This window comes from Cibotium barometz, chromosome 40 (genome assembly GCF_041138505.1).
Source record: "Cibotium barometz isolate CiBa-2024 chromosome 40, ASM4113850v1, whole genome shotgun sequence".
NCBI classification, from domain to species: domain Eukaryota; kingdom Viridiplantae; phylum Streptophyta; class Polypodiopsida; order Cyatheales; family Cibotiaceae; genus Cibotium; species Cibotium barometz.
In genome coordinates this window covers 1421744-1493832 of record NC_141085.1, presented here as the reverse complement: position 1 = coordinate 1493832, position 72089 = coordinate 1421744, and the positions used below count along the sequence as shown (strand labels likewise).

General features: G+C 40.6%; 1 protein-coding gene across 1 annotated transcript; it reads left to right on the top strand.

The window, feature by feature from the left end:
• The first annotated feature begins 30288 nt into the window (after nucleotides 1–30288).
• PNSB5 (NAD(P)H dehydrogenase 18) lies at nucleotides 30289–48813 on the top strand. The gene is made up of 6 exons (XM_086779058.1): nucleotides 30289–30457; nucleotides 30540–30702; nucleotides 30847–30910; nucleotides 48000–48062; nucleotides 48301–48359; nucleotides 48493–48813. The coding sequence occupies exons 1-6, from the start codon at nucleotides 30366–30368 to the stop codon at nucleotides 48637–48639; spliced, it is 588 nt and encodes a 195-aa protein (XP_086635184.1). The 5' UTR covers nucleotides 30289–30365; the 3' UTR covers nucleotides 48640–48813.
• The last annotated feature ends 23276 nt before the right edge of the window (nucleotides 48814–72089 follow it).

Sequence of the window (72089 nt, the reverse complement as noted above, 5' to 3'; positions counted from 1 at the left end):
ATGTCCTCAAATGTGTATAGCCTAAAATGATTTAGTAATATATTCAAAGAAAAGCTAATGTTTAATTGACCCCAAGGGTGGATTAATTCCCATGAATGTGGAATCCCTATTTTCTAATGATGATGAAGTATAGAATCTTTCATAATCACAAATCTAAGGATATCAATATTAGTTTGACTCATGCATACCAAGTTACTAAGAAAGTTGAAACATGTGAACTATGGGATTGAAGGACATTTTAGCAAGTTGGTTATGTCGTTAAAATCAATGCCATGAACTAGTGAGACTTTGCTCTAAACGAAATTTAATAATATTGCATGTGACTTTAATTGGAAGCTCCTCTTTTGATTGCTCCATTGTTGGATCAAGTACGTGACCAACCATTGTTGGATCAAGTACGTGACCAACCATGTGATATGCATGTACAAAATCAAGTTTCCTTCAACTGACATGCATATAAAGAGAGAGCTTCTATCTCATTCGAAGAGCCCATTCCACCTTGTCACTAGTGTGCCCAAGTAAGGGGAAGCCCTTGTTCAAGTACATCGTTATTGGAGGACTTTGTTTACTCTCTTAGAGAAAATAGGCTCCCTTAGCATTATTCCTTTCCAAGTGAGGAGTTGGACTTCTATTTGTAAACCATAACCTTGAATCCTTAGGAGATAAACCAAAAGTTTGCCACCATCTTTTTCAAAGTGGATGGTGGCATCGCTCATAGGGTTTAATTTACACTAAAGATGTCCCATGCCCTCCCTATCCCACCATTAGTGAGAACACCTTGCCCCCCTAATCCCCTTCTTCGACTCCTAAGTCAAGAAAGAAGACTCCATCCCTAGAACAAAAAGGCTTCTTAAAGAGGGGATTATTGGAGGAGCACACATGCCCCCTCCACAATTAGGGAGAATGCCCCCCCACCCCCATTGTTTTCATAAAAGGAAAAACAAGTGAAAAGGTGTTTTGCCTTTTTTTTTAAGTATTTTTATTGTGTATATGTTTTTTTTTCGCATGAGTAGACACCAAAGTCAATCACTTTGATGTAATTGTCCCCACCTTTAAAGTATTGACAAACTTTGTAATATAAATCATCTACCAAAAACATGATTGATCCTCCATCACCAAGTTAATCTCTAAAATCCAATTTCAAGGTCTTTGTATATTTTAACAACCATACTAGCTTCAACAAGACTTTTATTGGAAAATAATATTTTCAAAGTTGTTCATTAACTTTAACTATCTTACATAGAGGTTTTTTAAGGACAACAATGACTCTTTTAGCAGTAGGTTCACCACCTTAGACCTTGGGATCTATGGAGGCCAACTTTAAGATCATCGGGTCCAAGGAGGTCTTAAATTATAGACTTTCCAATTTAATGTGACCCTAGGTTTGGCATGTACAAAAAGTAAAGGATACCACCAAATTCTTAGGAGTACATACTTTCCTCCAAGATAATCAATGCTTAGGCCTTTTATGTACATTAATATTCCATGTAAAGGCTTTAAAGGGTGCCAAGATTTTCAGCTAATGGATTTATGAAGTTGATAAAGAGAGTGTAAAATTATATATAGGCATACGTTATGGATTTGATCACAAGCACCTTTGCATGAAAGGGAAGCAAAGAGTTGTCCCATTTTTTCATTTTAGCTTCCACTCTACTGCTGAACCAATCTATGAGCTGCTTATTAGTAACTTCCACCCGAATTGGATAGCCCAGATTCATAAAAACATTACCTTTGTTAACCACATGGCAGTCCCATTTAGAGATGTAAAAGGATTCATCCTAGTTAAATTGATATGATCCTAGATTTTTGTAACTTACATTTGGATCCTAATGCATTTACAAAATATTTAATGATGGCTAATATTCTCCTCAAATTATCATCATCTACTTGCACAAACAAAATTGATTCATTAGTAAAGCACCAAGTCACCAGTTGAGCACATTTTTTTGCTCCAAATGTCACCAATGTTTTGACCCTCATGTGCAGCTAGTTGCAAAGCCTTAATCAAAGTGTGGTTGACCAAAAAGTAAACTACTATCCTTAATAAGATTCCCCTGCTAATCTCCAGTTGAGAAATCCTTTCATTGGGTCTAAGTTTTTCCATATGTTTGATCACACTTTGCATTCTCTTAGCAAATTTGGCCCAAGCACCTTTCTTACATCTCACCTCAAGAGCAAGTTTATAAATAGCTTTGTCAGCTTCTTCCCTAAATAGCTATGACCCAACTATTGTCTCCACCAAAATCCTTAAAGTGTAAGTTATCTCATAACCATTTTTACCAAAATATACTCTATCTAGTTGATGGGTTATTAGGGAATTGTAAACTAAAGTATGTATGTCTCCATTCAGATCTCTAGCCACCTAAGTCCCACTTGTTCTCTAAGCCTTTTTGTGAACAAAGTGACTCGCACATCTTCTTCTCTAAGCCCATCAAAGTAGACTTTCCTTCTTTCCTATTTCTGTCTCTCTTACACCACTGCAGAGCGTGAAGGGTTGGCCATGGTTTATGCTATAAAGAAATATCAACATTACCTACTAGCCAACAAGTTTGTATTTTTTTTGGGGACCATCAGGCCCTATTATATTTGGTGAACAAGCCTTGCACCACGGGAAGAATCACACGTTGGTTGCTTCTACTCCTAGAATTCGACCTTATGGTCACAATGTGAAAATATTGAATTCATATTCTTTGTGGACCATTAGGCCCTATTATATTTGGTGAACAAGCCTTGCACCATGATGAGAAGAATCACACACTGGTTGCTTTTACTCTTGGAATTTGACTTTATGGTCATAGTGCGAAAAGGAACACAACATATGTTGGCTGACCATATGTCTAGAATTCTAAACAAAGAATCTGCAACTGGCATTAATGAGGGATGACCTCCCCTGATGCTTGTCTATTCAAAATTGACATGGTGCCTAAGTGGAGTGAGGAAATTTTAAATTATCTAGCTCATGGTTTTCCACAAGATCGACCTTTGAACAAGGATAAAATGCATCGGCTCATTAAGTTGGCCACACCTTATCAATTTATTTTACTGGAGAATTATATAAGCTAGGCAAGGATGATATCGTTAGACGATGTGTGCAAGAAGATGAATTTGTCATGGTATTAGAAGAAGCACACTCAAGAATATCCGGAGGACATTTTGTTGGAGAAGCTAAAGCTCGCAAAGTACTTCAAGCGGGACTATGGTGGCCCACATTATTCGGGGATGCCATAGAGTTTGTGAAAAAATGCAAGGAATGTCAGAGATTTGCTATTCCACAACAAAAAGGCAGGATGTCACTCACCCTTGTAATTGTAAGACAACCCTTTAAGAAATGGGAGATTGATTTTGTTGGACCCATTAGTCCAGTAGCGCATCCGATCGTGGCCAGAGATTATTTCACAAAGTGGGTGGAGGTGAGAGCCTCTAAATGAGCCGATGCTTAAACCATAGCCAAGTTCTTATATGAACAAGCAAACGATCAAGCAAAGAACACCAATAAGATTTTATGTGCTATCTTGATGAAAACCTTAGAATCCAGTCGCACTGATTGGGAACACAAACTAACTGCAGCTCTATGGGCTTATCGTACATCGTATAAGGTAGCAATGGGGTATACTCCCTTCCGTCTAGCTTATGGTGTTGATGCGGTAATGCCAATGGAGTTTTTAGTTCCAACCTTTGAATTGCAGTACAGGAAAGGCTTACTAAAACTGCATTAGCCAAGAGATTGGCTGATTTGAAAAAACTCGATGAAACAAGGCTAATTGCATCACATGGGCTTATGGTCAAGAAACTACAAAGAAAACATTGGTTTTACCATAACCTGAAACACAAGGGAACTGGAAATGGGGGACCTCATCCTCATGTATGGTGTTGGAAGGACCAAGAAAAAGAAACTCAAGTACAGAGGGTTAGGACCTTTCAGAGTGTCTGAAATCCCTCCAGGGTCAGTCTGAATTGAAACCATTGAGGGAGTAGAAATGGAAGGATACATCAATGGGAGAAAACCCAAAAAGTATTACGGACCCCTAACCCAGGAAATGCTTGCACAGGAGCATCTTCTTTAAAAAAAAGAAGGATCTAGCCAAAGAAAAAATCAGACAAGCTTGAGAAGAAGCCAAGGCAAAGTAGAGACTCCAGGGAAAAAGGCTACATGTGAACATGGCTTCACTCACCTTACTTGACGAGGATAACCTGGACATTGAGCCTGCACGTCTCAGTCTAAAAGTCTCTACTAAAGAGAGTCACACTAAGAGCATTGCATTAATTGATATGAGATCAATTCATAACTTGATCTCCTATGAAACATGGGTAGCTCTAGGCAAACCTCACCTCGAGGCCTCTAATGCACAAGTTCGCAGTGTACTACAAAAACCATGGGATTTTTTAATTTTGATATTTCTATAAGAAATAATCCCTTGGTTGGAAAGGTATTTCTCATGCCTACAGGATCTATGGAGGAAGAGATGATTCTTGGACGATCTTGGATTTGCGCCAATAATTGTCACGTCCAATGAAAGGAACGGGTAGCAAAACTCAATCATGTGGCAAGGAGACCCTCATCTTGCAATTATGGAGTCCATCAAATAAATGAAAACATGCAATGACATGTGACATGGAACCGTCGGCACCAAAGAAAGCAGAGGCCATAACAAAGAAGGTGTCCACGTCACAAGCTCATCTCCATACAAGAAAACCACAGGCAAAGCAGCACAAGTATCCAGGACATCAAGAGGGGATTCCCAAAGCCCAACTTCAAGCCCAAGGGTACTATGATATAAACAAGACCTCATAGGAATCCAGCCAAAAAAGCCAGGCTAAAGGCAAGGGACAAGGAAAGCACCCCAAGGATAGGAAGCAATACTCCAAGCAAGCCCACACTCAACACAACATTCAAAAGCGATAGGTCCGAAAGGACTTACTAGCAGCACAGCGCTACTATCAAGGGAATGCAATGGTATGGGTACCAAAGACCAATCCAAGACCTAATGTTATGTGCACCTTCAGGACAATAGAAGAGGCCCATAAGCACAAACAAAACCAATCCACCGCTAAATTAAGTGTTAAAGAAGAAACAACATTGGTTTGGTGAAAGAAAGTTGTTGAATCAAGTAAACAGGGGAGTGCGACACCACCAATGGCATCCACCAAGGAGAAAGAGCAAAACCAATTTATGGACTAGGCTAAAGAAGACATGCACTCACATGCACAAGAAATAGAATAGGTTCATTAGGATTCGGTGGATGCACTCCTCAACTATATGGAGGGAAAAATCTGAAGCTTTCACGCCATCTGACTTTGTTATTGTACCTCTCTTGGTGGCTTTGTCATAGGTTTTCAAATACTCTGCATATAAGTTTATGTTAATGGTGCCAGGGGGGGTAGGGAGATCTTTGCCATTCATCCAAGGCCCACCTCCTCCAGCTTGTTTTTGACCTCTGTATCCTCTAATATCTACAAACACTATGGGCTGTGGTATTGGAGCATAATGTTTCCATGAGCACAGAGCCCTGGAACTGTTGCGCATATGGCCCACTAGCTGAGCTTGGTGCCGCGTGATGCTCTCTTCTTTCTTTCCATTGGGGTAACCCTGTGGTACTGGACTGAGAGATGGTCGGATTCCCTTCTACTTCAGGGTCTGATGTAACAACGAAGGAGTCCATCTATACTATTGAAAAGAGCGTCAGTCATAAAATGACCGGTAGGAGCTCATGGTCCTCCTTTTGTGTGTGTGTGTGTGTGTGTGTGTGTTTGTGTTCTGATATAAAGAGTGCTAGTGGGGTGAGCAATAAAGGGTGTGTGTGTGTGTGTGTGTGTGTGCGAATGAGCTCTAATTTGTGAAGGTGCAGGCCGTGAAATAGCAGTGTGTGAGAGGTTAATCTGTGAAATGTTAGTAGGACGTGAAGTGTTAAGTCATGAGAGGCTTAGCACGTGAGATACTTAAGCCATGAGAGGCTTAGCACGTGGGATGCTTAAGCCATGAGAGGATTAGCACGTGAGATACTTAAGCCATGAGAGGCTTAGCACATGAGATAGCATTTTATAAATTCGTGAAACAACAGAGTTGAGTGTGTCATGATTATCAGTGGAGAAAAAGTGTTAGTGATGTATGTGTGGTATGAACAATGAATGTTAAGTTCTTGGTGCAATGTTATCCCACCCGAGGGGTTAGTGTGGAATCCGTGAAATAGCAGACTGCTATTTCATGGGTTAAGAGCTTATGCCCTTGTGAGGCAACGTGGGTAGAGATGCTACATTCTTGCATGCAATGGACTAACGATTTGAAAAACAAGAAGGGGGAGGAACACATGCAATCGATTAAGGAGATCTATTAATCGATTAAGAGTAACGAAATTGAAATGTGTTCCAATCTTTACCCACAATGCATTTATTCATACAAATGAAAGAAACAAAGGTGGATAACGTGCTTCTACCTGAGATTGCTGGTCGCAAAGCAAGAAGGCAGATGTAACACAACAGCATGCGATGAAGACGAGTGCAAGAAGATGATAAAGATAAAATGCAAGACGATCATACGAAGGAGGTGGAGGAAAAATGCACAAAAAGGAAAAGAAGAAGTATTTATGATTCAGTTGTCGGTCCCGATGGCTAGCTTAAATGGGTCCGCTTTAGAATTGGTGGAGATCTTGTGATCGTTTCACGGCGTGAAGTGCTAGAGTCGGTTCACGATGTGAAAATTTTTGAAGTGTCTCACATCATGAAACAATTCTGAGTGTTTCACAGCATGAAGTAGCCAGACTAGTTCACAGCATTAAACTATTTGATCCCTTATGCATGTAAATTTTGATACACTATGTCTTCTTGTATACTTAAACACTCAAAGTCACATAGTATGCATTTAGAGGAGGAGAAGAGTACATGTGAAACGAATGAACATGTTTCATGTCATGATGACAGGCATAATCCTTTACCTTGTACCCACTTGCTTGGGGATGGGTACCTCTTATGATCCTTCTGTGTTTATTGCCATGTAAACTACCTTGGAAACTGTGGGTATTTGTTGTTGTTGCAAAACTGCTTCAATTCAGAGTGAGAGCTTCAGATTTTTCCCTCCATCCCAATTGAGCAGATCCTCATCACAGAGGAGTTGATATGCAATGCTCTACAGTTGCCCCCACCAATCCCAACACATGTACATAGTTTTGAGGCAAATGCCCATGGAAGACATGCTGAAGAGCATTTCCTATAACTCCAATGGGACATAATATGACAATATAAAGGATGAAGTAGATGAAAGGCTTGCAGAGCCATGCCCATGCTTATGCAGGTAAAACCCATGGACAAATATAACAGGGTACCCCTAAATTGCATTCGCTAAGGTCCATGAAGAAAAAGATGAACACTGGGTGTGGTACATACATCGAGAAATATAGAATTACCTCAAGTCACACCAATCAAAGGTGTGTAACCACTATTTCCTTACTAAAGTGCTCAGCCATGCAACAACTAACCTTCCAGTTCCAGAAGGCACATAGGAAGCACAGGTACCCCAGGCTGAGGCACCCTTGGAACCAAATACTATCATTCCCGAAGAGCTACAATAGGGACAAGCGCTCTTAAAAGACACTAAGGAGCTACTGCAAGAGTTGAACAAGGGTAAGAGAATCAAGAAGGAAAAAAAGATGAGGGGGATCCTCCAACAGGCTGAAGCTGAATCCCAACGCTTAGATGCAGAAGTGTCACAGGAGATAACTTCATTGAAGCAGGCGCTAGAGCAGCAAGAAGCAAAGGGAATTGAAAGGATAAGCATACCAGCAAGCGCAACTCCTGAGTTGCCACTTCCCACACCACCCTCAAGCCATGCTTAGATGGTATTCACAAACCTCTCACCACTTCGCGACCTTGTCATCTTGGATCAGCCCCATTCGATGAAGATTAGTGTAGAATAGGCTCCAGAACAACACGTGCCCCACACAGATATAAGTGCAAGGTATGAAGAAGCTACATCAACCAGAGGCCACAGAGGAAGGCCACGAAGTTGAAAAGAGAAAAAGAGCAGAAGAGCCTACAAGCCCCAACGAGAAGAGGCGAATAGAAAATAAGGGCACAATAAGAGAAGGTTCCTTCTTGTACAACTTAGAGGTTGATCGATTCCTATAGGAAACCATGGAAGGCCTCGACAGTATGTTGCAACTGCAAGTCCACGAACCAGAGGGCTCGGCCTCCACAAGTGCCAATATCAGGGTATGGTGATGTCAATTACTTACTACTCACATGCTCCATGACATGAATGCCACCCTATGGAAACAATTACAGGAAGCGAATGATCAAGTGCAAGCGCTTAAGGAGCAAATGGTTGTAGAAAATGCAACACACAAAGAGGTAATACTTAAAAGCTTAAATGCAGCACAAGACCAAGAAAATAGATTCCAAACATTAGAGGAGCACAACAAACTTCTCAGCAAGACAATGGTTTAGAGGATCAAAGAAAACACGGAGCTTAAAGCACAAGTAGATCAAGCCAAAGAGCAGCTTCAAAAGGAAGTGGCACATGCGCGAGCAAAGGAAGACCAACATACACAACAACTTAAGGACACCCATGACACGTACAAGGCCAAGGAAGAAGGGTTTAAGGGGCAAATCACTGAGCTAAATGAAGTCATTGCTGCAGCCGAACAAAGAGTGGTCAACCTTTAAACCAAAAGGGAGTAGATAAACAAAGCTTACTAACATGAATGTCCTTGAACCTTGACAGCTGTAGAATACAAGGGGTTCATCTAAGCAACAAACCCACTTTTAAAGCCAAAACTCATGTTAAAGGTGTTGATGCAAATCACACCATTTGAACCCACGTGAAGGATTATTCCACAATGAAATCACGAAAGTAGCCTTATGTGCCTTACCCTCTCCACACACCAATGCCAGATTTAGAGGAGCTATTACCAATCAGGGGCGAAGGCACATTATGGGAGAACGTGGCTAAGCACACAAAGTTGGCAAACCCCCACTTAGCCGACCTGCTGGAAATCCGGATTGTCACCTTCATGATTGGATCCTATTTTCACAAGTGGCACAAGGCACACCTAGTTCATACAAGGGGAGGCTACATAGCCACCATTACCATAGATGATACCAATACCTGCATCGAGGATTTTGATATACAACTGGATTGGCGAAAGGAATATCTGACAATCCCCGAATATAGTCAATACTGATGCTCCCCGCCAACTCAAAGAGTGGATTCGCTCTACATGCCCATCAAGCGAAGGCTCACCTCACTCCAATTCCACGACATAAAGTGAAGAGATTCTCATGTCTACTACAATTTTTTGCAATTCTTGCCATCTACCTTCCCAGATATTACAAGCCAATGACAACAAATACTCACATGGATATGAGCTTGGCGCCGCATTCCTGATCCAGACATCATTGGTTGCTATCAGATTCTTGAAGTTGATCGTAGTCCTTATCGATCAACCAAGGGAAAGGTATGATGGATTTGAGGCAGAACAACTTTTCTTCGACATGAACATAAGGCCCAATGAAAGAGGCATGATGCTGTATTCTCCTACGGTGTCTTCCCGGCTATATGCACATCACGTTTGAAGACATGGTGGGACACCAGGTTCTAGACTTCACACTCAAAATTTAGAAGAATCCTGAAAAAGCTTCAATCATGCCAAAACTTCTATAGACACGAGTTTGGCGAAGTAGGTCTTTCGACCTCGGTAAAAGGTTCTGAAGACAGAACCTACATCAGGTAGCGAGGATGTTAATCCCATTTTGGATTAACAAAGATGCTCCTCCAATTTGAGGACATTAATAAGTGTCATGTAAAGGCACTATAAAAGTTGTATTGAGATACTGGCCACCCAAGGCCTTAGTTAGTAAGTTTTGGATGCCCAAGTGTGAATAAGGGCCAGCTGTATAAAAGACAATTCTCATAATGAAATGACATAATCCCCCTTTGTGCTTTGGAAAAAGAGAGAGAGAGGGAGAGAGAGAGAGAGAGAGAGAGTGCTCTAGTACATGTGCCTCTTTCATGCATACATGTGTGTGAGAGAGTGAGAGAGTGCAAGCAACTCTGCAGCATGGAGGTGGAGTTTGGAGGAGTGGAGCTTCCAAAGCAAGCTTGGGGAGCCTCAAGGGATGTGATCTCTAAGCATTGGTAAGTACCCAATGATTGTTGTGTCTATTGCTTCTCCCATTTGCAATTGTGCGCAGTTCCCTCTTGGGAGATGAGGTAGCCCATAACATGGAGCTATAAAGAAAAGAGCTTACAAAAAAAGGAAGAAGATGGAGGATTCCGAGGTGAAACTCTACTTTGGCTTCAGATATCATGACCAAAATTGTTTAGTACATCATAAGGCCACAAATAGATTCGACAAGGAACAAGTTTTCGAGGTGCTACACAATGTGTGGAAACATCCACGCATTTCACGATTCATGGGAGGGATCGAAGCTCATACTGCAATGCTCTCATATGTGAGAAGCTCCATGTAATTATTAAAGTGCCATATCTCACATGACCAAATGGTTATAAAACGTAGCAGTTTGATGTTATTGGTTTGAATGGTCTTCAACAAGAAGAAGGTCCAAGAAGACCATATTAGGGAGTATGGGAAAATCCCATTACTTTGAGAATTTGCTTCTTAATCTACTTTTTGGTGTATCATGAGTATACCAATTCCAAAGTTATCGGAGAATGTCAATTTAGAACCTAGTCTTCAAGATCTTTCCAATGATGTCACGTGAGGGGGTTTTGACTAAATCTTAAAAGGATTTACCATGTCCCCCATTTTTGATCTTGCAAAATGGGAATTGGGATTTTCCCAAACTCTCTAATATGGTCTTCAAGCTTTTCACAACATTACAAAGGTGTTGTGTGTGCACCCACAAAAGTTATATGCTACTCAGTCTAGATTGGGTGAAAGTTCATCAAAAGATCATTAATCCATGTTTTCTTTGGCTCTATGCAAAAGATAGCCTTGTAGTGACATGCTTAGTCATGACCTAAAGAGCTCATCCTTGATTTTTGGACTTCACAAACACGAGTCTCAATGAACAAGAAAGATGTCATTCATTTGAGGCATGGTCCAAAGTAATTCACAAAACATCCTTTCTAGTTCTTGGATGAAACATAAGTATTGACATGAGCTTTCTAGCATGTTTATTGCTGCATAATTACTCACAAAGTCAAAGTTGTTTATGCCAATTTCAACCAATGTTTGACTAGCTTATCTAGGTCTTAATATATATTCATAGCAGACACTTTGTTGGTATAAAGCGTTATGTAGGAAATTACACAGATCAAACTATACTGCTCACACATACTATCTATATTTTCACTTTTTTCCGACCATCAGATTGTAATTTTTTCATGTTCAACTATGTGTTTTATAGTACTCAAGGCACTAAATTGCACTAGTTTCATGTTGTTATGAAGCAGAAATTATATAGTAGTATTATTGCTCTATAGTAGTATATATTATTTTATGAAGCGGCAATTATTGCTATATAGTAGTATATATTGTTTATATGAAGCGGCCATTATTGCTATATAGTAGTATTATGGTAGTTTAGCTAAGTTATTTTTAGTTGTCCTGCATTAGTTTCATGCTCCTATAAAGCGGACTATTGCTAATATAGCAGTGCTATAGTAGTTTACCTCAGTAGGAATTTTCTACGTAGCACTGATAAGGTACCTGCTAAACTATATAGCATCTACATGTGCTGTATAACAGTTTAAATAAGCTACATAGATGCTCCCTGCACTTTACAATAGTTTGAGTGTGACCTCTTAGGAGTTAAGGAGGTGAATGTTAGTGCTATATAGCTACTCTCTATGTTATATAGCAGTCACATGGCTACTAGCACTTCGGTATAGCAAAAAACAACTATACAACACATTATATAAGGAGGTGAATGTTAGTGCTATATAGCTACTCTCTATGTTATATAGCAGTCACATGGCTACTAGCACTGCGGTATAGCAAAAAACAACTATACAACACATTAGAGAATGCAACCCAGTTTTATAAACACTATATAGAAACAAAATACTACTACTATATAGTACACTAGAACAACTACTATATAGTACAGAACAACTATATAACACTCTTAGAGAATGCATCCTACTATTATAAACACATTAAAGAAACAAAGTACTAATATATAGCAAAAAACAACTATATAGCTATTTCAAATAATGCAACCCAACTTTAAAAACACTATATACAAAACAAAGTACTACTATATAGTAGTTTTTAGGCTTCTACCAATTCAAGGTGTGAAATTATGTGTCTACTTTGCATTGCTACTAAATTTTAAACTTTTTTTGGCTACAGACAAAGTTCTTTGTTATATTCAAGGCACAACATCCATATGTAGTGGTGGGTCAATGCTCCTTTGAGAAGCTGAAACCACGCTTTATATGGAAACTCGACATAAACACCTACTATGAAAAGCTCATATGCAGATTTTATACCTGAAGGAGGACCTTAACTGTATTCACTCAGAGAGCTCTGTATACCATGGCTTTGCATGTAAGTGCAGTGCATGCGGTAAGCTCATATGTAGATTTTATATTTGAAGGAGGACCTTAACTATATTCACTCAGAGAGCTTTGTATACCATGGCTTCGCATGTAAGTGCAGTGCATGCGGCAAGGTCTGTTTCTTTGCAGGTTTTGGAGGAAAATACATGGATTCATAGTCAGCATGTAAAGGCATCACTGAAATGTGGGAGTCTTGTTTGTGCCCTAAACTAGAAGATAACACTTATTATAAGTTGCCTTGCCTTACCGGTAAATGTAGTAGGTGTGGTGAAAAATTTACAAATTTGTCATTGTGCGCACAGAGGACAATATATTATGTCCCATGAAGTTGTTTGAGTACATTGAGAATGTGAACAAGACAGGAAAGAGGACAAAGCACATTGAGTTGTGGCACAAGGAGCTCCCTATGTTGAAGACAATCAAACAACATACACAAAAGTATCATCCACAATTTCATATAGAAGTGACAATCAGAGCAGTTTCGAACATGCATATATCATTTCCTGGAAGATGTGATTGTTTCAATCATGGATTTTACGGAGAACTCATTCTAGGAGCAAAATGAGATTCAGTCTAACAACATTGGCATACTGAGCAATGTACAATCTTGGTACACATCTTGTATCATAAAAAATAATGAAATAGCCAAAGAGATGCATTTCTACATCTTCGATATGATAAAACACATGACACATTATTTGTCCAACATTGTTTCATGCCATTTCAAGTGGCTACAAGAGAAGGGGGTGACTTTTGTAAGGCATTAGGTATGTTCTAATGGTGCCACATCACAAATTAAAGCACCCAAACCATTCTACTTTGTTGGAGGTATGAAGATTTCATTTTGCATGTGACTTAAATTCCTCTTACTTGGTCTACTAATTTGAATTCTAACCTATTTTGATTGCTAGGTGCATCAATATGACAAATGTTAAAATGACCTGGAATTTCTTTGGCTCTGTCCAATTATGGGTCTCTCTTTTGTAAAAATGCTCAAACTGTTAAATCGTATGGTGTATGAACACGTATAACAACAAATTAGATGAGAAGTAAAAAAACTCCATGTTCAGGCTGTTTAACCATATAGTGTATGAACACATATAACAACAAATACAAGGACGCAAAAAAGATGTATTAATTGTCTTCTTACAAGAGACTATGTATCAAAATGGAGCCAGCATAATGCACATGCTCCCACTATTCTCTTGCAAGAGACTTTCTTATAAAAATACCTCTATAAACAAAATACAAGATCAATGTATTGGCTAGATAGATTTTTACAAAATACATCATCTTTTAGAACACTTCCTAATTCTTGTGGAGACTAAAAAGTTTTCCACTTAGCTTTGAACAAGCGATACACAGAACAACTCTCCTCATCCACGAGTGTAAGCAACCTGTTTTGGCAATACTATATTCATAGCAGTCAGGAGCCAACAACCACCAAAGCCATTGTACAAGTGTGGTAGTCATGTATTCCTCCATCTCTGCAGAGCAGGCAGTAAGATTCTCCAACTTAGGAAGAACGATGCAACAACCTCGATCATTGGTTGTGGAAACTCTTATATGCACTATCATCCTTGATTAAGGTGTTAGCCACATTATAACCCTCATTCTCATACCAAAAGTCTTCTAGTACCTTGAACGTCACAAGCTTCTGTGTACTCAGAATGGTCAAAACTGACCTATTAGCCGATTCCTGGCCATCATACACCTTAGTAAATTTTTCCACTTCTTCAAGAAAGCATAAAGACAAGAGAGCATCCACCTTGGGACGCTTTGTGCAACTCTAAATAAAAACATTGAAGTAATCAAATGCCCATGAAAGAAACATCTTCGCACCCTTGAGAATGTATGTTCTATAACTTGAATCATTATCCTTTACCTTCTCCATACGATACACATAACCTAGGAGCACATCTCTTCGATTGAAACTTGCAAGAAATACACCATTAAGGTCCAAGATCAAAGCCCTTCTAAAATTTTCTGATGGTGGAGGCTTAGGCACTCTATCAATTTCTACAGTGGTGGAGGCTTAGGCATTCTATCAATTTCCAATGGTGGAGGCTTAGGCACGGTTTGACAAATTTCTATGACCTCCTCCTCATCATCATTGATAACTATTTTTCCAATAGCCATATGCTCAAGTAGATGTCCTTGCTACCACTCATGTAGTCGTGGGTCCTCGATTTCTTCATCCCCACTCATGTAGTTGTGGGTCCTCGCTTTCCTTATCACATCATCATTGATAACTATTTTTCCAATAGCCATATGCTCAAGTAGATGTCCTTGCTACCACTCATGTAGTTGTGGGTCCTCGCTTTCTTCATCCCCACTCGGGTCTTTGCCTTCTTCATGCCCATAGGTGTTTAGCTACCCACCATCATCCACATTGTTTGGTTGCCCATTGGGTCCACTATGTTGTAGCTCTTCACTTTAATCTTACTACCCAACCATATTCTCCAATGGTTGTATGTCAGGTTGCTCATGAGATGGCTATACATGCAATTGCCCATCATGAGGTATACTCTGCCATCTACGCTGGTTGATTGCCCATTGTGTCCACTATGCTACAGTTGTTCACCTTTATCTTGTCGTGTAACCATATTCTTTAAAACGGTCATACGTTATGCGGCTCATCTGATGGTGGCTACAACATTGTGTTTGGGCCAAGAGCACGTCTGAAGGAGCTAAAACCAATGAATAGGTTGGTCATTGGAGGTGGACAATGGAAACAGTGAATCAGGGCTTGTAAGAATATTCAACACCTACTTCAACACTTGCTCACAACAAAAAATGATGAGATGGTAGCTCAATTGCTAGAGTGCTCTCAAAGGACATGGTAAGGTCTGCACTCCAAGATAAGAAGTTTAAAGCAATGTCAGAAGATATAACAAGAGATAAGATGCATGAAGTGACCAAGATATTCACAGCCAAGTCATATATGCTAAAGCTTGGATTGCCTCAAGAGTATATGCTCCTATTTACAAACGATTAGACAAAGAATTTAAGAGGTTATGAAGAAGAAAAGGTATTTTGTGTTATGAGACTAACAGGAAACATTATAAGGTAAGACTAGAAAAAATTATTTATATGTAAAAGGTTTGTATATAAATAAGGTTCAGGGGATTTCAAATTGGAAATACCAAAAGAAATGGTTAATTTGCATTAAGGTAAATGTAAAAGGGATGTAGATGGTGCATAAGGGAAGCCCAAAGGTCACAAAATTAGGCACCCCCTTCCAGGGGGAGTTGAGGAGGCATAGGATAGTGAAAGGGCCATACTTAGCCATTGAAAGGTCAAGGGACTAAAGTTGGAAGGTCATGCATTACCTAGGCCTATATGACCATATGTTTAGGGTCCATTTGGGATATAGTTGGGTGGAGAATCAAAGTTCTAGTCTTACAAGTCCTTAAGCTATTGATGCAAGGAGCATTACATTGGTATCAGAGCTAAGTTCTTTCTTTTCCATGTTTCCATTGAGCTACTCATTGCTAACTCTAATCTCTTACATCGGTATCAGAGCTAAGTTCTTTCTTTTCCATGTTTCCATTGAGCTACTCATTGCTAACTCTAACTCTAATCTCTACTCCTTAATCTCTTCTCTATTCATTTCCATAAGCTAATTCTTAATCTCTTCTCTATTCATAATACTAATATTTCTTAAATCTTCTCCATACAAATAGTTATTGCTTAATAGATTAGGCATATCTCTTGCCTAGTTGATTGAGTATACTTCTTGCTTAATAAATTGGGCATACTTTGGAGATTCTACATGAAGCAAGTGGAGTACATGATAACCTTGAAGAATCATTGAAGTAAATATCAACAAGGAGGAATCAACGGAATTATTCTTCACATCATTAGTGACAATTCATAATTACCCAACCAAGTAAGGTCGTTGTGTTGCATTTTTTTTTGGTAAAAAACTTTCCATTTTACTTATTGTTAGATTAAATGGCTTCTCAAGGTGGAAAGGATGAAAATGAGGAGAAGGGGGAAAACCCAATGTCCTCTTTCCACATGCAAGAGGATATTACAAAAACAAATGAAATAGATATGCAAGATTTAGATCTTAATGAGTATGAGGATATAAAAGATGAAGGAAATAAAAGAAAAAATCTCTAATATAGATAATAAAATTGAGAAAATGATGGGTCTTCTTAGCTCCTTAATGAGAGGGGAAGAATTGGGAGTAAAAGAAATATCAAAAAATAACATTAATGAGGGAAGGAAAAAAACTGAAGAAAAAGGATTGAATGAAACCATAGTTGAAGAGGGTCCCAAAACTAGAGACCAGGGTATGGTATTCAAAGATTTAAAGGTGGGCGCTTTTAGTGGAGAAGAGAAGGAGAGAAATAAAGATGCGATCCATGTTTTTCTACAAAAATGGCAAGATTTGCATCGTTTAAGAAATGTGTCTGATCATAACCACCCCATTGAAGCTAGCTTATCCTGATAAGGCAAAGCTTATAAGCGGAGGATGAGCTTAGAAGAAGCTAGGCAAGTACCCGATTGTTGGGATTCATTTAGGAAATTATTCTTAAAGGAATAAGAAGATCGAAATTGGGAGGAGTGGGATAATTGTTCTATGGAACAAAATAATCTAAATCTCACTCAATATATAGCTTGTTATAGAGGATTTGTCTTAAAGCTTGAGGGAATAGACAATTTTCAAAAAGTAAGAAGCTTCATTAGAGGCCTAAAAAGGGAGTACAAGAAGGAATTTCGCTCCAAGAGCCCAAAAACTTAGATGAGGCTATAAAATTTGAAAAAAAAATGACGATGCCATGGATAATGGTAATCGTAAAGAAAATGATTAAAAAATTTTCATATAAGCCTCATGAAGAGAATTTTAGCTCTCAAAAAAGAAAGGGTTTTTCTTTAAAAAGGAAGAACCTCTTAAAATGCAAAAATCCAATCCTAGTAAGTTTTTAAAAAAGAAAGATTTTGAGAGAGCGGTTAAAGAAAAACTTTGTTTCTCTTGTCTTGAGCCGGGACATGATAAAAGGAATTGTCCTAAGTCCCAAGGATAAGAACTTACTGGGAATGGTAATGATAAGCCTACAGGAATGCACACTTGAATTATTTTCATTGGGGAAAACACTTTTGAGAAGCTATTTGCATAATACACTAACGTTTGAGCATAAAGGAAAATTTATTACATTGCAAGGAGAGCACAATGTACCACCTTCTTCTTTGATATGTAATATTGAGCTCCAAAAGCTTCATCAAGAGAATGAAATAGAACAAATGTTTTTCTGTTATGCAATGCCTCAGTTTAAAAACCATTGTGAAAAGTTTGATGCAAGTATTTGTGAAATAGTTAATTCTTCTTTGAATAATTTATTAGAAAAATTTAAAGATGTTTTTTTTGAAAACATTGCCAAAAGGTTTACCTCTCCAGATAGAGGGATGGATCATCCCATTGAAGTTTTAAAGGATTCAAAGCTAATTAATGAATCATCTTATAGAATAAGTTTGATTGAAACACAAGAAGTTGGCTGAATATTTAGAACAAGGCTTTATTAGGCCAAGTAAGTCTCTCTAGACTTCACCAATATTATTGGTGTTATTTAATCAATTCAAAGGTGCTAAATATTTTAGTAAGATAGATTTAGAGTCTGGATATCATCAAGTAAAAGTTAGAATTGAACATGTGCCAAAAACAATATTCAGGACATCTTGGGCACTTTGAGTTTTTAGCTATGCCTTTTGGTCTAGCTAATTGCTCTTGCTATTCTATATTTAGGAAAATCTATGGTGGTTTTTATTGATGATATATTAGTCTTTAGTTAAAATAAACAAGAACATATTGAGTACCTTTGAAAAGTATTTCAATTATAGAGGAAAAACAAATTATTTGCCCAAAAAATCTAGATTATTTGAAAGTAAAAGTTAAACAAAGCTCAAAGTAATTATTCAACTTATGAAAAAGAACTATTTGAAATTGTGCATGCTTGTAAAAAGTGGAGTCATTATTTGTATAGTGCCAATTTGGAAGTATTGTCTGACCACCATGAAAGTCTTAAATGGTTAAGTACTCAAAATGAGTTAAAAAGTAGGAAAGCTAGATGGGTTGAAATCCTACAAGAGTTTGATTTTTAAATTAGATATAGAAAAAGAAAAATTAAGGTAATAGGTTAAATGCTCTAAGTTTAGCATCCATGATAAATGAGTTGAGTTTTACTCAACTAGAAAGTGAGTTGCTGGCTCACTTAAAAGAAAAATATGCTAATGACCCTAGCTATCAAGTAGTTTGTAATTACTTGATTAAAAGAGATAACTCTCAAATATGAAAATGCAGCTCTGCTAGTGATAAAAGAGTATCACTTAAAAAGATAGTCGTTCAAAGGAATCACTTAAGAAAGTGTCAAAGTTGGAAAAGATTGTTAATTCCTGGTAAAGATAGTTAATGCTTGGTAAAAGTAGCATGTATATCTATAAATAAGAGTCTAAACCCTTGGAAAAGACAAAAGACTATAAATTCTCATGGTGGTGATATAATAAAGTGATATTTGCTCGTAAAGATATGAGTATGTGATTATAAAAGAAAGTAATGACATGTACTCATTTGTGAAAAGAAAAGTTGACCATATTAAAGAGAGGCATTATTACGAGTGGTTATGGATTTCATAATGGTAGCAGACATGGTACAAGGAACCTTTTAATTATTTCTATATATGCATAAAAAGTTATCAAGCAAATAAGTTGCTTGAAAAAGATCTACCAATAAAAATAAATGTCTATGTGGACATTGTTTCACTTATTGAAGTGTAATAAAAAAGAAGTTATTACCTAGATCCAAATTCAAGGACGTCCAAACTTTTAAAAAGGTAGGTTCTAGTGTTAATGACTGGTTACTCAAGGGACTTGGGAGCAGCTAGGTGGAATGGGTTGCCTAGTGATGTATGTTATGCCAATGTACGAGTAATCGAAAGGAGTTGATCAAGCAAGGTTGAGGTTGTCTCATCCAAAAGAATTTCTCGACCTAGTGATGTATGTTATGCCAATGTACGAGTAATCGAAAGGAGTTGATCAAGCAAGGTTGAGGTTGTCTCATCCAAAAGAATTTCTCGATTGAGTCGATGGTCGAGAAGTAAAAGGAATTGGGCAAGGGAGTAGATGGTTACTTTACTCTTCATTACTTATGGTATGCAAGGTTGGTCAACTAGTACGTAAGGTACTAAAAGGTAATAGAACAATCTTATTTGGCAATTGTGTCTCATGAAAAGGAGGTTATCCGTAAGATTGGTTCTAGTTAGTGTATACAAGTATACACTAGAAAAAGGGTTGATGGTAACCAGGTAAAGCATCTGAGTGATCATGACACTTGAGAAGTAAAAAAGAGAAATGAAAAGTCATTAACTGCATACACGCCTTTGATCAAGGACATATGAAAAGTTGGTGGACATAATCATATTAGTTTGTCCTCATGTTTAACATCAACCAAAACAAAATATTCATTTTAGAAGAAGATGTTAAAGCCAACCTCATTGTTATAAGGGTAAAATAAAGTTCAACACCGTGTCAAATCTGTATGGTGTAATGGCACTTACATGGACAGTAGGTGTTTTTAAAAGAAAAAGATACTCTCGTAGAAAGGGAGTTTAAGAACACATGAATGAGGAAGTAATATTACTCTACTAAAGCAAGTGTTTCTATAGTTGAAATACTTATAAAAGATAACTTATTCCAAGTTGAGTGGCTACACTGAACTGAGTTTGTTTTCAAGGACGAAAACTTTTCTTTCAAGGGGGAGGAAATGTTATGAGACTGAAATGAAACATTATAAGGTAAGACTAGAAAAGATTATTTATATGTAAAAGGTTTGCATATAAATGAGGTTCAGAGGATTTCAAATTGGAAATACCTAAAGGAATGGTTAATAGGCATTAAGATCAATGTAAAAGAGATGTAGATGGTGCATAAGGGAAGCCCAAAGGCCACAAAAGTAGGCGCCCCCTTCCAAGGGGAGTTGAGGAGGCATTGGATAATGAAAGGGCCATGCCTAGCCATTGAAAGGTCAAGGGGCTGAAGTTGGAAGGTCATGCATCACCTAAGCCTTAATAACCATGTGTTTAGGGTCCATTTGGGATATGGTTGGGTGGAGAATCAAAGTTCTAGTCTTACAAGTTCTCAAGGTATTGATGCAAGGAGAATTACATTTTTCCTCTCCCAAAGCCATATCATATAGGACAAGCATGAAACTGTTTTAATGGTAAAATTTTGGAGCTCATTAGAGAGCCAATGCATCTATTCCATACACATAAATGTAAGTGACAGGTTAAGCTGATGAAATTCAACAATTTTGTGCTAGATGTATGTAAGGTGCAAATTGCAATGGTAAATTTCTATAACATGACTACTCAAGAATGTGGTGGTACACTAAAGTTTATGTTAAAAACTCGACGAACGTGAGATTGTTAAAGGACAAAAGTTAGAGAGGGTAACCTTGACCCTAATGAATAAAGCCTTGAGTCCAGACATTGACCCTAATGATTAAAGCCTTGAGTCCAGACATCACAAAAGAGATTGTCAAAGGAAAAAAGTTAGAGAGGGTAAGTTTGAGTCTAATGAATAGAGCCTTGAGTCCGGACATCACAAAAGAGCATTTAGATTATTTCAGTGTTCAATTACAAAATGACATATAGTGTCTTGCTATTTTTGAAGTTCCAAAAGAAGACCATGAAATATTAAAAGTTTTCTTTAACTTGACAAGTATACCAAATGTGGTTGAACATCAAACAAAGGGGAGAAGTCCTAAAAGTAGAAGAATTTGGCAAATACAATGTACAGTGGCATCTCCTAGGAGATTTAAAAACTTTAAAATGTATGTTTGGTGTGTCATGTGGATCCAATGCATAAATTTCCATGTCTGTATTGCATGAAATCTAGAAAAAATTCAAAGGATGGAAAGGAAAATTGGATTGCAAAGATAGAAAAATGGCCTACTTGGATCCAAAGTGGGATCATCTTCTAAAGATACCCTTAACAAGGGTTCACTTTTGCACTTTACATGCCATAGTAAGGATGCTTGAAAAGTTGGTATACGAGTATGTGTGTTTTACCTATAGGATGTAACCAAAGAGTGATGCTCAAGAGATACACAATAAAGTAGAAGAGGTTTTATCAGACATTTACACAGAGGTCAAGTGGAAATTAAAGAGAATGAAAAGATGTCAGGGGTAAGTGGAAAATTACCTTGAAAGCCATTCTTTGGTGGAGCAAAGGCAAGAAACATTATTTCTCCACCACGTAATGAAAAGGGAGATTTACTGGTGAAGTAGCCAGAGAAATAGAATGCATGGAAAAAGTTGCATATGGTTCTCCCTAATAGGAGAAATGGAGGAAAGACTCGATTGGCAAAGAAAAACGTATGGGTTTCACTTGCCCAATCGGTAATTCTTTTGCAAACGATAACATTTACAATGGATGAGGCACTAAATTTCAAGAACGTTGTTAGAAACTTTTACAAATCAATGGTACAAGCTTGGGATCATAATAGTATCACCCACTACATAGTAAGAGTTTTTCCAAATTTGTATAAAACTATCTAAAAGTGTTTTTTTTAAGTTTTAAAGTACTTATGATATGGACCTTTCTTTGTAGCACATTTTGGAGACTCATGGACCTTACTTTGCCAAAGAGCGAAGCTTAGCCATATGGTCTACTCAAGGCATGGAATGATCTCATTGGAAAGCTTGATGTTGAGGTGGAATATATAATGTTAATCCAATGAGGTAACTTTTTCAGTACTAGTACAAAAGAATAGAAATTAGGTATGAGTAAAAGGTGTTAAAGTCTACTCCTAATGAATCACATGAAGATCCAACATATGTTGTTAATAATCACCATTTCAAGTGACAAATTTGGAGCTCAAGTAACATGATAAAAACTCAGTCTTAGGAAACTTGTACATCTTTACACACCAATGGTATGCTGGTAAGAAGATGATTTCCTCTTTTGGCAGCTTCTTTTTCCTTTGAGCTTGCTTGAGGATGTTGACGACTCTTCAGCAGATGTAAACTCAATCTCACCTTTAAATCTCAAAAATTTCTATTTTGTACATCCTATTAGGAGTGGTGTAATTTAAAAAAGATGATGATCTCATAGCCCAAACCCCAAGTGCATACCCAAAAAATCCTAATTGCTTGAAATTTCTCTACAAGTATAACTCTATCAATATTTGAGGGGACAATAGACCAACCCTCAAGCTCATACCCAAAAATCCTAATGGCTTCAAATTTCTCTACAAGTATAATTCTATCAGTATTTGAGGGGATAATAGACTAACCTAGATACCTCATAACTGCCTTAAGTGCTAGTAATGCAACCTCAGGGATATCGAAGTATTTATAATAAAAAATGGCAAGAACGCCTTTGTTTATTTTACCAATATAATGACCAAGCCTAGAGTCCTTGCTTCCTCCTCAGTTTGCACACTAGCTTGTCCAAGAAATCCATTAGCGTCTTCAATCTCAATCTGATAAAAATAATAATCCATTAGATTGAAATTAATTATAAATTTATGGAGGTGACCTATGGTCTGATAGACCTTTCTCTTCATGTGGTAGAGAACCTTCCTTTGCGAAGGGGGGCAAAAAAATATTTTGTGCGATATAAATTGATAGCAAGGATAAGATTGGGAAATACCTGTTGGTTTTTGTCACTAACTAGAGATGGCTCATCCCATAAGTCAATTGTCTATTTGCATATCTCAGATGACTTTTCTTCAGTAGACTCTAGTATGGTTAATCTTTCGAATTTTGTTAGATCGAGCCTCTCTTGAATAGCAAGAAATATAGGTAATCCATTCGGAGCGTAATTTAAAGCTTCCTTAAATAAATCACCGAGGGACTTAGATGTACCAACATATTTTTTTTATATCTATGTCCAAATAAGAGAAGTTGGTCTTATAATCCACCCAATCCTCCTCATCTTAAGTTATCTACACAATAGCAGCAGTAAGACATTAATCTTCCCTAAATGAGAACATCATTTGTATATTTGATAGCAACACAAAGTCCTTGTCGTTAATTATGAATGATGTTAAGGCATGTCAAGTTCACTGATTTTCCTAATTCCTCTCCACTAATTTCTGCTCATTAATTATTGTGCTTAAGCTCTACCTGAGCTTCAAGCTCCAAAGGCTTCTCTATCTCCTCATCTTCTATTGCATCTCCAATGCATACATTAATTTATAGTGGCATAGTGGAATCTTTTTTTTTGTCAACTTTCAAGTATATGTAGCACATTAGTGCCACATCCTCAAGCTCTAGAGGCTTCTCTCTCTATCTCCTCATCTTCTATTGCATCTCCAATGCATGCATTAGTTTATAGCGGCATAGTGGAATCTTTTTCACTGTCAAGTTCGTCAACTTTCAAGTATATGTAGCACATTAGTGCCACATCCTCTAATAAAAACCTGCACTTTTTGCCTCATGTGCCGTACATGTTTATGTGCACTTTACATCCTCTAACACAAAAATATATCTTTTTGTGAGTCTTGACTTCTCATTGTTTGGTAGTTCACGCAAGATCATAACATGCACATAATCCTTAGACGCAATAACCAATGAATGACCATATGTAATCCCTTGAAACTCTGAAAAGAGGTTGTCATAGTAAGCAAAAGTCCTTGTTATTAGGTCGGCCAAATTAATCTTGGTATTAAATATTTCTCCGATAATAGCTGTAAATCTTATTTGCAATTTCACCTCTCGTAGAGAGTTTATATGTTCGTAATCTGAGCTATTGTGAAGCAAATTTTAGCCAAAGTAGAGCAAGACTATTGAAACGCTAAGCATGTATTGTAAATAAAATCAATATTCTCACGGTTGTATTATATATATTTACATTGGTGCAAGTTTCAAAAAACTCACACGAGTAAAAAACATTACAAAATTTGTGCTAAGTGAACCTCAGCTCATAAAACAAATAAATTTTTTAAAAGTGACACATGATTCTTGGCTCATTTTATCTCAATTGAAATAGCAACAAAGCTAGAGTTTCTCTTTCTTTCTTGAGATAAATTTTATTTTTGTGAGTAGCAAATGAAGCTCTTTAAAACACGTGGGCTCTTTTTCCAAAGCAACTATCTTTTCCAAAAAGTAAGCGTCTTTTTTCAAAGTAACTATTTTTTCAAAAAGCACGAGGGTCGAGGACATTCATTTAGCATTAAACTTTCCCAATTTCCAATTATGAAAACGGCTATTTCTCAATTTCTCAAGGCTATTTCTCAATTTCTCAAGGCTATTTTTTTGAACATCGAGGCTAATTATCTCTTATCTTTTAGCATCCGAATCATCCAACCTCTTCTTGTTCGTAACCAGGTAGGTTTCCACACGCCTCTCTCACTTTAGTAAGCACGAACCCTCCCCCTTTTAAGCTAGCCCCGTTTAGGCCAAAGTAAAGGAGGGTTTTAAGAAGGTTTTTGGGTATATCATATCCCCATTACCCCACCAAATTTGGCTTTATGTTTTTTTTTTTGTTGCATTCACTACATTTTCAACAATGTTACCACCTTCAACAAAAATAACAGCTCCATTGGTAACAAACACATCATCTTCGACAAAACATCTAAGAGCAACAACCTTCCCTCAAGTAATTGTTTCATTTTCTCATGTATACATCATTTATCTTTCATTTTTTTTTTGGGTTTTAGAGGTCAAGATACCTCACCTCGCGAGGGCCCCAAGTGTGTCATGGTGGGATACCCACATTGCAGTTTACTTAAATTTCCACAAACCGCTCAAGGTGCCCACATTGAAATCTACTTATATTCTTTGCTTTTTTTCTTAGATGGCAAGGACAAAAAGACAAAAAGAAAAGTGGGGGCAGGAATAAGTCTTGTTGCTAAGACAACAAATGTAAAGAAAGAGCATGTAGCTATAAAGGGGAAATCGATAGGTCTTCTAAAGAAGCATGGAAAGGCCATATGGTTTTCACAAAAAGTGTCAGTTCTTAGAAGTATCAAAAAAGCACAAAAGACACTTACAAATGTTATCCCGAAGCTTCCTTTCCAGAGATTATACAGGAGCATATGTAAAAAACATCAGACCTTACAAGCTTTCAAGTGGTAGAGAGAAGGCCTTGATTGTTTATAAGAGGCTTTAGAAGATTTTTTGATCAAGTTTTCATAACATATTGGCTGCTTACGCTCATAGGATTACACTCATGGATAAAGATATGCTCCTTCAACAAAAATAGTGGCTCCATTGGTAACAAACACATCATCTTCGGCAAAACATCTAAGAGCAACATTTTTTCATTTTCTCATGTATACATCATTCATCTTTCATTTCTTTAGGTTTTAGAGGTCAAGATACCTCACCTTGCGAGGGCCCCAAGTGTGTCACGGTGGGATACCCACATTGTAGTTTGCTTAAATTTCCACAAACCGCTTTGCAATCTACTTATATTCTTTGTTTTTTTTCTTAGATGGCAAGGATAGAAAGACAAAAAGAAAAGTGGGGGCAGGAATAAGTCTTATTGCTAAGACAACAAATGTAAAGAAATAGCATGTAGCTACAAAGGGGAAATCAATAGGTCTTCTAAAGAAGCATGGAAAGGCCATATGGTTTTCACAAAAAGTATCAGTTCTTGGAAGTATCAAAAAAGCACAAAAGGCACTTACAAATGTTATCCTGAAGCTTCCTTTCCAGAGATTATGCAGGAGCATATGTAAAAAACATTAGACCTTACAAACTTTCAGGTGGCAGAGAGAAGCCCTTGATTGTTTATAAGAGGCTTCAGAAGATTTTTTTATCAAGTTTTCATAACATATTGGCTGCACACGCTCATAGGGTTACACTCATGGATAACAATATGCTCTCTCTAAGGAGAGTTGTGATATAGATTTGATAAATCAATTGACCCATGGCTAGATAAAAAAACCTATGAAATACTAAACATCCCTCCAAGCAAGAAACCACGTGATGTCGGGATAAAGAGTGAAGAAGTACCTCATGATATAAATACAAGAAAGGTAGCTGATTTTAAATTTGAAGTGTCTTGGAAACTTGTAGAACAGATTTCTCAAGTAACACAATAGACAATTATCACATTAGATGTAAACAACAAACAATTACTCTTGAGAACATATCTCAAGGGTTTAATGTGTGAATCTTTCCTACCTATATCAATTGAAGAAATTGCATTTCCAAGGGACAAAAGAAGGGAGATCAATAATGCAATCATTCTTCTCTCTTTAAGGTATACACTAGGCCCTTCATGATAGTCCAGAACAATATTTAAAATGAATTCTTTATGAAACTAACTTTATTTTTCTTTAGTTTATTATTCTACCTTTCCAATGCTTTGTCCAATCCCCTTTGTCCTTTATCTTGACTTTGAAAAAACCCTGAGTGCTAGGGTACATTAATACCGATTTAACCTTGTTGTATGTGTCATTAATCCATCTTTCCTCATTATCTATTTTGTTTTATACCTCAATACTATGTATAGAACTTATAACCTTTTATCTTTCTAGCATCTGCATGTACAAAAGGAAAATAGTTTAGGTCTTGTTTTTTATTTTTTTTAAAAATATGCATATAATAGACATTACAGTAAAAATAAGACTAAGAATCAAAGAATAAGTAGAATGTAAAAATAAGACTAAGAATCAAAGAATAAGTAGAATGTAAAATATGTTATCGTATAGGTCTTTAAAGAAGATGTTGACAAATTAAGCAAATGCTTAAACTCATAGCAACAACCGTGCAAAGAGAAATATCATGGAAGATTATTGAAAAAGTAACCCATAGACAAAGAAATCCTGCAACATCATGGAAGATTAACCTCCAAATCTAAAGTCTAAGCTTAATTAAAAACCTAAAGAGTGATTATTACCTACTCTAAAAAACTCCTACAAACATCATAAAATTTTAGCCTCCAAATCAAAGTCTAAACTTAATTAAAAACCTAAATAGTGATTATCACCTACTCTGAAAAAATTTTGAGTACCAAAACTTCAAAATAGAAAGCTTAAATGTCGCATGCATTATCATAACTTGGAACCTAGAAAACTAATCAAGTAATACATAAACATCAACAATGTATAATAAAAAATTAGAATCATAAATACTTGAAGGCTAATAGACTAAGCAACGTACCTGTAAATGTTTTCCTAACAAAAGAAGGAGAAAATCAAAAGCTATGATAGAGTTGAATAAGGAGTAGAAAAAAGGGAGGCGAGAGGGGGGAAACTTGAAAAAAAACAAACGAAAGGGGGGAAGAAATGAAAAGTAGGAAGGTAAAAATTTTTGGATTACGGTTTACCTTGTTGTTAAGAGTACAAAAGGTACACCTGCCACTTCCATATTTTAATATAAACCTCTAAATATTTTATTCGAGAAACTTTACCTTGTCAGAGTTGGTGTGGCAGAAGATTAAAAAAGATCCATGTTACATGGATCTTGAATCCTAGCCGTCTCATTGGCTAGGCCATTCTTTTTTTAATACCTTCTTATATGGCCCCTTATTAGTCCAAATTTCACCTACTGTCTCAGAAGCATGCCCAGTGAGGGTTATTCACATCTTGTGTCTACTTTGAAGAACTTGCCAGAACCTAAGCTAGATGGTGTGGAGATAACACTACTTGAAGAATACAAGAGGTTGCAAGAGAAGCAAAGCTCAATCCACAATCATGATGAGGCATTCTTCACAAAGAAGTTCTTCAACAATAATAAAGGCTCTTCTAGCTAAAAACTCAAAGAAGGGATACAGTAACACAAACAAGAAGAATTGTGGAAAGAATAATCACATCAAATAAAACTTCCTCTTGAAGAACAAGGTTCGAGCTCTCCTTGTTAGAAAAAAAAAGAAGCTGATGAGAAGACCAAGAGAAAGAGTCATCTCATGAGGTCAACTATGTTGTTGATGATTGGGCTATCTAAAAGAGACCAAGGACCATAACCCTCATCGGCAACTACCCCATATCATAGGCCCTCACTTTTTTAGATCTTTGTTTATACTAGGAGGCTATAGACTATTTTCACACCCATAGCGCGGCACCTGGGTAATTGAGGGAGGATTTGTTGGTAATGTTCACCCATAGTGCAGTACTTTCCCCTTTCATTTATATATGTAAGGGTCATATTGTCTACGGTCAAAATTCTATGTAACATTGAACATTATTTACTGGAGCATGGATTTAGCTAAGAAATCCACGAGTTGTACTAGGAGCCAAGGGTTTTGAATGAGAATGGTGGCTTGAATTTTGGGCCTAGATTAAGGCAGATAATGTAGGAGATGATTGAGGAGGTGTGTGACTTCATCAATGATGTATTTTTTATGCTTGTATTCAGCCTATATAAGAGGCACTCTCTAATGAAGAAATATACTTGATTCTCCTTAATGCTACTCGTGTGCTATTAGTGATTAATCACTCCTCTTAATACCTTTTTAATCATCATTAATCATGTTTATGAAGCTCTTGTCTTTCCATAGCTTTGCTTCATTCTTGCTTAGGTTTATGCTCTAGACCATGAGCTCCAATAGTATAGGGCCTTGAGCCTTAATTGTGTTGAAGTCTTCCACAATTGGACACCTTAATGTGAGAAGCGAGTCCTAGTCCATGAACTTCCCAAGTGAGTCCTAGTCCTAGTCCATAAACTTCCCAAGGGTAAAACCAATGCTTGTATTTAGGTAGGAGAAGAGGAAGCAAACTTGTAGGAGTAGATACCGTCATGGCGTTATCACTTCCCATATTGTAAGGGAAGACCACAAGAATGATAAAGAACACTTAAGGTGGTCATCACCTATAGCTCTATTAAAACATCTACTTAAATTAAAGTCTCCAAATTGAAGCTTTGTAAGTAATTCTCGGTGTGGGAATGTAGACCCTGGAGAAGCATGAAAACTTGTGTGAAAAGGGTATGTATAGAAGAAGCAATTTTGAACCTTAGAATTTGAAGAAAAATATGAGCATTGGAAAACTTAATAAAATAAGCCTTCATTTAAAAATCCTTAAATGAGTCTTAGGACTCAAGAAATGGCACGTATGGAGAAAGTAAATGAGCTCAAGTGAAGAATTAAGAGGCTGAGGAAACTAGAACATTTAATTTTTGCTTTAAAGAACCATCACTCTAGAAGGAGCTTGATCCACCCCACCACCCCCAAGCTTTATCACTTGCACTTGCACTCTCACTCTCACTCTCACTCGCACTCCCACTCCCACTCCCACTCCCACTCCCACTTGTGTCTCTGTAGAGACCCTTTTAATCTCCATAGAGCATTCATCTCTCTCTCACTTGCTCTCGCATCTCCGAAGGGACTCTTCCAAGCTCTGTAGAGGATTTATCACAATTACAATCTCCACTTAGATACATAGATTCTATCCTCGTAGAGACTTAAATAAAGATCTCCGCTCCTTAGAGGTTCAACCATAATCATGAGAAAAATAGTATAACCAAGAAGAATATTTATCTCAATCTTGAGAACTTGGGCAGAGCGATTTCACTGAGCTAAGAAGCTGCCTACACTATCCCTAAGGAAAACTTAGACGTCCTAGATAAGAGACAACACATTTTGAAACCACTATTTTAGGACACAATGGATGGTAAACATGTTTACTATTCGAATTAAAACAATTTAATTTTAATGTATTTCTAATGCAGTTTGCTAAATCTGCAAATTCTGCCTTCGCATGGTGAAGGGTTTTTGAATGCCCGGATATAGCTTACTTTTTTTTGCTCTCAAATCGTATTGTGCAATCTTAGCTTAGGCCTCTAGCCCTTGTATGGCACATTGTGGTGGTGTGAGCACATAAACGCTTTGTGTGACACATGTGAGCAAATTTGTGGGATATCTACCTACGAGAGAAAGAAAGTTGGTGTGGGCAATGGCGACTATTAGTGTCCACTCCTGCGCTTCTCTGCTCACTGCGACCACCACAACCAGCAATCACACAACTGCAACGGACTCGTCTGCGAGGCACGTCAAGCGAGCCTCCTTGTGCTGTCACTGATGACTTCTGTTTGCAGACGATTTCATTCTAATCCTCTTTTCATTTCAGATTTCTCTCGCTAAACGCAGTGGGATTAGGCTCGGCGAGGTATCTCTCGACTAAGGGCTCCCACAGACAGTGGGGCCCACTGAAGGCCGCCAATAGCGGTGGCGTTGAACCCGACCTCCCCGAAGACAACACCGAGGACACCAGAACCGCCGGAGAGGGGGAGGTACACATGGGCTAAACCTTAATTACCCTCCTAAGCCTTGCTCAGCTGAGTACAGATTAAAATCTAAAGCCGCATGCTTACAAACACACAGTCTTTGTTAAATACTTTGCTTAGGTCCTTATAAGCTGAATGGGCGATTTACAGGAGGACACTTTTGCCTATGGGTACACAGATGGACACCATACTTTCCACAAAGAAGATGCTGACGGTAATGCGATGTGTTGTAGATTATGAGATTGAAGGAAGAGACGGTGTTTAAGTAGGTGCATAACACACAGTTTTTTTGATTCAAGGAAGGTTCATCCTTCATGTAATCGAAAGAATCCAACTAACCCTATCCTATGTCAATTGAAGGAGCGTAATTGACCCTGTAATGTTTTCAAATTGATGAGAGCTCCTAAGGCTAGGCAGATAATCTTTATTACGCATGAGAAATGAGTGGATGCTTAGGGGGGAGGTGGAAGGTATTGATTCCAGCGTAGTGCTCCACTAAGAAGATGGAAAGATGGGAGATAGGGGGTGTCCATGCTTAGGAGATTCGAATGGAATTGAGTTCAAATCCGAAACCTTTCGGTGGCACTCAAGTCCTCTAGTTATAACTGCCAAGGAGTGTCGCAACGCCATGTCTTTCCCTTATTCAATAATCAAGTATATCAGTGTGAATGATTGGAAGCTAGACACTTTTCTTGTTTTCCAACTAGCCTTAGGCCCGAGGTCCTCCCATAGTTATCGTTTTTCACCGCCTGTAGGTGCTTTTTTATTCGCCCGTAGGCGATGCCGCCGAGGAAGCACCTTGTGGGGTTTTGATCCTCGGTCCTAGACAAACACCTTTACCACTTGAGCTATCACCTCATTGGCAGCTAGATGTTTTTCTTGTCATCATGATCTTCTCAAACGAGTTTGGTAGACTCGCTTTGAAAGCATCAAACCAAATTGTGATTATGTCATTTCAACACAGCTTGCCCTCGGGTAGGGCACATAGTACTAACTGCTTTGATGAGTTCATGTCATACTTATCATTGCCTATCTTCAGATGCATCTGGATGTGTATATACCCACTCAAACCTCGATAAAGCTGCCACATATATGATTGCTGGTCTGGGCCAGCTGACTCGCAGATTGTACGGTTGTAACATATTGCACATGGGTTGTAACATCATCTAACATGCAAGCGGAAGCTTATCTGATCAAGGGTAAGAAAAGCTGCAATTAATGCTAATCCTACTTAGCAAACACCCAATAGAGAAGAGGCAAGAGAGACCCTAATCTACCATATATTGCCAAATATGAATATGTGCAACGAGTTCCCAGATGTGCACTAAGATTTGTTGTGCATATCTGTGCATACTGTTATGCAAATGCAAGTCGAGCTATCCTTCTGCAGTATGCTAATGAAACATTCAGAAGAGGGCTGCAGATCTGATATCCAGATGCCCTACAAAGGTCCCTTGACTGCCCTTTTATAGCTATACACGGGGCTAGTCCAGCTGGTGGATGCTGGTCAGCCAGTTGGACAAGCTTCACGACCTTCTTAAAGTGTTCTCGGTGATGTTCACAATGCCTAGGCCATAAGCTGCCCAATACTGCTGCCCATCAGCCCAAATATGGTCTATGGTCCTGCCCCAGAAGGTGGCTGCAAGCAAGTGGCATGTCCATGGGCTGCCCCAACCAGCCATGCACATGACACCCCCTCTTGCTAATCTTGGAGCATTGGGGCACATGATGCACTTGGGATTTTGGCTGTGTCACTCTTCAAGGTTAAACAATAATCCCAAATTTGCACAAGCCTTTTCGGGTTGAATGTGATGCATGTGGGGATTGCATAGGAGTTGTTTTAAATCAAGAAGGCTATGCAACATGCATATGAGAGCAGTATGTTGCAAGCTTTGGAGCTCTCTTTGGGAGTCTATGGAAAAGAGCTCTTGGGTGTAATTCATGTCTTATACTACCATTTGGAGGATTGAATTTATGGTAAAGATAGATCATCAAAGCCTCAGGTCCTTTCTCACATAGACAAAGCTGTCCATGAGCTGGGCAAACTTCCTCTCTATGTTTCATTTATAGATTTTGCACACTGGCTGATGCATTGTCGAGAATGCTACATGTAGCTACATTTGCGGCTGCGTATTATGAGGACCTCTGTGGGATTCACATTATTTGGACTTAGATTTTGCACACATACGGGCCGCCATACAGGCTGGGACAGTAGACCCCTCTTATTTGATAAAGAGGGCTGCCATATGATGCAAAATTATCTGTGTTGTGAATCATCTCAGGCTAAAAGTAATGGATGAGTTCCAAAGCTTACAAAGCATTGTAAAGTAAGTAGACCATAGTCTAAGGTATCACCTAATTTGGAAGGTGGCCACGACATGTGTCTAGCCACCTTCTTGGCCTTGATTCAAGGTGCACTAACCTCTCCTATATCCAAGCAACAGCATATGCGCCCGAGCTGCACCTACCTGGCCTCAATCAAGCAACGCCAATTGGACCTACTCCAAGCTATGAACATGGCCGGTGCCTACAAGAGGAGGAGCTCCACTGTGGAAAGATCTAGAAGCTTACAAGCTCCCCAGCATGGACCTACAACTAGTAGATGCCTTTGTGATATCCTTGTACGGGATATAGAGAGAGTATCTTTGATTCGCCTTAGGAGGCGAAGTGTTGCTCGTATTGTCAGCATGATTGACTGTAGCAGAAGTTTGATCCATCTGTCTCATTGAGAGGTGAAGTTTGGTTTAGTCGGCTTGTCCTTAAAAGGCCATCCCAGCTCACTTTCATTATATCTTACATCTGAGTTATATACAGATTATGCATTTTCATGTCTTTTTCTATCCTTTGCCTTGCGTCAACTGTCATAGTACATTAAAGTAATATCCGATAATCTCGCAAATATGCCTTTGCTTATATCGTAGGTATCAGAGCCTAATTAGGCATCTTTTTCAAGCTGTCAGTTAGGTCCATAGAGCATCAAAGATGGAGGAACTCAAGCAAGGCCTATTTCATGCCAAGGTATGGGACGCTAGGGAGCTTCGTGTCGCCCGTACCAAGGCGAGGACTCGCGTCACCTATGGGAGGCCAGGCCTCGTGTGACCCATAGTGTGGCCATGACGTGCAACCCATTGTCAGGGATCCGAGTTTAGGCTTCCCTTTGAGCCAGTGGAGAGCCACTTGGGCGGCCAAATGGTGACACATTGAGAAATTGTTTGTTTGATCTGCTGGGCTAGATGTTGAATTAATTGCTCAAGTTGGGAAGAGAACTCTTCTTCCAATCTAGTCATATGCTCTTGCCGTGCCACATGGCTATCTTGTACATCACGTTGAAGCATTGCTAGTTGGAAAGAATTGCTATTTCTAGATTCTAGGAACGAGGGATATATCCATATGGCAACACAGGCTTGGAACCCCCGTCTCCTGCCCACCATCCGTGCACCCAACTCTCTCTCTCTCTCTCTCTCTCATGCTTTTGTGAAAGCACATCACTCCTTGCTCTTGAGCTGCAAATTGACACTCACAGGCACTCCCCTTGCTGCCGTACTGTAGCCGACTTGCTCCAGGCTGCCGTACTGAACCTGCAGTACTTGACTGCTGAACTGCACTTGCAGTACCCGACGGCTGTACAGCCTATTGCACTTTCTGTTCTTGCTGAAAACCCTATTGTACCTGTTGTGCTTACAGTAGTACTTGCTGCACCAGCTGTTGTATTGGTTGTATCATCTGTACCTCCTATACTGGCAGTACACCTTCTTGTACTGGCTGAATATCACTCTACTGCTGTACAAGATGTCCTTGTTGTGAATCGGCTCCACGTGTACCGCATAGTGCCAGGGATAATGAGGTCATACATAAATAATAGAAGACTAGGGCCACTATCATCCCTCCACCAATTTTCAGTGGCTTGGAAGGGATTAGAGTGGTGGAGGCTAAGCGCGCAATGATGTGAACACTACTAGGATGGGTGACCTCTCGGGAAGTGACCCCCAATTTCCAACATGGTATCAGAGGTAGGGAGGGCATGTTGGGATGTTGTTAGCGGAGCTGGTTGACTTGCTGATTCCTCTCAGTGGAGCTGAACAAAGGTTGAATGCGTGTACGACCAAGAATGTTGCGTCGTGCTGGTATGCCGGAGTAATCACTAGTAGGCGGCCATATGCTGGAATAGCGGGGTGACATCTCTGTGAGAGCAGGCAGACCTCTGAGCCAAGTGTCGTTAGAGCCTCTGGGTACCCTACGTCCTAGCCATTGAGGGAGGGTGGTCATGGCTAGCCATCTACATACCACATGCATAGTGCCACATACATAAATAATAGGAGACTAGGACCAATGTCATCCCTCCACCAATTTTCAATGGCTTGGAAGGGATTAGAGTGGTGGAGGTTAAGCGCGTAGTGACATGAACACTATTGGGATGGGTGACCTGCCAGGAAGTGGCCCCCAATTTCCAACATCTTTCAGTTGTTTTGTGCATTGTGGCTATTACATTTTAAGTGTTGACGCACGTATTGTTCACGAAACGGTGCCCAAGGACATTCACACCTAGCCAGTGTAGTAACAGTGGTATCAGAGCACAGTTGTTTCTCTCTTCTCAGTGGAGAAAGTCATTTGGGCGTTGGGTTCAGTGTCAACAGCCATCATACACTATGGACAGCCATGCACAGAGTGGATAGGGCCTAGGTCACATGGCCAGCCAAGTGGTACACATGCTTTTGATGCGTTGGTCAAAGTATGCATACAGGTTATGTGGAGAAGCAAACACATGTGCAACAACACTCTCAAGGCAAACATGGGATGCATGAAGATGACCCAAATGTGTTAAAGGCCAAGATGGAACATTTAATTGATGGAAATGTATATGTGATGCATGCTTCCCATGGGAAAAGTGATGGGCATGTTAGCCACTACACTTTGCCTATGGAATTGGTTAGGGAAGAATCCCGTCATGGGCCATTGGGCTGAAAGTCATGAATAATGATGGGATAGCCAAGGACAATCATGTGTCAGTTGCTACTCATATCATGGAGTATGCCCATGTAGAACGAGTTTCATGCAAGGATCCTTTGTGAATGCAAGTGTTGGGAGGCCACCTTTGCATAGGGCACACGCCTTGTGCCGCATGTTTCTCGCCATGGTCAAATGTATGTACCTACTACTGCCCCGTTGGATACGGGGAAGAGGAAGATAGATGAAGAGGGTCACTATGCCAGGAAGTTGAAGGAAGTTAAGGCTGGTGACAAATTTGTTAAGTTTGAAGCTTATCATGGCGATGATGATGCGAGCAAGGAAATGGCTTTTATAGTGTCACATGCGGAAGCTTTGGGAATCTTCTTTCAGCTCTAAACACCTTCTTGGAGCATGCTGCAAGCAGAAGATGGAGAGGAGAGTTTTCAGTATATTCTATATAGTACAAAAAGGTACATTCATGGCAAGCCATAGGCTGCCCTTGAAAAGGTGGAAAACACTTATCTAGTTCCTAATCTACTGACCACATCCCCAAAAGGAATGAGATGCCCACAATGAGCTATGCGCCTACTTTAAATATGGCTTGGGAGTATGTGGACTGGTCGACTTGTTGTCTGCCAGGTCCTTGGACCCATAAATCCCCTTTGTTGTAGCCGACATAGGAACAATCCCTTAAACTGCTGGACGACAGCCTCCTGGTCCATCCACCTCATCTTCCCTGGCAATAAAGTTGTAGAAGCTCCTAAATTTGGTCCTAAATTTGGTCCTGAATCTATTCTTTTTCTGTTGCCCTTCAAGGATTAGCCCTGTGAATGAGCATGCACATGACATCCCTCTCTGCTAAACTTGATGACATGATTCCAACTTCTGACCTTGGATGATTGTCATCATCCCCTTGTCTCCTCATGGATTCCTAAACCTGTCATCCTTCCCTTCTTGGCAACCTTTTCATTGAAAACCTTGCCTGGTCTCCAATTCCACTCTAAATCTGATGGAGATTTGTGCATCTGTTTCACCTTGTCCCCTTGCTTTCTTGCCCTATCCTTGAACACTTTCTTTGGTCGTCATTTCATGAGTATTGAGTTTGGCACTCTCACTCCACCCCTTGGAGGATCATCCTCCCTTGGAACCGTTTCGCAAAAGCCTTTCTTGGTATGCCCCAAGTGGCACCCGACTCATTTGACTTCCATTCCCCTCGGGTCTCGTGGAACACCACCAATCAACCTTCTGGGAACTTCTTCCATGACTTGTGTTACTTTCCATGGACTGTGCACCTTCATCTGGGACGAAATTAGTGTTTAGCCTTGGTGAGCCTGATGCTTTGATACCAATGTCACATGTGGAAGCTCTGGGAGTCTTCTTTTAGACCTAAACACCTTCATGGAACATGCTAATGCAAAATGCAAGCAGAAGATGGAGAGAAGAGAGAGAAATAGCTGAGTTTTCAGTATATTCTATATAGTACAAAAAGGTTACATTCATGGCAAGCCATAGGTTGCCCTTGCAAAGGTGGAAAACACCTATCTAGTTCCTAATCTACTGATCACATCCCCAAAAGGAATGAGATGTCCGCAATGAGCTATGCACTTGCTTTAAATAGGGCTTGGGAGCATGTGGACTGGCTGACTTGCTGTCGGCTCCCTAGATCCATAAATCCCCTTTGTTGCAGCCGACACAGGAACAACCCCTTAAACTGCTGGCCGATAGCCTCCTGGTCCATCCACTTCATTTTCCCTGCCAATGAAGCTGCAAAAGCTCCTAAATTTGGTTCTGAATCTGCTCTTATCCTTGCCCTGCAAGGATTAGCCGTGGGAATGAGCATGCACATGTCTTGCACATGACATATAACCCAGTTTGATATTGCCTTCAATGATGAGGAGTTTTTCGAGAAGTCAATGATTCGCCATGTGAATATGTTTCTAAAGGCTTAAGCTACTCATTGGTGTATCACTAAAGGCTCTCTAGTAGCCCTGCCCAGACATGAGAGAACTTGAAAGAGAGGTTCTATGCATAGTTCTTATCTCCCAATGGTGTGGAGAAGATCATGAGCAAGCGGGAGAAGATAGAGTCGAAGGACAATGAGTCTCAGCAAGCTTATGTGAATTAATTTTGGAAGATCTATTTGGATGTCTTACCATTTTTGTTTGTCGGTGAGCCCAAGAAGAAAAGGAAGTTCAAGTCTGGGCTTCAATCGCTTTATGAATCCGGTCTTGATATGCATCACAATGCTACCTTGTAGAATTACATAGTAGCCGCTCTTGCCATAGAGCAGTTCGAACATAAACTGTAACGTCATGGCAAAGGGGATCATGCTTTTCAAGGGCAAAGAGAGGGTTGGTCATAACCTACAAAAGGGTGGACAACATGCTAAACCTTATGTGAAAGATGCGAAAAGTGGAGGGAAGGCTATAAATTCATAGCCTAAAGATGCCTTTTAAGAAAAAGCATAGGTTTAGCTTAACCTCAGAGCAAAGAGAGCAATATGCTAAAGAGGTAAAATGCTTCTCATGTGGCAGCCAGGATCACATGTTTCATGAGTGTCCTAAGTGCAAGAATAAGGACAATGAGAAGTAGAAAAGGGTTAATGTGCATGCCATTCCCGACGTGCAAGGTGATACATGGAATGATGATAAAGAGAGGGTGGTTTGCAAAGCTTGGGAGCAACTTAAAGATCAGCCTGCACTATTTATGTTTGATGAGTGTGCCACATATTGTAACATGCAGCGGAAGTATTCGTATTGGAGGATCCTGTCACACAAATGCTCACACCATCTTCTGTATCTTGAGTTCGAGTTTAGCAATCCACTTTAAGACTTCAAACTTTAAAGAGATATGAGAGAGAGAGATGAGAACTGTACACCGTATGGGGTCCCGAATTACCCACTGAAGGGCCCCCTATCCCGTTACCGAGATAGTATTTGCTTTATTATCTTTAAAGAGACTGAGGTGTGACTGACGATAAGCCAAACGCAAGACCTTTGAAGACCAAGTGTTGGGTTGAACTGCACATTGCTGTAGAAACACCAAAGATGTCCAATCTCGAGCCTATGCACTCTTCCCAATGGAATGAGGGATGGATGCAAAGCTAGGGCTAAGAGAGGGGCTGTTTGGGACTGTTCTAGACTGAGTATGAATGCTGTAAATGAATATGAATACTGCGTTTTACCTTCACCAAGTGGCTGGAGCAAAACGATGATATGATGAATGCCGAAAATTGTATGGATGCAGAAAACGCAAGGTTTACTGATGGCTGAATGCTGAGAACTGCTGCGTTTGCTGATGGAGGGCTGAATGCACAAGCGTTGATGCTCCTCTAGCTGTAGGATGACACGCTTCTCCAAAACGCAGAGGGCTGAGTTGAATGTAGGGTTGAAGACTGATGCGCCTGAATGCTGATTGCTGAATTATGAGATGAATGAATGAATGATTATGCAAGGAATCTATTTATATGGATGCAAGGAGCCAGTCGGCTGGCTATCGGGCTGGCCGACTGCTCATGATCAACATAAATGCCTAAATGATGTGTAAAATGCTGAAAATGATGAAAAAATACCAAAAAAATCCTAGTAAATATCTTGATAAATACTGGATGATATCTGGGGTTCCTGCAATGGTCTAGATGCTATGCATGAATGATGTGCAATGTGCAGCATGCTTTTTGATGCAAACCCTAAGGTTTTTACTGACTGTATATGCATGAATGCGTCTCTTTAAGTGGGTTAAGGGACTTAGACTGACTGACTGACTTGCTATGGCTGAGAATGACCTACGTAGCTCGTGCCTGACTTATCTTGGACTGAGGATATACAATGGGGTCACGGCGTACGATAAATATCATCCTGAATGGAACTAATATTGTTACAATGTTGCACTGATGATGATGAGCCAGCTTGTCACCATGCACTACAGTGCAGAGTGCATGTGATATTCCCTCCTGCTTAGCTTGGCGGCAAGTTCATGGCTTCCAAGTAGTCTGCCAACAATTGGGGGTACTCTTGAAAGAACTCCTCGTCTAGCCATACAGCTTGGTGGGTGCCTCGATCTCAGAATTTCGTATGGAACTGACATATCCGTCGACCGGAACCATGCTTCCAACGATGAAGAAGGATTTGGTCGGGCTCGATGACTTCGGCTTCGTCTACCACATCTGGCTGTTGTTCATCTAAAACATCAAAAACTTCTGGTCCAACATATGGTTTTAGCCAAGAAACATGGAAAACATCATGCATTGTCCAACTGGTAGGCAATTTTCACTTCATGGAGACATCACTTAATTTTTCGACTATTGGGAAAGGTCCAAAACTACGGAATGAAAGCTTGGGACAACGTTTGCCCACTTGTTTCAATCTTTGTTTCATGATACACAGACAGACCCAATCCCCTTCCTTGAAGTGGACATCTCGTTTAGACTTATTTGCCTGTCTGCTATAGGCTTCCTGTGCTTTGGTCAAGCGGTCCTTGACTGACTCAATGATCTCGGAAAATGCTTCTGTGGTTTTATTAGCCTCTAGAGATGGAGACACCAATCTCGTCAAAAGAGAAGAGAAACGACGACCAAAGGTTGCTTCATATGGAGTCCGTCCGACACTGGATGAATGAGTGTCGTTCAAGATAGCTTGAACCAATGGAAGATAATGTTCCCATTTGGATTGCTGGTCATGACAATATGACTTGAGAACATCAAAGGCCAACTGGTTATAAATTTCTGTTTGGCCGTCTGTCTGCGGATGGAAGGCACTAGACAACTGTAACTTAGTTCCGAAGTTTTCAAATAATGCCCTCCAGAAATGCGAGGTAAACTTGGAATCTCTATTTGATGTAATGGTGCTAGGCAAACCACAAATTGGGTACCAATGCTTGAGAAACAGACGAGCTACGTCCTCGGCTGTGGCCGTATGCTTGCATGGGATGAGCATGCAGAATTTACTGAACCGATCCACAATGGTGAAACACTGAGTGTTCCGAGATCCGGTGGATGCTGGTAGAGGCCCTACAAAGTCCATAGATACGTCGATGAACAGTTTGTCGAGGATAGGCAAAGGTTGAAGTACATGCCTGCTGAGAAATGTGGGTGCGAAGACCAGGTGTAAACCTGTCCACATCCAGATGATATGGGACGAATGTGCAGCTCATTTTGTTAGCCAACTTGGGAGAGATGGCGTCTTCAGAACTGCCCATATCAAAAAGGACTACAAACTGTTGGCCCTTGGCAGAGCCGTAAGCTCGGATGAGGCTTTTCTGTGCAGCATCGCTCTCACCCTCTTGCTTAGCATCAAATACCACGGATGGCATAGGATGCATAGAAGGTAAAAGTTGAACCGCATTGGTGGTAGTAGGCGGCGCTGGAGGAGCTGGGGAGGTTGTGGCAACTGTGGCAGAAGGGGCTTTAGCGGCTTGTTCCGCTTGCCATTTGTGGCAATCCTTCTTACCATGCCCTATGATGTGACAGAAAAAACAGCTGTTTTCTGACTGATGCTTCTTTTGCTCCTTTGGAGGAAGATAACCTCCAGTAATGCCTGTTTTAGCCTTTTCATCGGGGGTTTTCTTAGGCTCAGATTCTTTATCTTTCTTACCCCTTGAACTGGAGCTATTACTGCCGTCCTTCTTAGCATCTTTAGAAGATGCATTACCTCTCCCTGGCTGTGCAGTGGATTGCTGCTGCTGGGGTTTGGTACTGGACTGAGATGACTGCTTGGACTTGCCTCCGTTCATCTTCATAGCCACTGAGGTGGGCATCGCAAGATGAAAGGACTCCACATCCCCCTTTGAAAAAAGAAGTCGTCGGACTGGTACAAGCCCAACTTGATTCTGATCCAAATCCAAGAAACTCTGGAAGTACCATTGTGCCCTAGGCACGGTTAGCAACCATAGATCCAAAGCATCCCACTGGGTCCAAAAAACCATCCTCCAAAACAACAAATCTGTAGAAATGGCAGGGGGAGGGCATCCTCAGAAGCATCACAAAGAGAGACAGAGGTAGACTCCTCACAATGAGGAAGGGAAGCAGGAATATAAACTGCAGTGCTAACAAAGTCCTCAAAAGCATCACTGATAGCAGAAGACTGTTCCAGAAGTAGAATCAGATCCCAAAAATCAGCAACAACAAATAAATGATCCATGTGAAAGGATCACACCTCCAGGGCAAAACACCCTCCTTGTTCTGCAAACAGTGCAAAGAACACAGGCTCGGACAAAATAAACACTGCTCAGGATCTCTGAAAAGATCACTACTCTCCTCCAAAATTTGTAAACTCCTGTCACAGAAGAAAGTCTCCGCGGAAACAAAATAGCTCCCGAAACTGATCCTAAAGTGAAGTAGTTGGAGCTAGGCCCCCTATGAGTGTAGAAAACTCCCGTGGGAAGCAAAACACAGCCAAAACATTGCTATCCAGCAAAAAAATATCACTCCACCGCCAACAGAAGGCAAGGAACATGAAGAAACCGGGAAACCGTGTAGGCTAGGAACAAAACACAGGTATAGATGCTCCAAAATCAACAAAACGCTGACTGAAATCAGAAATTCAGAATCCTCCTCAAGTACCTAACTGCCCCCAAAGCCACAATCCTAACAAGAAACCCCCTGTGCAAGTGATCTGTGTCCACTAGAGAAGAAAACGCAGCCAAACAAGGGCTACAAACCTGAAAATTCAGGTCAACCAGTGTCCACACCTCCTATGAGGAAAACCTCTGAAGAGAAGGTACCTTCGGGTCCAACAGATGAAGCCCAGGTGAAGGTAGAGCTACCAGCAAGATCAGTTCAGAAAAAATGCAGCAACCATGGTTGCAAATCTGAAAACGCAGAGGTATTCGGGGCAGTAGAAAGAGCTGAATCTGGAAACGCAGAAGAAATAGGTACACCCAAGCCTCAGATCAGCAAATCAGCATCAGAAACCTGTAGAAGAAAAAAGCGCAACAAATATGTTGCTGCTGGCCTGTACAAAACAGGCGACCAGCACTAGAGGGGGGGGGGGTAATGAATGCTGAGAACTGAGAAACGCAGCAACCTACGTGCTGCTGCCCTGAAAAACAGTGCGGAAAACATGTGTTCTCAGAGGTCAAACTGATGAAGGAGGACCACGGGCTGCTGAGAAGAAATGCCTGGAAAAGGCAGGCGGCCAGCAGCACTTCTGAGAAAAAAAAACGCAGATCTGTCCACCTTGCTGAAAACGCAAAAACGCAGGAGGGAGAGGAGGGAGCATCCAACACTGAAGATCACCGGTGCTTTGATACCATGATAGAATGTGCAGCGGAAGAAGGGAAAGTGGAAACACAGGAGAGAGAGTGAGAGAGAGAGAGATGGAGAGGAAACATAGGTGAGAACCTGCTCTCAATATCATCACCAAAAGGAATACATGTCCTGAGCAAGAGGGGAGAAAACCTTGTATGTGAGGGACTGCAGCAAACAATGCTAAGCAAGCAGTGATAAATGAGGGAGGCAAGCCAGCTATATATATGCCCATGAGTAGGCAGCCGACTGGTGATAAAAAACCTCCACGACTGGGAAAATACCCAAGACTCCATAATATGGGGAATAATGTGGGAAAATATATGTGAGGGGTGACCAGCCCCTCTGACTAACATGGTCAGCCCAAAATAGGACACCAAACAGGAAGCTATCAAGAAGGAGATGATGTCTAACAGATTGAAGCGGAGGCCACCTTTGTGGGAAAGCCAGTGCAAGTGACCCCTATCATTGGGAAGTTGCGTATTCATATCCAGGGGTATCTTGATCATGAAAATTTCTTGGTTGCACCATTGTAGGGATGTGATGTATTGCTGGGAAAGCCGTGGCATCACCACATTGAGCCATGCAAGGAGTACAAAACAAATAGGATTACTTTATGCATAAGGGCCACATGCATGTTATTGATGCTAAGAGGGAAACTCCATCCCATTTATATCTCATGGTCAAATTAATAAAGCAATGAAAAAGAGTGTTTGTGCGTACTTCAATCTTGTGCGTGAGAATCTTAAATGTGATGAAGAATAGGTAGACAGTCTTACGACTCATGGGCTGAAATTTTTAGATGCATACAAGAATTGTTTTGCGAATGCATTGCTAGGAGAGCTACCTCCCGAGAGATCCAAGGATCACCGCATTGATTTGGTGCTAGGTAGTCGCCAAATAGTCCCGTATACAGGGTAGCACAATAAGAAGAGATCATGAAACAAGTGATGGAGTTGTTGACTGAGGTTTGGTTCAGCCAAGCTCTTTGCCATAGTGCTCACTTGTCTTGCAAGTGAAAAAGAAGGATAGTTTCTTTCGTATGTGTGTGGATTACCGGGCTTTAAACAAGCTTACCATCAATAACCAGCTTCCAATCCCATGCATAGATGGCATCCTCAATAAACTTGATGGGACTGCATGGTTCAGTCCCATTGACCTTAAGAGTGGGTATCACCAAATGTGTGGCCCCACAAGATATACACAAAACGGCATTCAGGACATCATTTGGTTTGTATGAGTTTTTGGTTATGCTATTTTGGTCTCACGAATGCCCCAGCCACGTTTAATGGATCGCATTTTCCGTGAGCATCGGAAATTCACAAGTGTGTTTTCCGACGACATCTTGGTATTCTCCAAGAATGAGGAGAAACAATGTCAGCACTTGGCTATCGTGTTTGAAGAGCTTCATAAGCACAAGCTCTTTATCAATGTGAAGAAGAGTGAACTTTTCCTTTCAACGATTCATGATTTGGGACACATTGTGTCAAAGGATGGCATTAAGATGGATTCTGCAAAGATAGAAGCCATTCAGAATTGGATTGAGCTATCTTCTGTACATGAAGTACAAAGCTTTTTGGGATTATGTTCGTACTAAAGGCGTTTTATCATGCACTTTGCATGGATTGCTTCACCATTGCATGAGCTCATTAAGAAGAAGGCAGTCTTCAAATGGACCGTTGATGAGAAAGATGCTTTCTTTCACCTCAAGAATGCTGTTATGAGTGGGCTAGTAACAGTTATTCCAGACTTCCGAAACCTTTTTGTGTAGAGTGTGATGCATCATGATTCATGAAGCTGCATTGGGGCTGTCTTGAATCTAGAGGTCCATGCCGTAGCTAATGAAAACCGCCTTTTGCATGATGCCGAGCTTTCTTTGGGCATCTATAAGGAGGAGTTGTTGGTTGTAATTCATGCCTTGACCTTTTGGAAACACTACCTTCTTTGAGCTGATTTTATGGTCGTTTACATGGTCGAAAGGGTGCCCACAGGTTGAGCTGCCCCAACGTGGATCCCTTGGGCCCCGGGCGTTGGCCAATGGCCGATGCCACATAAGTGTGTGCACTAATAGGAGGTGCCCACCTTGGTTTGAGGTGGGCTGTGCCATGTGGCACATAGGGGTTGGATGCCTCCACCTCTTGCCCACCATCCATGCACACGACTCTCTCTCTTTGTCCTGCTCTCACGTTTTTTTGTGAAGGTGCATCACTCCCTGCTCCTGAGCTGCAAATCAACACACTCACAAGTGCTTTCCTTGTTGCCGTATAATGGCTGACTTGCTCGAGGCTGCCGGATTGAAATTGGTGTACCCGACTGTTGAACTGTACTTGCAGTACCCGACTGCTATACAGCCTACTGTACCTGCTGTTCTTGCTGAAAACCCTACTGCACCTGCTGTGCTTACAGTTGTACTTGCTCCACCAGATTTTGTACTGGCCATATCATCTGTACCTCTTATACCAGATACATCTTCTTGTACCGGCTGAATATCACACTACTGCTGTATCAGATGTGCTTATTCTGAACCGGCTCCGTTGTACGTGTTTGAGTAAGTGTTATTGGAAACCGTGTACTAGTACCTGTTCATTTACTTGTATGTGTTTGTGTGCATGTACTTGGTGGTGTACTTGCACCAGGGAGGCTTGAGCCATAGTCTTAGCGAGGGTGTGAGCCAAGCTCTAGCACAAGACCGCCTGTTCGTGCGTGGTCTCGGAACGACAGTTTCGCATTCACTCCTCTCTAGGTGTATGAGATCAGTGGCCAGGCTACATTGACTCTTTCAATGAGTCCAGCATTGACAATCTACTCCCTTGAGCCATGGTCTCTGTGAGGGTGTGAGCCAGGCTCTAGCACAAGAGCGCCTGTTCGTGCGTGGTCTCAGAACGATAGTTTCACATTCACTCCTCTCTAGGTGTATGAGACTGGTGGGGCCAAGCTACTTTGACTTTTTCGATGAGTCCGGCATCGACAATCTACTCCGACACCACTCTTGTTTGCTTAACTTGTCTTCATATTTGCATTTGCATTGGATTTTCTGGTTGGAAAGCCCTTGGAATCTTGCACATAGATTAAAATACTCCAATAATATACTTCAATATTGAGGGGGGGGGTCGGCCCATTCGTGGTCCTAGTGGTGGTGTACTGTGCACATAGTGCTTGTCTTTTGCGGATTATCTTGTGCACTGATGTATCTTTCATTTGTTTTGTGAATTCTGGCTATTACATTTTAAGTGTTGATGCTCGTATTGTTCACAAGACGGTGCCGAAGGACGTTCACACCAGCCAGTGTAGTTGCACAAGGTGTTCAAAGTCTGAAGAAGTCTCCTTTTCCCATTGAAGGAAGGAATCTAAGTGGTACTTATGAAGAAGGTGCCAATAATGGGACTTACTCCCCTCCTATCAAAGCAAGTCAAGGAGGACATCTCAGCCCGCTCTCTCTGCATATGCTGTTAGTCCCGTGCTAGGCGCTTGAGGCGGCCCCGCAGGGTGTGGATGAGATCAACTGAGATAGCTTGAATGGTGTGTGCTGGGGGAGTGGACTTGCCTGCAATAGTCTCTCTGTAGCATGCTCATGAAATGTGCCAGGCGGCAAGGCTATAGATGAGCTCCTAGTGATTGGCATGTGCCAACCTGTTGCCACCGAAATGCGGTGGTGGGAGAGTACCAGAGCTAGGGCCACCTCCATCATTCTTGTAGAAGAGTGTTGCGTCGGCCTCTGCCTGCCAGGCAATGGCCCCCCAAATAACGGTTCGGCAGTGGCGGGGTCTGAAATGAAGAGGCGGAGGATGCACCACCAAAACCTATTGGGCCTTCGAGCAATCCCAAAGGTGCCTACCGCAAGGGTCTAATGAGCAAGCAACTACAAGAACCGTGAAACCTTTTGGGGGTGGAAATTGCGCTAGAGGTGCTATCACAAATCCCCTCGGCCTATCACTGGGCGAGGGAGTGGGGGTGCCGTCAACCTACTCCAGAAGGATTTGACGCATAGTCTAGCAGAGTACTCGAAGGGGATGGGGTGGTTGGTGGGGTCGTGTCAACTCCACTCACCGGAGTCCCACTAGACATGTACCAAGGATCTGTTCTTCCAAAGCCAGAAGTGCCAAGATGTGATGCCCATGACCTCAAGAGGAGAGGGATCAATGTGCCACTTCCTCCCCGGTGTAGCATGCAACCGGTATGATCGTGTAATGCTCAACAAGGCCTTCTTTATACCTTTATGTTAGTGAGCATGAAGCAATCCACTTTAATTGTCATTCACAAGAGATAGTGCTGAAGAGAGAGAATGTAGAGATGGCATCAGATTGGGTCCCAATCTACCCACTTAAGGCCCCCCTCTTGCAAGTAGAAGTATTTGCTTCATTGCTTTAGAGAACTTCTTTACAATGCAGAAAACGTACCGAGGACGGTTGACTGAGGATTGCCAAATGCAAGGACGATGTAGACCAAACCTGGCTGAACCTTCAAACGGATTGAAGACAACTGTGAAGCCACTTCGGAAGCCTTATGCGCGCCCAGATCTGATGAGGGAGAAAGGCTGAATGCCGAAGAGAACTTCGGACTGCCTTGGACTGTAGCAGAATGAAGTGCTTGGCTGAGATGATGTATGCACAAGCCCTAAGACTCAAGCACACATACTTCTGCACTTGTTTACTGTTGAGACTATGAAAGAATGAGATGATTTATGCAAGGGACTGAGGGGATTCTTATAAATGAACATCTGATGCTAGTCGGTGTGCCCATATGCTGCTGTCGGTTTGTTGAATATGCTCACAACTGCAGAAAATACTTATTTTATTCCATCACTTTCACAAGTGTGAGAGTTGCTGTCCTGGCAGGAGGTTTAGGTCCAGCCCTTACAAGCAGCCCCAACAGCAGCAATCAATCCTGATTAGACAGGGTTTCCTTCTGCAGCAGATTTTTGCAGTTGGTAGAGGACGATAGAAGTTTTCCTTCCTCTTTTCGCAGCCACAGATCTTTGAGACCACTAGATCATTCCAAGCAGCTTAGTATTCAGCAGATCTAGCACGTCTCCTTGTAAGTTCAGAATATTTATCAGTCGTTGATCTATTGTGAATTTAACATTCGGTCTTTGTTTATGTTTTCTTTTTATCAGTTGATGTTTGGGAAGCAATCAAGGAGGTGTTTGTATCTGCTGGAGGACCTACTGGTGGCCAAGGTAAGTAAAACTTGGTGTGTTATTTTACGAAAGATGTAGTCACCAAGCAAGCATGTAGATGATGATGTACACAGTGGTTTTATTGGTGCAGTAGCCCCTTGTATTTTTCTTAGCAGTGGAATATGCCATAGCAGTGACATGAGACCTGAACATGGAAGTAAAGCAGCATTCATGTTGCGTCATAATGCATGGAATTCCTTCTTCATGAGAAAAGAATAACATGGCCATTTAATTGCAGCTGTCCTCGCATGGGGAACTTTACCTACCCTCTATCTGATGATGGCATACAACATCCAGGTATGCCTATGCATGTATGCGTATGTGTATGCGTTTGTGTAAATGTATATGGACATGTATATGTATGTGTACATACATGTGTCTCGTCACCTGCCTAGTCTGTCATATTCTAATATTTTAAAATTTTGTGTAGGTGGAGTACATCTTTCTTGGAATAGTTCTTTTCATTTTTGCATTTATTGGAATAGAAATGGCCAAGCCAGAGCTAGATCACGATTTCCCGCCTGAGATTTATAAAGAACGCCGGAAAAATAGATTGTCACAAAACACGGAAAAATAGATTGTCACAAAACACGGTAACTGCAGCATGCAAGCTTTAGAACCATATTCTATAGAACCGTAACACAGGTTATTACCTGAATGTACATTTGTTGTATTGTGCATTGGGACACTTTTTTAAAGGCTCCAATGGACAACATGTATAAGCTAATGTAATTCTAATTGTGATGATATATATGTTGTAGCACATGTTTTTGTGCCTCATGCACATTCATCATGGTTTGTAGCATAGAGTGGGCTTGTTCTGGCCTTAGTTTGCTTTATATGACGTGTATACTTGCACAGTTGGGGGGTTGAAGGAGTAGGGAATGGTCCTTGGGAGGACCAATGGTCCCTGGGAGGACCATTCCCAACCGTCATGTGTTGGCTGCCATAATGGTCCAATAATGTAGCATGTAGCCTATTTGTTAGTGTGCCAAATTTAATCCAAGTTGTCTCTAAACCATTTGACCTCTTAGGCCACCTTCCTATGTGAATACAAGGATACAGGAACCTAGGTTGTGTAACCATGGCTACCCCTCATGATGGAGGCCGTTCAAACATGAGCTAGCACAATACAATATGAGGGTGGAGCATTGATATCCCAACATCGAGGGAGGTTGAGACGAAGGCCCATTATTTTTATGAGATTGGTGGGAGAATCCATTGCCTCTTCTAAGAGGGGTTCGGTCCACTATCTAGGATTGGGGGAGAATCCGTTGCCTCATTTGAGAGGGGTTCGCTCAACTATCTAGGATCATTTATTTTTTTGATCACCACCACCTAGGACTTTACGTAATGGAGCTTAGATCACATCGTAGTCACTATTTAGAGAGAGCAGCCCAATGGTGGGTGATAACTCATAGCAGACCATCACTAGCTTCTTCAGCACTAATCGGTGAGATCCATAGTTGGTGATCCATATAGATACCTATGCCCACATATCCCTCAGAGGTTTCACCCCCTCGACACCCTCGAGTCACCTTGGGACCATACCCACCCGCTACAACACACTTGACATCCACAAGGTCCATAACAAATCTCCACATGGGAACTCCAAATTGGAGAGATTCTTGACCACTATTGAGGGGGACTTGGCATATACACCTATGTTGGATATTTTAGATGGTTGAAGATGTTGATATTATACTTTCATGAGCACTTATTTTCTTGTGCCAACTTGGAGATGTATCCTCCACATGTATTTACACATGTACTTACATGCTCACCATAGTGCACACCATGCTCATGTTGTTGATGACGACGAGATAGACATATAACTAGGCCATCTTTTTGTATGAGTGTTAGCTTTGTTAGTCTTTTTCTATGTGCCAGTACCACATGGAACTCGTGTACCACTTTTGGTCTTAGACCCATTAAGTTTTTTAAAGACGTTTTTAATATAACTCTCTCTCTCTCTCTCTCCCCCAAAAAAGTGCATGGTGCTCCTCCAATTGAGGACATTAATAAGTGTCATGCAAAGGTACTATAAAAGTTGTAACATTATGAGATATTGGCCATCCAAGGCCTTAGTAAGTTTTGGGCACCCAAGTGTGAATAAGAGCCAATTGTATATAAGGTATTTTCTCATAATGGAGACAATCCCCCTTTGTGCTATGAGAGTTCTTGCTTTTGTCTTGAGAGAGAGAGTAAGAGTAAGTACTCTAGCACATGTGCCTTCTCGATACTTGTATGCTTGTGTGGAGGGGTGAGAGAGTGATTGCCTTGTGTGGTGGTGTGAGCGACTCTACGGTGATAGTGTGGAGGTCAAGCTTGGAGGATTGGAGCTTCTCAAGTGAGCTTGGAGATCTCAAGGGACACGAGCTCGAAGCATTGGTAAGTTCCCTATGACAGTTGTGTTCTATTGCTTCTTCCAAAGGTGAATGCATAGAGTTCCATCTTGGAGGTGTGGTAATTGACTGCACCACCTAATGACATGCCAATACTTACTTGTACTAAATGTGAGATTGATCATTTGATCAATGATTGTCCATGCTGCACAAGTGGTTTTGTTTCCACTTCTAACTAGGCCACCGTCCGGATCCTAAGTGTGCAACCTGGAAACATCACGCCATTGAATGTCCTGACACGAGCCCAAGCCCAACTAGGGGACAACGGGAAGAACTTAGCAGATGCCACCACTTCTAGAACTGGTAGGAGAAGGAGGGTTGAAAAAGTGGGTAAAGGTGACACCAGGGTCACAATTCAGGATGGATCTGAAGAAGAAACTATCGACACTGAATCCACTCAATCAAGAGAAGAGAGGGATCAAGCGCTAAAACTAAATGAGCCTGACCAAGAGGAGAAACACTGTCAACCCCTAAAGGAATTGGTGAATACCCAAATGCTAAAGAAGAGATAAGAAAGCTTGAAGAAGCCAAGGCCCTGGTAGAAGAGTATCAACGACTTCACGAAGCCAAATTATGGGCTAACTGGGCTAGGGATACAATGTATCCAAGAAACAAACCGACAAGGGAAAGAGAATTGGACATACTTACTCCAATTCCAGAAGAGTCGGAAGAGGGATCTCAAGAAAACCTTATGCCAAGAATGTGTGAGGAGGTTGCGCAGGATGAGTCCATTCATTCATTCCCTAGGGATGGATATGAGACGCACACATGGAAGGAACCCTCATTTGCCATAGAGCCCAGAGACATAGGCAACCTCTTAACTGTACTCTCCACTTCCGTGCAAATGCCATTGGGACAACTGCTACGCAATTCACCAACATTGTGGGCATATCTAAAAGAATGGGTAGAGGGCAGACTAAAGCCAACAGACACTGCAGAGGAGATTCAGTCACCTCTAGCAGAAAGAAACTTAAAACACGTAAGGGAGAGAATGCCCAGATTTATCAAAATACCGGTCAATCAATTGGGGTGTTATTACGAAAGTGAAGACACTAATGCTACAATCCCAATTCATCATAACGGATACCAAGCATTGGCTATCCTAGATGGTGGGATGGGAGTCAGTATCATCACAAAACGATGTTTGGAAAATTGGAAAAACCCGATTTGAAAAGAGCAGATCTTATCGTTAAAATGGCAGACGGAACATCTTCAAGACCCATTGGGCTTTTAGAGAATGTGCGACTTGTTCCGCTACTATCATACATTTGTGGTAATGGACTTTCTGCGCCAACCAGACTCATATGACATAATCTTGGGGAGACCCTTTATGAGAAAATCCAAATTGGTGCACGATTGGGCATTAGACCATGCGTATGTTCGAAGGGACTTGCAAATTCTAAAGATAGAGATCTGTAAACATGGAAAGCACACCCCATGGAAGGGCAATTGTTTGGTAATGATTTGGTCACAACTGAGGGAACCACATCCGTACAAATATGCCACCCCACGATGGAAGCTTCAAAAGAGGAAGAGGAAGCAGAAATGTATGCATCACTTCCTTCTCCGGATTTCAGTGAAAACTGGATGCATGTGCTAGCCACCATAGATGTGATGTAACCCTGAGGAACCCAATTCGTTGAATCTAGGATTGTTCCCACTACCTCTATCTGTATGGTCAATTGGCAACCCATAGGAATCGGAGGAGGAAGTTTCAAGCATAGAAGGGACTGGATCACAAGGTTGTACGAGTGCCCAACGCCTTAGAAGATGGCGGAAGCAGAAACGGTATATCGCTTGACAAAATGCCCTGCTACGAAGGAAACCCACGGATGCCCAGTGGCTGAGTCACCTCGAAGCTACTAAGATACACGACGAGTTTTCTAAGAATTGAGGTGAGGAGTTAAGAAAAATATCCCTTGAAGGGAAGCATAGGGAGGAAATCACCCTTCGAGAACGAGAAACGCCTAAGCTTACGGAAGCTGGGTGCCGAAAACAAAACAAAGCTTTGGTAGAAGCCGAGCGAGAGGCTAAGAAGGTGATGGCTAAAATAAAAAGTGAGGATGAAGATAAAACAGTGCCAGACCATTTCAAGACATACATAATTGACGAATGAAAAGTGGTCCGATTGATGGCAAAAGGGTTAAGAGAAGATGGGTTATCCACATCTTATGATGGCTCAGTTGAAGTCAAGGAAATTGATATTGCAGAGCCAGGGGAGGAAACCAAACCTGTTTATATCGCTAAGGGCTTGACTCCGGCTGAAGAAAAGGAGCTTGTTGCTCTCCTTAAGGAGTTTAAGGATTGTTTCGCTTGGAACTACAAAGAGATGAAGGGTGTACCACCTGAACTGGTGCAACACACGATCCCAATCATGGACGGATCAAGACCAACCAAGCAAAAACCATACCAGATGAATCCTAAATATGCTGCAATTATAAAGGAGGAAATTGATAAACTCATTGTTGCGGACTTCATCTACAAGATAGAACATACGGATTGGTTGTCACCAATCGTAATAGGGCCAAAGAAGAATGGGAAACTTAGGGTCTGTGTTGATCTCAAAAAGGTCAATGCAGCTACTAGGAAGGACCATTACCCATTGCCTTATACGGAACACGTTTTGGAGAGAGCAGCTGGTGAAGAAGCTTATAGCTTCTTAGATGGATTTTCAGGTTACAATCAGGTGTCTATAGTGCCCGAAGACTAGCATAAGACAGCTTCCAATACAATGTGAGGCCAAACAGATACTCCAAAAGAGAGTATTGCATGTGAACATGGCTTTAATAACCCTCCTTGATGAGGATGAACTGGACATTGAGCCAGCACGGCTCAGGGTGAAAGTCTCTGCGTGCAACTATAAGTCATACGATGAGCATTGCATTAATAGATACGGGATCAAGTCATAATATGATCTCTTATGAGACATAGGTAGCTCTAGATAAACCACACCTTGAGGCCACCAATGCACAAGTACGAAGTGTACACTTGTCAACTACAAAAGCTGAGGGATCTCTAAGTGTTAATGTTTCGATTAGAAATAATCCCTTGTTTGGGAAGGTGTTTATTATGCTTGCAGGATCTATGGAGGAAGAAATGATCCTGGGACGATCTTGGATTTGCGCCAGTAATTGTGATATCCAGTGGGAAAAGAGAACAACACAACTGGACAAGGGCAAAAATGTCATTACCGTGCCCTTGTGGAGCCCAATAAACAAATGGAAGCAAGCTATGATTTATGGTATGGAAACACCAAGGACGGTAATAGTAGCTCACGTACCAGAGAAGACATCAACCCTACAATCCATATGCAAAAAACAGCCAAAGTCACCAGGTACTCAGCAGTGGGTGCCTAAGGATCAACTCGGAAACCAGCTATACAATCATGCGAAGGGATTAATTCAGGAATTAGGAAAAAAAGTTCAGATTACAGACAAGGGACAAAGATGTACTTCAAATGATAGTATAGCTGGTAGTATTCCAAATGAAGCCGCAATCCACAAGGCACTCGTAACAATGGATATGAAAGGAATCACTAGCGCACAAGGCTATTACTAGGGCAATACAACAATATGGGTGCCAAAATCCCACCCAAAGTCCATTGTTAAAAATACCTTCAGAAACAAAGAAAGGGATAGTAAGAGCAACCATAGCCAATTCCCGGCTAATCAATTCTCGGTTAAAACAAATGCTAGGAATGCAAAAACATTGGTGTGGAGAAAGAAACCAATTCAACAGGAAGAACTAAAGATAACACTCCTACCACTTGCACCCACCACAATAGAGGAGCTAGGCAATGTTATTGAGAAGAAAAAAGAAAAGGTGCAACAAATGGAGACAGATGCAAATCCCAATCAACAAGATTCAGTAGAGGCACTCTTCAGTTGGATGGAGGGAAAGATCAAGCACTCTCACACGGAGTTAAAATGATTGCAAACAACGAATGCCCATAAGTGCCAAAGTACCACCTTGGTTTCCATCGCAATAAACAAAAGGAAGTACAAGGGTATCCATTACTCAAAAGTGGATACAAGGTAAAAACGATTTAAAATGAAATAAAATCATTCACTTCATTCAATCAACTTTTGATTGCATAATCGAGTGTTTGAGCATAAAAGGAATGTAGGGTATCAACCTTGCACGTACTCTATAACAAAACAGTTCACGTCGTGAACTGATTCCAAATAGTTCACGCTGTGAAGTAGTCCAAATAGTTTATGTCGTGATTGGTTCACACTGTGAAACGATCACTTTTTCTTCAACCAATCATGGGAGGCCACATGGCATACTCCATTAAGGTAGCCATCCAGTCTGCCGGCCGTGCCATAAAATCAAAATTCTTTCCTTTTTTATGCATTCTATATTTGTCATTCTGCATCGTGTGATATCCCCAAGCTTGCATCTCCACGCCCTTGATTTCCAACTGATCATCTGCCTGCACAATCGACATATTCGAGTTAAGGTGGGAGCTTGTGCCTTGCCTTTGCGTTTTCTTTCCGTTTTTTTGTTTCTTTCCTTCTTGAACATAATCAAAATTGCATGATAGGAAAGTCATACAAGTACACGAGTTTGGGGTTTCTTAGTTCTGCGAAGTACATGCATCAGTCTCGCAGCATGGGCTATCGCTCTCCTCTTGCTTTGCATTCATGTGACTATATTCAGAGGCATTGTGTGGATGAAGCTATCGCATATACTTAGTAAGTTAATAGTGGTACTTGGTTTAACTTCATTTTCCTTCCCCATTGCACCTGTTCTTAATGGGAAATCCTTGTACATATGGTCTATCCCCCCACAACCTGTGCATAAGGGAGTTAACACGGGAGTACTCACAAGAGTACCCGCCATCACTTTCTTGATCGTACACTCTGTTATTCGATGAGGTCCAGTATAGTGACAATATTGCATAGGTGGTTGTTTAGACATGTTGTTCAAGTCTCCTCCCCATAGTGTTGCACAACAACTAGGTCTATGAAGTATATGTGCTCACCCTCCATCATGTACTCACTCAAGATTTGCGGGGGTGGGCTTCTTGGCTTAGGGGGTTCGAAGATGGTGTTGTTAATGGCTTCTCCCTTCTCACCTTCTTCAAAGATTTTTTCAGGGTCAACTAGTGAAGGGGTCACGCGAGGTAATGGTGGCTGGGGTGGGAGGACTAGGGGTGGCAAATGTACTTTGAGTACCCTAAGGATTCCTTGCAAGGCCACTTCATGGCCAGGTTGAGGTGCATTGTGCTATGTTGGGGCTAGCAAGGCTAGCACGACGGTTGCCTTAGGTTAGGCTACGCTTGAGCAACTCTTTGGTGGTAGTAGTTTGAAGTTTCATGATTGCCCCATATTTGGCAGTAAGCGCAGTAGGAGAGTGGGTCTGGGTCTCAAATGTGGACATTATGTACTAGTGTGGTTTGCTTGACAAATCGGGCACCACACTAATTCTCTCTTGGGGTAAATATGAGGTTGCCCAGCTTAGTCACGACTTCTCTCAATTCTTGGGTCATTTGTTGCATTAGTGCAGCTGCTAGCTACTCCACCTATTGTCTTGAAGAGGATTCTTTTCTCTTTCCTTCCAATTTTGTGCTTGGGGTTTTGAAGGAAGCTTTAGAAGTGCCCTCATATAATTCTCAGGAACGAGTTCCCTTGAAATTATGTTTGAAATCCATGGCACTTTCGCAACATTGTTCAAAGGAGGTATGCCCCAGAGCATATAGAGAGTTATGTAGGGCTGCATCTTCAAGTCTCTCTAGGAATCGACCGATCAATATTTTGTTAGAGAACTTGTCCCTATTGTTAGCGAGAGAGAAGATATCTCACCCGGTTGATATAGTCCCGGCGGATGGATTCTCCCTCTTTCTATTTTACATTATGCAACTGTTCAATCGGACCCCATTGAGTTCCTTGTCTCGAATATCCTAATTTGAAGGCCTCTTTCAAGGTGTCAAAGGTAGCCTTGTCTTCTACTTTTAGTGACTGGAACCAATGTCCAGCTTTTTCATCGAGGATGAGGCCAAAGGAACTCACCTAACTTGATCTTCCACATGGCCAAATGCCTCATAGATCTGATTAAACATCTCCAGATGACGTATGAGGCCTTCGGACCCATCAATCTTAATGATAAGTTTGGAGATGTGGGCCGATTTATTCCTTTTTAATCTTGGACCTTGCACCAACAGTAGCTGTGCAGGTGCTGGTGGTACAATTCTTGAAGCTACCCCCTCCCTATTTCCATGGCTATCCTAAACATTTCATGTGTCAATCCTGCCATGACTGAGGCTGGTGAAGGTTGGGGTACGATAGGTGGGGGAGCTAGGCCTAGAGGATAGTATCCCATTTGTGAACCGTGCCTCATTGTGGTGGGCCATTGTGCACTTCGTAAGGATTTGTATGATATTCGAGATACACCCCACGAGGTGAGTAGTGGTTGTACATGTGTGTCCTATGCTCACTGGAGAGTTTTGGGTAGACTCTTTCTCTTTGGAAGTGTAGCAGTGTTAGTTTCCCAGCACACTATATGATGGACTCTCCTCTGGATAGTATTTCTGGAGTCTTCATTGCTCATCGACGGATGCACAGATAGAGAGGAATACAGCACAAACACAACATGAGAGATAATAGAACGAGCAGCATTGGTCGTAGAAGTGTCAGTGTGGCACCTTTAATGTTGATACTTGCGCCACTGCTTCTGGGCTGGTTCCTCTGGTTGGGGCACCCTTGGTGGGTATAGGTCACCCACCACTAGTGTGCTCAACGTCTTTGGTGAGGAAAGGAATGGTTGCAAGAAATGCGAACATGCTAATGAAAAAATAAAATGATTTTCTTAAGGATTCCACACTACTAACTCCACATCAGAGATTCCGTAGTATTGATGCCACGTCAGGGATTTTGTAGTGCTGACGCCGCATTAGGGGTTTTGCCTCCTTTGCGGCGTAGAACTTTGGGGGCTTCGACCAGTGTTCACGAAAAACATTTTTTACAACCAATTCAAAAACCTTTGTTTTTAAGTATGCTCAATTAGATGAATAATTCAAAACTTCTTTTTCAAAATTTCACATTAAAAAAATTGTACTTGAGTATCAACCATTTTTAAAAGTTATTTTAGAATATCTAACATTCACTTTGAATTTCAAAAAGTAAAGATTCAAAAAGTTTGTATAAATATATTTGTCATTCAAAAAGTTTGTATGAATATTTGTCATCTGTGACAAATATAAACAACCAAAGAGAGTTATTTATTAATATCAAAACTTCACTCATACAAAGGCATTTGGGATCAAAAGCCAACTAACAAGTGGCATCCTTTAAGGTAAGGCTCCTTAGAGTGCTTAAGCTACTATGGATAAGCAAAAAGATATATTCTTGCATAATAGCTTTCGATAGGCAAAATAAAGTACCAATCTCCATAGAATATGCTAGAAAGCATAGATAATATGGATACAAAATTTTGGAAAGATTAAAAATAAAGGATTGATACTATGTGGAACATATTGTGATACTCCATCAATTGACTCTTCAGTACCTGCACAAAGATTAAAAAATTAATGCATTATATTATAGGTTAGTGTAAGAATATAAGATCATTTTACATTATCGTGTTCAACAATCAAGTATAGTTAAAAAGGATTTAATTTTCCACAAAACTTTATGGTCAAAAAATCGATATCCTGTGCATAAGAAAGAAATAAGAATATACAATAATACTCACTACTAATGTTGTGTAGTTCCATAATATACCTTGATGTTTTAGAAGCATTCTTCCATGCCTCCATAGCTTCAACAATATCAAAATCTTCCACATTTGGACCTTCAATTGATATATGCAACAATGATTCCAAACTTCTTGTCTCAAGCTTGTTTCTCAAACGTGTTTTGATGTTATTTTGTGTAGAAAAACCCCTTTCACAAATGGCCGTACTAGAGCATTGGATCATGGCAATTTGACTCAAGCACAATAAGTTTGCATATTTTTCCTTAAGCAAAGTATTCCAATTTATGCGTGTCCAAGTTTCACGTAAAGGGAGATTTTTTCAATCCAAAGCTGCTTTTACTTTAAACACTTGAAATTCTTTTTTTATGCATCTCTCATCCACAAGGTTTACACACATTTCTCCACTAATTGTCTCTTCTGGCTGTGCATAAAAGTCAACGAAGGCATTCATTTCATCAACCCCATATACTTTCAAAATCTTCCCACTCGAAAATGAAGATGGACATAAAATCTTCAAGTTGGCTAAGACTGCATTGTCCACAAATCTTTGCTTTAAGGAATCCATTAGTAATGTGCAATACTCTTTTTGAAACCCTACTACAATTGCCAGACCCTATGGGACACCTCTCAATTTTAACTCCTCTAAAGAAATGATCACCTTTGAGACGGATGCTCTGAGTGCCGCAAGGTGACCATTGTTTGATCCATATTTAGTGATCAAAGGAAAACCCTTGCTATCATGCTGCCATGCATTCATGTCAATCTAAGGATCCACGATGAATTCAAGTTCCATAGCACCAATTGTTGCAGTTACCAAACTAGAAATTGCCGTGACATCAAAATCATTATGAAAAGCAAGACTCAAGTGTGTAACATGCTCTAGCAAGTCGCAAAGAAAGTGCAAACTATACATGAACTCAAATGTGCACTCTCTGAAAAAGAGCAAAGTTCTCAATCTTGAGAAATTCCAGCAAAGGCTCCAAAACCTTAATTGTAGTACACATCACCGTATGTCGACTTAGCCAACGAACTTTATGAATACCTTTCATATGCAATGTAGGACAATCAAACTCTTCTTCCAATCTGACCAATTTAGCAATACGAGTGGGAGTTTTTTTAAAAGAATGAGCCAACATCATTCAAAGTTGCATCAATTTTGCGAGTATAATCACTATGCTTTGTCGCATCTCCTGCACATAAATGGGTTCGATGGACAACACAATGGATAGACGTGAGATATAGACTTGATTTCTTCAAAAGTGTTGCAAGGCCATTATCTTTACCAATCATGACAGATGCCCCATCTGACCTAAAGCTAACAAATTTTTGACACATCTATTTCATGTAGTTTGAATAAAGCATCTAACAAGCCATACAATCCTTTGGCTGTTTTATCTTCAACCTCCAACAAACAAAGAAAAGATGCATGTGGTCTATGACAATACATATAGCTACCATAAACTATCAAGTGCTCTACATCTGAAATATCTATAGACTCGTCCACATAGATGCCGTTCGGCTCATGTAGCTTGTGAAGTTTAAACTTTGAAGATCGACCGCCCACTGGAGACTACAATAAAAGCATGCAAAAACATGCAGGTAGCAATGCTGCAGCATGCTTCTTCCCAACGCGTGGAGTGCTACAGACTGCGTGCACTGGAAAAGACTCGACCAACGACCACTCACACTACAGTGTGGAGTGGTGCAGCCTGTGTGCACTCGAAAAGACTCGACTGACGACCACTCAGACTACGTGGAGTGATGTAGCTTGCGTGCAGCAATGTTCACGAAGAATGCAGACTCCAGAGTGAGCACTGGAGTGCTGTATGCAACGTTCACGATGAATGACAAAGAATGCACTGTGGAGTGCTTAGGAATCACTCGATTAAAAAGAAATTCAAGGGCTTCAAGCCTCAAGGAAAAAAATCGACCGTCCAAGATATTAAAAGAAACCATTAAAGAAATTCAAAGGGCTTCAAGCCTCAAGGGAAAAAATCGACCGTCCAAGATATTAAAAGAAACCATTAAAGAAATTCAAGGGCTTCAAGCCTCAAGGAAAAAAATCAACCGTCCAAGATATTAAAACCATTAAAAAAATTGCAAGTGAACAATAAAACATCTTAAAAGTCTGTACAATCATGTACGTTGGCGGTGAGTGAACGTTGGGGGCTAGGGGGCAAGTTGCAACTAGTATGCACATTGCACATAATTTCATAAATTATAATTTATAATACATGTAACATTGCACACTAAAGTCTAATACACTATGCAATATGTAGTTATATAATACAACTTATTACTAGTATGAATGGGGCCCGACCGCCCAAGCAGCATGGCTCAAAATGGGCCATGGCCATTCATATTAAAACTGTTAGTAATTATTAATTAATATTAAAAATAATAATTAGTAGCAATTAAGAAAATTAAAAAAATTATATTAAAAATTTAAAACTCTTTGAAGCTTGTATATTTAACATTTTTTAAATGTTCAAAATTTTAAATAAAAGTAAAATAATTCTATACCTCTGAAAATTACAATTCATCAAAACCTTCTAATTATATTTTATCAGGTTAAATCTCAATTTTAAATATTCACATTACACTAAACCCAGGTTTTTCGTTGAACACTGGCTCCGACAATCCGTAAGGGACTGTACAGGTAGTTGCTCTCATGACCTGCTCAATCATAAAGTTGTGGACCCGAGGTCAGTACATGAACTACCTGATTGGAGTCCTGTTGGCGGATGCTATCAAAAGCAGGGACACAGGTCATATAGAAATCTATGAGATAGGTACTGGTGGGTGAACCTAGCCAAGAAAGTAGACTTGTGGTTGTTGCATTGCTGCCCTATCATGACGTCTATCTGTTGGCCAGGCTGATAAGCCCGTCAGGCTACAAGATGTAATCAGAATGCATTTCGTGTGCGAATAGTACAAACCAATGGAGAGGGTTATCATTCGACCAAGGAAAGGGGTTGCTAGAGGGGTTGGCCACAGACGAGGCAGAGCATGGGGTTGGTGAAGGGTAGAGGAGTCTGAGGAGTCAAATGAAGCAGAGGATTCAAAGGAGGTAGAGGAATAGGGAATCAAAGGAATCAGAGGAGGCAGAGAAGAGGATGCAGAAGGTTCATAGGAGGAAGAGAAGAGGATGCAGAATGTTCAGAGGAATCAGAGAGAAGGGGAGTTAAGAGGTGCAAAGGAACCAGAGGACAGACAGAGAAGAGGATGCAAAATGTTCACATGAATCAGAGGAGGGGAGTCAAGAGGTGCAAAGGAATCAGAGGAGAGACAGAGAAGAGGATGCAAAGCGTTTTGAGGAATCAGAGGAGGGCAGTCTAGAGGTGCAAAGGAATCAGAGGAGAGACAAAGAAGAGGATGCAAAATGTTCAGAGGAAAGTCACCACGAAAGAAAGAGATAAAGAGAATTTACATTATCCTCACGACTGAACCAGTGAGAGAGGAAGAGAAATTTACCATAGAATCTGAAAGACGGGAGTAGATTGACCACTGAGAAAGGAGTCCACAAAGGACTGAGAGAAGTGAAAAGGAGGGGAGGAGTCTGCCAGGAGAGTCTGTCATCATAGGACATACACAGAAGGAGAGTGACACTAGAAGGGTGCTATCCGTTTTCCCACATTCTTGTACCTATACTCATTAGAATATGCCTCGTTGCATTCTGACTATATTGTACCACACAAAAACGGAATTTGATCGGCCAAAAAGTGTGATGTGCGTGTATTCCAAACATGATAGACACCTTTTTGACCCGGCTGAACCATAAATTAGCAGGAAGATAAGGGGTCAGATTGATGTTCTGCATCCATCCACGGATGGATATGTGGCAGCTCGGCATCTGAACTAGGAGGCTGACACTGCAGGGATGAGGGTTGATGGCATGTTGAAAGAGAGATGGCATCATTGAGCAGAACAAGGAGAGGTGGCAAGGAGGAACAGAGAGTGAGGATGAGAGGGGCATGTGTAGAGATGCTGAAGATTGGTATGGAAGCGATTCAGACTGTGTGAAAGGGCGGATGCTGGAAAGGGGGTGATGGAGGAGTCAGAGGGACGGTCGACTGACGAAGAAGCTGTCGGATGAAAGAGGGGTGGTCGAAAGGCACTTGTCAAAAGGGTGGAGGAAAGGAAAGTTGTGTCCAATGGATGAAAGAAAAGAGAAGGAAATCAAGGGAAGCCATGGGGGATGAGATGGGAGGAAGACTGTGTCAGGTGAAACAGAACTAGAAGACCTTTTTCTTCTACTTTCTTTCTAGTTAAGTTATAGAGAAGGGGAGGCATCAAGAGCGGCCCACCATGGGTGGTAAGCATTAATCCTAGAGCCATTAACCAGGGGAAGAAGTAGGTCGTCTAGGGTGCACAGGTGTATAGCACCATGAGAAAGAATCTGGTGAATGAGGAATGGACCTTCCCAAGAAAGGACGAGCTTCTTTGCCCATTTCAGATAACAAGCGTGGTAAACCAGGATGAGTTGGCCTTCCTGAAATCATGCCATGCTTTTCTTCTGGTTTCTTCTACCTCCAAAGCCTTGTTTTCTAATGCCTGTGTTTTGTCCAAGATGGCCAGATGGAGCATCGACGGGTGTTTGCGCGGGTGGTTCCGACTCAGTATGACCCTTGGTTGAATTCGAAGGGTAAAACGCCCCCTGTCTATGGACCAGTTGAAAGGAGCTGTCTGGTGGGTTGTGGCTTTGAAGGCAGTGCAGTAAGCCCACAAGGTGCCAAGGAGGGATTCTGAATTCGAAGGGTAGAACGGCCCCCAATCTATGGACCAGGGGCCGTGTGGCGGGTTGTGGCTTTGAAGGCAATGCGGTAAGCCCGCAAGGTGGCGAGGAAGGATTCTCACCATTTGCTGGGTTTCTGATGGCACATCTTGCGAAGTAAGCAGCAGAGGACTTTGTTGCCTACCCATTGGCCCGGGGTAAATAAGCACATGACTTGCTATGGAAGATCTTCTAGTTGCTTAGCAAGGTGGTGATGACTTCATTGATGAAGTGGGAGCCTCTGTCTCACTGGTTACTTCTAAGGGGCAACAGCCAAAGCGGACAAGGATGGGCTCGTATAAGAACTGAGCCACAGTGTTTTCCGTACAATCCTTGGTGGCCTAAGCCTCCACCCACTTGGTCGCATAATATTTCTCAAATGGTGACCAAGCGAGAGAGATCTGGAGAGGCCAGTGATTTTGATGGGTGGGTCTGCACCGTTGGCAACTATCACAAGATTTGGCATATTGAATGGAATCTTTGAACATGGTGGGCCACCACAGGCCATGCTAAAAGAGGAGAGCGCCCGAGATGTGGCTAGGATAGTGTCTGCCACCAGGGCTGAGTGCGTATCTTCAACCAGGTGAGGGACCTCGTGAGGACTGACACAACTGCATAAAACACCATCATGACCCACCTTGTAAAGTTGGCGAACGATGAGTTGGAAGGGTCAGCTCTTCACCAGAACCCGATGTTTGTCCTTAGGGTTAGCACCGATCGTAAACTGTCCTGTGGAGAGAAAATCAAGGACATCCCCATACTAGTTTGGGGTAGCATCAACTTCGAACATGAAACTATCAGGAAAGTCATCATCAATACATGTTATAGGCTCCCTAGTGTCAATGTGGGAAAGGTGGTCCACCATGATGTGCTATTTGCCTGGTCGGGTAGGATCTCAAAATTAAATTCTTGGAAAAGAAGCAACCACCGCCAAACCTGACCGGCCACTTGAGGTTTATTGAGCAGATACTTGAGAGCATCGTGGTCCGACGAAGTGGGAGCCCAAGAGATAGTATTGACGAAACTTTTAGTAGGACAGAAGGTGTAGTTTTGTTCAACGTAGGTGTGAGGAGGCAGCTAGCATAATAGATTGGTATGTCCATCTTGTATTTCTCACCAAGCTGGGTCCGAACCGCACCTACTGTGTGCAGTGAGGCTTGCATCAATATGGACATGCAAGATGACCATCCAGTCAGGGGCAATTAGAATGGGGGATTTTGTGAGGCACTTTTTGAGAGGTAGGAGAAGGCAATAGAGGCTGGGTCAGATCATTGGAAGATGGTTAATGGCTTTACTAAGCGAATCAGTGAAAGGGCCACATTGGCATACATGTCAATGAAACGACGATGATAGCCTGTGTGTGTTCGACAGACTTGGGTGCCTTTGGAGCTGATTGGAGGAGGAAGGCGGAGGATGGCAACGATTTTATCCAGATCAAGAGCCAAGCCTTTTGAAGAGAGAATGTGTCTGAGGAGGGTGCCCTGGACCACTAAGAAATGACACTTGAAAGGGTGGAGGTGAAGCTTAGAGGATCGACATTTGGCGAAAACCAAAGCTAACTAAGAAAGATGTTTGGGAAAGGCCTCTAGCCTAGACAAAAGATGGGTCCGGAGTGTTACATAGCCCAAAAACCACCTGATTATAGACATAGGTCCCCCATTGGGTGACAAAATCTGTTTTGTCACAATCAGCCGGAACCTAGTTGTATCCATTGAACCATCCATGAAACTGTACAAGGAATGCTCGGCTACATCCTCTAAAACCTGATCCATGAAGGTAAGGGGGAATCCATCCTTGATGGTTGCTTTGTTAAGGGGGAATCCATCCTTGATGGTGGTTGCTTTGTTAAGAGACCTGAAATCCACACAGGCGCAAATCTTGTTGATCTTCTTCTTGAGCGAGATGATCATGGGGCAAAGCCATTCATAGTGTTCCATTGGGGACATGATTTGGGCTTCCTCCATTATTTCTAGCTCCACCTTGATAGCTTTCGCACACTTGGGGTTGAGCTTGTAAGCCCGTCCTTGGACATGTTAGGGTGTCCTCTTGGAGGGGTATGGTGTGGACACCAATATCCACTAGAACACCTTCTAAGTCCTTGTACATCTAGGCAAAGACATCCTTGTATGATTAGAAGAATGGAGTAGATTTATCAAGGAGGGCGGCGTGGTCCCACATCTCATTCTCATCTCATTATTCACATCCTCATCCATTTACTTCACATCTCATCCACATTCATTTTCATCACACCATATCCTAGCACATTCCATTCACATCTTATCACATCCATTCACATCCTATCGCATCCCATTTACATCTATTCACATCCTATCACATCCCAGTCACATCTTATCGCATCCCATTTACATCTATCGCATCCCATTCACATCTTATCACATCCATTCACATCCTATCGCATCCCATTCACATCTTATTTTCATTTAGTAGCTTTTCTTACTTCGATACTGATAATGGGACTATCTAAATTTCTGCCAATTGTTTGGCCTAGATAAAGGTTCTCAAGATGACTATTTTCATATTCTTTCTCAAATTTCTCAAGTGAAATATATTCAATATTCCTCTTTTGAGTAAAAGAATTCATGGGATTTACAAAAATCAATTCTACCCATATTTTCACTTTTGATAAATATTCATAAATTGAATTATACTAAAAATTCATCTTTTTTTCATTTAATTTCTTCGATCTCAAATATCATGGGAATTCCTCTTTTTCATTTAATTAATTGCATTCCAAATAGCATGGGAATTTCTCTTTTTCATAATTGCATTCCAAATAGCATGGGAATTCCTCTTTTATCATAAAATAAATTTATTTAAATTTCGTCTTTTAAATTTAGATAAAATATCCATTAATTTCAATATACTAAGAATTTCACTTTTCTCATTTAAATGATTGAATTTCAATGTCATGGAAATTTCTCTTTTATCATTTAAATATTTCTCGTACATAAAATAAATTTATCTAATTTTTTTTAAAAATTTAGACAGAATATCCCATTAATTTCAATATACCAAGAATTTCACTTTTTTCATTTAAATGATTGAATTTCAATGTCATAGGAATTCCTCTTTTATCATTTGAATATTTCTTATACATAACATAAATTTATCTAATTTTTTTAATTTAGATAAAATATCCATTAATTTTAATATACCAAGAATTTCACTTATTTCATTTAAATGATTGAATTTCAATGTCATAGGACTTTCTCTTTTATCATTTAAATATAATTAGCTTGATTTTTTCTTTTCTTAATTATTTAATTATACATAAAACTTAAAAATTAGTTTTTCATTGAATGTGATGAAAATCATTCTTTTAGCCTAGGATATTCAATCTTAGAATATGGTAGGAAGTCCTCTTTTCACGTTATGCATAAGAATGAATCATGTATCAATTTTTTAAAAAATTTACCATAGCTCCATTGCATTTACTGGTAATTTTTAATATTTTTGAGAAGAATAGGACTTAGTAATGTAATTATGATAGTATAACTATCTTTTAATCTTAAATCTAATTTATGAATTTAACTCATAAGATTACTATGATTTACTAGCATATAAGTATTTAAAAACCATTTTCTTAACCTCTAGCTTCACAAGCCTAGAGTTTGATTGGTGAATTGAGAATTTTTTCATGAGAAGCATCAATTGAATAGAGAATTGGTCATAGGAATGACCATTCTTTTGGAGAGAGAGAGATAAACATAAAAAGCATCCTAAATTAAGCATAAATGTAAACGTTTCTTTATTATTCATTATAACTCCTCTTAAGAAAAGCTTGATTTGCATTATAACCAATTATTTAAAATTTTCTCAAGCTTGAGAGAGGTTGAGAAATGAAAAACATTGAGAATAGTAGAGAAAAACTATAAAATTACACTTTACCTCTTGTTTTTGCTTGCTTCTCTATCATAGAAGAAGTCCCCAACCAATAAATTTGTTAGTGTGTTGGAAGGAAAGCTCCAAGGATGGTTAAAGAGAGAGAGAGGCTCCACTCTCTCCAAAAGTAGAGGATTTTTAAGAGATAATAAAAAATATCATTATTTTAATGTAATACTAGCATGGTATAGTTCACAGATTTTTTTTACAAAAGACTAAGGATCTATTTATAGGTGAGGGAGGCCTGTAACCAAGTCCAACTAGGTTCTAGAGTTTTTCAAGTTCAGTTTGGCTGAATTTGGATAAGATTTGGACCTAGTTTGGCTCCCTTTTGATTTGGTTTGATCCAGGAGAGAGAAGAGATAAAAATATCACAAATTTTTTGAGTAAAAAGCTCCACCACATGTGTGAAATAGGCACCTCCTTGAAGTCCCTCCTTTTCCTTACCAAGGTGTCAAAAATGTATCATTATACCAAAATATCTCATTTTTTAAGTAATATCTCATTGTTTTTAACTAATAAACCTTGTACTCAGTCAACTCTTCATCTTATGTGGGTATTTACTCATTTTTGGGTATTTTATTTTATTCATTGGATTTATCTCCTCCCCACACTTGGATTGATTCATTGGCTCATAGGAATCTTAATTGGATCATAATTCAAAAATTTCTGAAAATCTAGACCCTTAGGCTAAGGTCATTTATACACATTTTCAATGAATTCCAATTGCACATTGCAAAGTTCTTTTTGAATTTCTGTTTCAGGGGAAACCATTTTAGTCACTACTAGGAGGATTTTTGTATCTAAAAATATATCAATTTTGGATTACCTTCCTCTTGACATTTTCTCTCGCCAAGCCAAAACAAGGTAAAACAGGATCTTTCTTGTAAGTAAGATGGGAATATTTACAAGATCATAAGGGAAGGTTCTTACACCTGTACACCTCAAAAGTTGGAGGGAGGAATCTCACATCCTACCCTACTTAAAAAATGCGAGATGTCCTCATCTTGCAGCTGGAGGACAAACTCTTTTCCCTTAAGATCCAACTGATTCTGGGGTTCCTTATAGTCTGGTCAACCCAACAGGTTCTTGGGATAAAGATCCCTTCTATAAGAAGAGCATATAGAACTCATTATCAGATAACAATTCATTCAGAATATATCATTCATATCCTTAACACAATAATGGTCCATTAGACTGAAAATTTCATCTGAACATTCCTCTATGTGAATTTGAGTTATGTAGGTTTTTAATTTGTCATCACTTAACTTGATCCATTGGGTCAAGTGTTAATAGTAGCAATCTGTCTCACAGCACAATCCACTAATCTCATAGGGATTTGTTGAAGTCACAATCATCATTCCAGTTATTATCATCATCACTGGGATTCGTCTCATTCATCCTCATTGTGCCTTTGTTAAACTTATCTTCTTTCAACTAGAATTCATGAATCATTATCTTTCTATCAGAATCCAAATCAACTCATCAATTCTCAAAAGCCGAATTCTAAAATCATATAAACCAGCATTCGAATTCATCATCTGGATGGCATTTTTGCTTATACTTTCAAGGTCTTAGATTTACTCATATATATTACCAGTAAAGAGCTGCAAAGATACCCTCGGTATATACGGGTAATCACAGTCATTGAAATTATAAGGTGAATACCATCATGTCTAGGCCTCAAACAAGTCAGGGATTCTATATAATTGCGGTACTTCCATCTGAAGATCCAATTACTAATTTATAAATCTTTATTCTGAATATCAATTTGTATGAATTTCATCACAATTACAACCTTTTACTGCTACTTCATAAATTTTTGACATTTTTGGCTTCTCGATTGATCTGCTTTAGCCAATTCTCTTTGATACCAGCTAAAAAATCCTTTCCCCCTTCGCACAACGAATTTGGGGGTGCTAGCAGCGGAAGTAGCACTTCTTGCATTGGATAGAGCCTCTCACTCAGGACCTCGCCCATGGATATCCGGACAAGAGACTAATCGATTCTTCCAAAACCGACGAACTTGGAAAAACTTCCCTCGCCTAGAAAGCATGGGCAGTTCCTCGAGGATATTTTTATTCTAATGTAGTCAAGGTCATCACTAACCAAACTAATCCGACCGAACCCGTAAATCACATGGTCAGATCAAGGAAAAGACTTGCACTTGGATCATAGAGACCAACGCTTTTTTCCTCATCGAGAGGCACATCCATTGATTCTTTTCCATAGAACAAGGACTGCTCGGGATTTACTTCATCTATCGTACCATAACAGAATTGAGTCTCATTTTAGGGATCCATCAGTCCAGCCTAACCCCATCCATCCCCATGGGTTAGCCAACCGTCCAACCACTGTAGTGATAGAATCCGTTTAGGAATTTGGTTATGTTTTGTCCCGGGTACCAGGGAAAAGAGTTCCCAGGCCACCTAGCCAGCACTTCATGCAAACTTCAAGATAGTCACACCACTTACACACCTAATATGAAATTGCCTGTTTCACAGATTTAGCTAACTTTAAAACAATCTTTTAATGAAATCATAGTATCACTGATCATAATCCTCCAAAATATCCGGTTGAATTCTAGTTTCCAATCATTCCTTCATCGGTGTACCTATGGCATCATTGGCAACCAGAACACTCACCACCTATCCACTCTATTGAGAGATATAATCGTGGTGTTGTGTGTATGTGGGAAAGCACCCTAAAGGTGCAAGATATTGTGGTGAGATAGGAATGCCACATGTAATATTGAATGGTGTGTGAGTATTGACCAAAAGAGTGGAAAAGGAGTTGCCACATGGATGATGATGTGTAAAGTGGGATAAGGCTAGGGAGCCTATATCATTGTATGGTTCATTTGAGATATGCAAGCAATAGAATTGAGTGTTGAGTGTGCAATCTCCCTCTCTCTCTCATGGAGTTTTTAGTGTGGTTTAATCCACCTTAATTATATTGCTTAATCATTGTTTATCACCATGATCAATCCCATTTTATTTTTGTTATCATGGTATCAGAGCTTGGGTGGGCTCTTGGTCATGGTGACTATTTATGTATAGAATTCTTGGTTATGAGTTCTTTGATTGAGCATTATTTTCAATTATTATGAAAAAAAAATTATGCACACTCATATTATCATTTGGATTTGCATTTGTGAGGATTTGAGAGGAGATTTGCAACAAGGAGGTTGCATAGAAACTGCCCAAGAGTTGCAAATGGGATTTTTGCAACATGGAAAACCTGCTCATCATCAAAGAAGCTGAAAATGGAGATTTCAGTAACAAGTGTGAAGACTATGGAGTCTTGGGTGTCATCAAGGAGAAGCTGCTAAGGAGATTTGTGAAGGTATTTTGGTGTTTTTGCCTCTAATTTGGTATTTGAACATGGAGTAATGTTCATATTTGAGAAGGGTTGCTATGTGTGGGATTTGTGGATCCCATGGTTTTTGCATTTGGGCAAAGTGTAAGAGGTGCAATGCTTGTCTAAGAAGGGACAAGCAGTTATGGGCTTGGAAGAAGTCCATGGTTGAGCACATTGGAAAGGGAAGATGCTCATTGGTATGCTCATCAAGTATGGGCAAATGTTGGGAAAGCAATTGGGGCTTTCAAAAGGTTTGCACCTTGGTTTCTTGAGAGAACCCAAAATGGAAAAGCACCCTTGAATGGATGCATGCATTGAAGGAAAAGCATGCTGATTTGGAGGCCATGAAGGCCATGTCAATGGTCATGGAAGACCTCAAATTGAAGGTCTTGGAGAGGCAAAGTAGCAACGGGAGATGCTATGGGGTTTTGAATCTCATATGAGAGCCAAAGTGCATGAGAAGGTACAACAAGAGGAGTTGCACACACAACTCCTTTGGAGCTGAAATGGAAGCTCACAGAGATGATAGTGCAACAAAGAAGTTGTAGCTTGTGGAGGAGCTGCATTTCAAGCTTGCATAGTCATTTGAAGAACAAGACTAAGAATCCACCTCAAAATGGAACATGTAGAGCAATGAAAAAGAGCTAAAGGATGTAGTACAATGATGATGGGTGAGTCCAATCAAAGTATGAACCAGAGAAGTTTGCATAGAAGAGCAACTAGTGAGTTTAAAGACCAAGTAGTCGAGACCGATCTGGCTATCACGAAGTTGACAGTAGTCACCACTATGTGTGTAGAGAAGTTTGCATAGAAGAGCAACTAGTGAGTTTAAGACCAAGTAGTCGAGACCGATCTGGCTATCACGAAGTTGACAGTAGTCACCACTGTGTGTGTAGAGAAGTTTGCATAGAAGAGCAACTAGTGAGTTTAAGACCAAGCAGTCGAGACCGATCTGGCTATCGCGAAGTTGACAGTAGTCACTACTGTGTGTGTAGAGAAGATGACTCAAAAGTCCCAAAGCCATAGCAGGGCATAGCAAGAAGCTCATGGGCTTCAGCTATGGAGGAAAGCAAGGCTAGCAGCATGAGCAAAAATGCTAAAGTCCAGCTATGGCGATAGTAGCGCAGGAGCAAGCAAAGCAGTAGCTACACCTAGTGCAAAAGAGAGGCAACACAAGCATAGGCATCCTAGCCAGTAAAGAAGAAGGCGAACACAGTACAGGAAGTCAGGCGATGCAGTCTCAGAGAAAAGCTTCAAGCTGTGGCTATGGCGAATATCTACAGCATAGAGTCAACCCAGAAGAATAGTCGAGAGGAAGGAGAAGAAGATCCTGTGTGTGTTCAGGAAATCTGACGACTGCAGAACTGGCTCGGCACACAGAAGCGCATTTAATGCGTAGAGCAGTCGTGCAGACATTTCAAAGAATTTTTTTTAAAAAGAATTAATTTAACCCTTATTGGCAGCAAGGGTACATTCACACAACACCATATCATTTATTTTTAAAAGCATAAGCCTTGTTCACATGCTTTTAAAAGGCATTATATGAGAACACATTCACACACAACCAATTTCCAAAGTTTTTTTTGAAGATGTTCACACACACATCGAGGGTCCCCTGCCCGGTTGCGACCAAGGGGTTTGTAATTTTATTTTTCACTCAAATATGATGATGGACAATCGTCCACGAGCATGCGTGCTCAAAAACAACAAAATTCTATAATCATCCATGGTATGAGGGTCGCCCTGCCCGCCTAGAAGCTCGAAATGGTTGTTGCGTGATGTGTGCATGAGCGATGCATGTGTGAGGTGCATACGCATGGGTTGGTTCCCACCCAAAATTCCATGTTCAAATCGGACTCAGTGGTTCCGCTGTGAGCGAGTCGGCTC

Coding starts and splice junctions, on each gene's coding strand:
- PNSB5 (XM_086779058.1), top strand. CDS start 30,366: ATGGCGACTATTAGTGTCCACTCCTGCGCTTCTCTGCTCACTGCGACC. Junction 30,703..30,846: donor GAACCGCCGGAGAGGGGGAG/GTACACATGGGC, acceptor GGCGATTTACAG/GAGGACACTTTTGCCTATGG. Junction 48,063..48,300: donor AGGACCTACTGGTGGCCAAG/GTAAGTAAAACT, acceptor ATTTAATTGCAG/CTGTCCTCGCATGGGGAACT.